Source organism: Scyliorhinus torazame, chromosome 14, assembly GCF_047496885.1.
Source record: "Scyliorhinus torazame isolate Kashiwa2021f chromosome 14, sScyTor2.1, whole genome shotgun sequence".
In the NCBI taxonomy this organism is placed as follows: Eukaryota; Metazoa; Chordata; class Chondrichthyes; order Carcharhiniformes; family Scyliorhinidae; genus Scyliorhinus; species Scyliorhinus torazame.
In genome coordinates this window covers 161777607-161849695 of record NC_092720.1, presented here as the reverse complement: position 1 = coordinate 161849695, position 72089 = coordinate 161777607, and positions in this window count along the sequence as shown.

Below are 72089 nucleotides of genomic sequence, written 5' to 3'. Positions count from 1 at the left end.
CTGTCGGGGGAGAATTGTTTATTCCTGAGTGCCACCTGAGTGACCATCGCGAATCCGGATAATCCGGCACCATTTCTGATTGGAATTGACTGTATCCCATGTGGCGCCAGTGCTAGCCCCTTAACAGTAGCGGAATCGGTCCAGGTACGGCGTCAGTTTTACTGTCATGAAAGTCCACCAATTCTGGGTTGGCATCAATACTTAGTCTCAGAAATGGAGATTCCCGCCCCCTATGCTTTTTCAGAGATCCAGTCAGTGGCGCAACCGGACTGCTAAAATTCAGCATGAATTCAGCATGAGAATGCTTCATACCTCTGTGCAGCTAGAAGTATTTCAACCTGGCTGTGTTCATTCGCATGCTCGCCAATTGAGCAGCGTACAGTAGTTTCACCCAGGCAGTGAACCTGATCCAAATCAAAACTATTCCAGTACCTTTATGAGGTATTTGTACTGAACTCTGTCAATGGTCTTTACTACATCCAAGGAGATGACCACTTCTGGTGTCCTCTCCCGAGATGGGGTCATCATAACGTTTAGCAGGCGCCTGAAGTACAATATTAGCTGCCTGTCCTTGACAAGTCTGTTTGGTCTTCCGCGACCATCTCTGGCAAGCAGCTCTCCAGTCGCCCCAACAGGGTGCTTGCCAGGGTTTTCACATCTGCAATAAACAGCGGGATGGGTCTGTCGGACCTGCACTCAGTCGGGTCTTTGTCTTTCTTTGTTGTCAGCGATATTGCCACTTGCGCCAGTATTGGTGACAGGGAGCCACTTACCAGCGAGTCTGCAAACGTCCCTTGCATGTAAGGGACACATATTTGCCCAAATCGTAGTAGACGTCCGTCAGGAATCCATTTGAGTCCGGCGTCTCCCCCCCCCCCCCCCTTCCCACCTCCCCCGGCTTGGACTTTATACTCTGAATTACTTCCCCCAGTACTCCCAGGCCCCTCATCTATCTTGCCCCACGACTGTCATGTCCAGTTCAACGAGGGACAGATTCATCTTCGAATCCACCGAAGAGGGCGAGGTGGTGCATAGTCCCCAACAGAAGGCCTTGAATGCTTCGTTGACCTTTCCCAGTTGAGCTACCAACCTGCTTTCTTATGGTTGCGTGCTGCGTCTCCAGCCGCATCATTGCCTTTCCCAGGGCCACCTGCAACGTGATCTGTGCCTCTGCCACTGTCACTTTGACGATTGCCCTCATCGCTGCTTCGATGGCCTCCTTAAGCTACGAGTTATTTTGGAAGGAACACCCTCCATCCGTTATTCGGGGAGGGGGAGCTCTCTGCACGGGCCTGGTGGTCTCTGTCGGCCAGGAGTGGCCGGGGCCTCGAAACCCCACATGCTTATCTCCTCGATTCGTCATTCAGGCTTTTGCTGCCTTTTCCGTTCTTTCAGCCCCTGGACCTGCTGCTGCTCGGTATATCAAGTGCTCGTGTTGTTGGAAGAGGGCGAGGGGTGTTTTGTACTGATTTTAGAGGGTATTGTTGAGCATACAGTGCTAAATTCCAAGTTTTCATGAGGAGACCCACCTTTCGTGCGTCTGTTCAGGTCATTCCCCCTCACCAGAAGTCTGGTCCAGTTTCTCTTCGGACAAATCCCACCCCCCTTCCTAAGTTTTCAATTAGCTGAAACAATTTTCCCCAATCTACACGAGCTTGTCACCTTAAAATCTTCAAAAATTATCGATCAGACTTTGTAATTTCAGGAAAACTTACCTTAGTATTTACAATCTTTCTTTTAAATTATCCCTTCGAGTCCATGCAATATTTTGGAAAAATTGCACTTTGTTCAGCTAAGCCATTATATTCTCGCAAGGTCTGCTTCCTGGTATCGCACAGAATACACAGATACAATCTCATCCATGTTTTGTACAGCTGAAACGTGATTCATAGAGTTTGAAATATTTCTTCGAGATTCAAAGGGCAGAATTCCAGTAGATTTCCCGACGGCGCATTTCACCTGTGCTCTCAGTTTGCCGGATGTCCCCAGCGCCACCTCAGACGGGCGGGAGCCGTGCTGCTGGTGGGGGGGGGGGGGGGGGGCGGGGGGGGGCTTCAGCGAGGGCGAGGGGAATGGTCGGGAATGGCGAGAGTCCAGGGGGGCACGTCCTAGCAAGTCGGGTCCGCGTGCAGCCAGCGCCATGTTGTACGGCAAAACCGCTGCAAGTTGTCACCGTGCGCACGTGTGGCCACGGACCAGGCGATTGTCCAAGCGGGATGGTTGTCAATTCTTCGTGTCGCAGCTGCTTGCCCCTCACCGGTTCTGGAATCTGCTGGGGCCTCGTCGACATTTTAATCGCAAAACTGGACACATGCTCCGGAAATAGCCACAAAACCCGAACCAATGATTTTGTTTCCCTCCACCTCAGTCAATGCCATCCAGTTTCAAACCAGTCAGTGCATAAAAAAGGTTTGTTCACATATCTTCATTTCTTGTTTTATCAATCTGAAATTATAATGTCCTCTGGTTTTCATGGATTCCACCAATTGGAAGATTTGCTCTCTATCTGCTCTGTTGAGAACCGTAATGGTTTTGAACATGCCTATCCAATGTGCTTTCAGGCCTCTCTTCGCTAAGCTGAACAAATTTCAGCATGTACAATCTAACCATGTAGCTCATACATAACTCATACATGACTGGTGAAATGATGGAAAGATATCCACGGGGAAACAGAGAGCATAGCGGCTCACTCTATGCAGATAACCTGCTCCACCACGTCTCGGAACCCCAAGCCAGTATCATAAAGCTCTCAACGGAGTTTGGAACCTTTTCGTCTACAACCTCAGCCTGAATACAAGTGAAATATTCCCGTGAACCTGCAAGGGAGAGGGACAACGCCGGGGTGATTACGATTCAAAGGAGCCAAAACAAATTCTGCTACCTGGGAATCCAAATTCCCCACGACTGCACACCGCTGCACAAATGGAACCTGAAGAATCATTTAGAAAGCAGTGGCAGGATCATTCAGAGTCAGCATGGATTTATGAAGGGAAAATCATGCTTGACAAATCTGTTGGAATTCTTTCAGAGGTAACCAGTACAGTCGATAAAGGGGAGCCAGTCGATTTGATATATTTGGTCTTTCAGAAGGCGCTGACAAAATCCCGCATAAGAGATTATTGTGCAAAATGAGAGCGCATGGGATTGGGGAAATGTATTGAGGTGGATAGAAAACTGATTGGCAGAGAAGAAACAAAGAGTAGGGATTAATGGGTCCTTTTCAAATTGGCAGGCAGTAACCAGTGGGGTACCACAGGGATCGGTGCTGGGACCCCAGCTATTTACAATATATATTAATGATTTGGGTGAGGGAACAAAATGTAACATCTCAAAATTTACAGATGATACCAAATTAGGTGGGAGGGTGAATTGTGACGAGGATGCAGGGATACTACAACAAGATTTGGAGAGGCTGGGCGAGGGAGCAAACCAATGGCAGATGCAGTATAATTTGGATAAGGTTTGTGAGGTTATCCATTTTGGAAGCAAAATCAGGAAGCAGATTACTACCTGAATGGTTGCAAATTGGGAGAGGGGAGTGTTCACCGGGACCTGGGTATCCTTGTGCACCATTCGCTGAAGGTATGCATGCAGGTGCAGCCGTCGGTAAAGAAGGTTAATGGTATGTTGGCCTTCATTGCAAGAGGTTTCGAGTATAGAAGGAGCGATGTGTTGCTGCAATTATACAGTGCCTTGGTGAGGCCACATTTGGAGTATTGTGTGCAGTTTTGGTCTCCTTTTCTGAGGAAGGATGGTCTTTCTCCAGGGATGGCGGGACTGTCATATAAGGAGAGATTGACTAGGTTGGGATTGAAGGTGGAGCCAGTCCCAAAAGTGGCCTTTTTCTGGGTAAAATCAGCCACAGATTTATAATGCTCCTAGTTTGACTATGTGCTTTGTTTATCTTGTTTTCTGTTTTGTATGTTCCTTCTCGTTTTTTAACGACCTACTGCACAATTGTAAATATAAATTTCTCTCTGGTTGTTTGGCTCAACAATATGCGCTTTGATGAACTCTGTAAAATATAAAAGTACACATTTGGATGTGTAACACAAAATGTGAAAACCGATAAAAACATTTCCAAAAAAGGAAATAGAACCGATCCTTCAGTAGTGAATTTGGGAACGGCTTTGACATACAAAGGGAGTTTCTGACCTCTTTCCGAAAACACATTTTCATGATCGACAAATTTAAAACTGACATTGATTTTTGTTCGCCAGAGGTGTCAAAGGTTATGAGGCAGAGGAGGGGCATATAGAGTTAGACTGCCGATCTGCCATGATCGCATTGTGGCAGAGCAGCTTCGAAGGGCTAAACTACCATCTCTTATTCCTATATTATGGTTGTTACCGGATCAGTCAACGTTCTGATCTTCTCTTAATGTCCTTCCCAATGAAAATGGACTTGGGGAGCGGTGGATAAAGCATCCCCAAATGAAAGATATCACCAGTCTGACATTATCAACACATGCAAATATTATAACCATTGATTGCCATTGGGAATAAAATCAGGCAAGCATTGAAACAGGCAGTGAAGCAGTTGAGGCTCCTTCTTTAAACGTTTTTAAGAAAAAGATAGATGCCTTTCTATAGAATAAAGGAATTTGGGGATATAGAGTACGGGCCGGAGAGTGGAGCTGAGTCCACAAAGATCAGCTATGATCTCATTAAATGGCGGAGCAGGCTCGAGGGTCCAGATGGCGTACTCCTGTTCCTAGTTCCTAGTTCTTATGTTCTTTACTGTTTCCTGTAATCAACAGTGACTTTGTCCAAAACTAATTCTGTCTTTATTGGCATTTATCTAGATTGTATTATTCCTTCAATAATTGTGTCATTTTACAGATATGTTGAGCAGACAGAAGTGGAGAGAGACAGCAAACAAGACAATATTTTAACATGTCATTGAGTTTCAATTTCCTGGAGGCACTAACTTTATGAGAGTCAACGGAATTTAAGAATACGTTTTCATTCCTCTCTGAATTTAGCCTGAGCCACTGCATAGATAACTGTATTTGTCCATGAACTCAAACACTGAAGCATATATCCAGTCTGCTCCGTGATGGCGAATGTGTCATTATAATCTGTGAGCATGAACTGAATGCCGGCGAAATGTTTAAATACAGAATGAAGAAAAGTCACAATTCATAACAATATGAAGCAGTCAGAGGTGTTCAGCATTAATATGATCTATTTTCTTTGGTTCTCCATCTCTGGGTCGTTGTGCTCGTCACCAGTATTACTGCTACTCCGGCCCTTTCTCACTCTGTTTGCCTAACACTGTGTCTGATGATGAAACATTGAGCAGCACAATCAATACAGCGGTGTAAATGGTGTGAAGGTGATGTCAAAGAATGCTACCCATAGAGGTAAATTGGAGAGGCTTGATTTCACACTGCAGAACCAGGCTACATTATCAATCATCCCCAAATGCTCAGTTTCAAAGAACATCGGAATGTTTTCCACAAAGCTCAGTCCAAACCCAATGGCTCAGACTACGGTCTCATTTCTTTCATTACATTAGTTTTCTTTAAACCTCTGGCAACAAATGGCGATGAATGAATCAAAGGTGAAACAGACAGTTAACCAGGCCGAACAATCAATGGCTGTGAAAACCAGAACACCGTTGAGACGGCAAACGGGTGTGTAGTCCAAGAACGACTATGAGAGATAAATCTCATTCATTTCAGAACGTATTACATAAAATATTATCACCAGTAGATCTGCCACTGACATGGCACCAGGTAACAAGTGATGCATTTGGAAAGATGCCATATTCCACAAGAGAGAATAACAATTGCCATTAAATTACCTGCAGGAAAAGGGAAAATAAAATGATGCACTTCACAGCAGTAATCAGTTTGAGAATATGTTAGACGTACATTGTGTAGGATGAAAAGAGTAACCATGGCCATTTTGAATGGACATCTATCAAAAGGAAATCCGGTGTACAGGGGCACATCCTCAAGGTAAGTATGGGTGATCCCGCAGGAACAGAAACCACCCACCAGGATAGTCACCTGAAACTTTGGGGGATTTATCGGCACAGTGAAAACATAGAACATAGAAAAATACAGCACAGAATAGGGCCTTCGTCCCAGAATGCTGTGCCGAACTTTTGTCCGAGATTGAGAACAAATTAATCTACACCCCATCATTCTACCGTAATCCACGTACCTATCCAATAGCCGCTTGAAGGTCCCTAATGTTTCAACCTCAATTACTTCCACAGGCACTGCATTCCATGCCCCCACTACTCTCTGGGTAAAGAACCCACCTCTCACAGCCCCCCTATATCTTCCACCATTCACCTTAAATTTATGTCTCCTTGTAATGGTTTGTTCCACCCGGGGAAACAGTCTCTGACTGTCTACTCTATCTATTCCCCTGATCATCTTATAAACCTCTATCAAATCGCCCCTCATCCTTCTCCGTTCTAATGAGAAAAGGCCTAACACCCTCAACCTTTCCTCGTAAGACCTACTCTCCATTCCAGGCACCGTCCTGGTAAATCTACTTTGCACCTTTTCCAAAGCTTCCACATCCTTCCTAAAATGAGGCGATCAGAACTGCACACAGTACTCCAAATGTGGCCTTACCAAGATTTTGTACAGCTGCATCATCACCTCACGGCTCTTAAATTCAATCCCTCTGCTAATGAACGTTAGCACACCATAAGCCTTCTTCACAGCTCTATCCACTTGAGTGGCAACTTTCAAAAGATGTATGAACATAGACCCCAAGATCTCTCTGTTCCTCCACATTGCCAAGAACACGACCATTAACCCTATATTCCGCATTCATATTTGTTCTTCGAAAATGGACAACCTCACACTTTTCAGACTCTCTTTGCAGCCGCCAACAGCCCTCCTCACGATCCACATCTCCACCAATCATTGTATCGTCTGCCAATTTACTGACCCACACATCAACTCCCTCATCCAAGTCATTAATGAAAATCACAAACAGCAGAGAACCCAGAATTCATCCCTGCGGTACGTCACTGGTAACTGGGATCCAGACTGAATTATTGCCATCCACCACCACGCTCTGACTTCTATCGGTTAGCAAGTTCATTATCTAACTGGCAAAATTCCCCTCTATCCCATGCCTCCTTACTTTCTGCATACGCCTACCATGGGGAACGTTATCAAATGCCTTACTAAAATCCATGTACACTACATCCACTGCTTTACCTTCATCCACATGCTTGGTCACCTACTCAAAGAATTCAATAAGACTTGTGAGGCAAGACCTACCCCTCACAAATCCGTGCTGACTAACCCTAATCAAGCAGTGTCTTTCCAGATGCTCAGAAATCCCATCCCTCGGTATCCTTTCCATTACTTTGCCTACCACCGAAGTAAGTCTAACTGGCCTGTAATTCCCAAGGTTATCCCTCCCCCCTTTTTTGAACAGCGACACGACATTCGCCCCTGATCCAGAGTTGTGAATAGGTACGTGCCCAACTGGGATGACACAGAATTTATAATGAAGACCATGGTGGAAATCCCTGATAGATACGCAACGTCTGAAGTTTGGGGGCGGGTGGGTAGAGAGGGGGGAGGGGAGGACTTTAACTGTGCACAGGATCTGCTGATGGACAGATCAACCACTAGAACAGGGAAAACGGCAGGCTGGTAGGGAACTGGGAAGGTTCATGGGGCAGATGGGGGCAGTGAATCCATGGTGTCATCAGCGCACAAGATCTACACCGGTATCGACTTATTTCCAGTGGGGAAATTCGTACTTCCTGAAAAAGTAAGTGTGGAATACTCTGCGATTCTAATCTCTGACCAAATTCCACTTTACATGGATCTGAGGTTGGTGACGGGCCATGTCCAGCACCCCACATGGATGTTTTACAGGATCCTCTTGGTCGACACGATCGTCTCTGAGAAATTAACTCAGGCCACAGGCGGGTATGTAATGAGCAACTGCAATGGGGATGTCTGACTGTCCACATTCTGGGAGACATTGAAGGCTGGAATTAGGGGAAATACTATTGCCTACAAGGCACGCAGAGATAGGGAAGAAAAGGCGGCTAGGCAGCAACTGATCGACTCCATACCGAAGACCGACAGACCGTACTCCGAGGTGCTTACCGTAGATTGCCTGCGGAGAGCAAGACGCTACAAATGGACCATTACCTGCTTTCCAACAGGGAAGCTGTGTACCAACTCCGCCAGACACAGCGGACCTTTTGTGGGCATGGAGACAACGCTAGTCGCTCGCTGGCTCACCAGCTGAGAAAGCAGGTAGCCACGAGGGAATAGCCAAGGTAAAGGACAAAAGAGGCAGAAGGTGGCACGGTAGCACGGTGGTTAGCACTGATGCTTTACAGGTCCAGGGTCAAAGCTTGGGTCACTGTCTGTGCGGAGTCTGCACATTCTCCCTGTTTCTGCGTGGGTTACTGCCTGATGCTCCGGTTTCCCCCCACAGTCCAAAGATGTGCAGTTTAGGTGGATTGGCCATGCTAAATTGTCCTTAGTGTCCAAAAACTTTAGGTGTGGTTACTGGGTTACGGGAATAGGGTGGAGATGTGGCCTTAAGTAGGGTACTCTTTTCAAGAGTCAGTGCAGGTTCGATGAACTGAATGCCTCCGTCTGCATTGTAAGTTCTCTGATTCTCTGATTATATGGTAGACAAACCAAAAAATGTCAACAAAGCAGTTGAGATGTTCTACTGGGGACACCTACGAGCCACCGACAGGGACTCGGCGATAAAGTGGGTTATCAATGGATTGGGCTTGCCAGTCGTGGGGTCTCAAAGATGGAGGGAGCTGGACGCACCATTCTTACCGGGAGAGGTCATGAAGAGCAGCAACTCTATGCAGGCGGGGAAAACTCTGCGCTGACTTTTACAGAATATTCGTGCCAGCACCCGAGGGAGATGTTTGCAGACTCACTCGTGAGGGGCACTCTGCCTCCAATGCTAACACAGGCCACTATATTGCTGGATCATACAAAGCCATTATGCTGCTCAACGTAGCCGTAAAAATACCCGCAAACCTCCTGGCCAAGAGACTACAGAATTGCATAACACAGGTGGTCACAGAAGACCAGACAAGGGTAGGCAGCTAACTGCGAACATCTGACGTTTGCTGAATGTGATATTAACCTCATCCATGGAGGGAACACTAGAGGTATCGTCTCCCTGGACGCAGAAAAGGCCTTCAACAGAGTACAGTGGAATTACCTCTTGAAGATGCTGGAGTGGTTTGGGCTGGGGATAGGGTTCACCTCATGGGTGAAACTCCTATATGACACTCCTAACATGAGCGCATGGACCAATCCAACGGTCCTAAATACCTCCAGCTGCACAGAGGCAAAAGACAGGGATGCTCGCTGTCCCCGCTCTTATTAACCCTGACAATTGTGCCATTGGCAATCACTGTGCAGGAATCAGGAGGCTGGAAGAGAATCCGAAGAGGAGCCAGCGAGCACAGACGCAGTAGCTCTGATGTAGCTCTGGCGTCCACCCTCAACCAAGAGGGCAGACCCGTGGCCTTCTTCTCTCGTACCCTCCATGATTCCTAAATCCGCCACTCCTCAGTCGATGCCCAGGCCATAGAAGAAGCTTTGCGACATTGGAGGCATTACCTTGCCGGCAGGAGATTCACTCTCCTCACGGACAAACGGTCGGTTGCTTTCATGTTTGATAATGCACAGCGGGGCAAGATAAAAAACGACAATATCTTGCGGTGGAGGATAGAACTCTCCACCTTCAACTGCGAGATCTTGTATCGTCCCGGGAAGCTAAACGAGCCTCCTGACGCCCTGTCCCGCGGGACATGTGCCACCACAGAAGTGGACCGCCTCCGAGCCCTCCACGAGGACCTCTGCCACCCAATTTTTCCATTTTGTCAAGACCAGCAACCTGCCCTGCTCCATAGAGGAGGTCAGGACATCCCCCAGGGACTGCCAAATCTGCGCGGAGTGCAAACCGTACTTCTAACGACCAGAGAAAGCGCACCTGATAAAGGCTTCTAGTCCCTTTGAACGCCTCAGTATGGACTTCAAAGGCCCCCTCAACTCTCCCGACCGCAACACGTACTTCCTGAACGTGATTGACAAGTACTCCTGGTTTCCATTCGCCATCCCCTGCCTCGACATGACCGCAACCACCATCATCAAGGCCCTCCATAGCATCTTTGCACTGTTCGGGTTCCCCGCTTACATACACAGTGGTAGGGGTTCCTCCTTTATGAGTGACGAACTGCGTCAATTCCTGCTCAGCAAGGGCATCGCCTTGAGCAGGACGACCAGTTACAACCCCCGGGATAACGGACAGGAAGAGAGGGAGAACGGAACGGTCTGGAAGGCCGTCCTATTGGCCCTATGGTCCAGGAACCTCCCAGTCTCCCGCTGGGAAGAATTCCCCCGGATGCCCGCCACTCCATCCGGTCACTGCTTTGTATGACCACCAATCAGACACCTCACAAATGCCTCCTTGTCTGCCGTAGGAAGTCCTCCTCTGGGACCTCGCTCCCGACATAGCTGGCAACACCCAGACCCATCCTGCTCCGAACATACGTGCGGGCGCACAAGTCGGACGCGTTGGTCGAGAGGGTCCATCTGCTCCATGCTAACTCAGTACGCCTACGTGGCGTACCCCGATGGCCGACAAGGTAGGGTCTCCCTAAGGGACCCGGCGCCCACCGGAGCCCCACGCACTTCCCAGCCACCACTCCCACCCTCCCCTCCACGGCAGCACCTTACAGGAGGCTCGGTCCTTCCGCCGGCCCCGTCTAGGCCCCCCACCCACCGACGCCCCCGAAGGTGCTCCGTTTTCCCCACCAGCCGAAGGGTGCCAAAGCTGCCATGGAGTTCGAAGCCACGCTCCCGGAGTCACAGGCACCCAAGCCTCCACCGGAGTCACCATCGAAGCTCCGACGATCACAATGGACGACCAGGGCCCCCGATCGACTGATTGCTTCATTTCAATTGTAAACTGTAAATATAAACCATCAAATGTACATAGCTATCAGAATTGTAAATAGTTACCAAACACTCTACGGAGGTATTATGGTACCTCCAGAACTAATTATACCACGTTGCCATGTTTTGTAGTTTCAGGCCACCACCCCCGCTGGACTCATTTTTAACTGGGGGGGGGGATGTGGTATTATAGGTATTACGGTACCTGATAGGCTGAAGCACCATTGGTGGAAACTATATGCTTTCTATTCTTTAGAATGTATGATAGCTCCGCCCTGCTAGACGGGGGGTATAAGAACCAGGCCTCCCCAGCAGCCTTCATTCTGTACCTGAGCTGCTGGGGGAAACATCTAGCTTATTAGAGCCTTCAGTTGGACTACAACCTCGCTTTAGTGGTCATTGATCGTGGATCACCCAATTAAGAGACGGTTGCACGAAAATTATTCAATTCCAGTCCACCGCAGACCCGCACAGCTTCTTTGAGGAGGTGCGCCAACAAAAGGTTCTGTACGGCCTAGATGAAAGGGTAGTAACGCTAATACTTATGAGCCTTAGCCAGTCCGTAAGATCAGCCCAGCCAGAATCCCAAAATGTAGCAGGAAGAACCCTACAGGAAATGAAAAGAGCCATATTAGATGGCATCGGGTATAACAAATAAGAGCCAGTTGGGGGTTTAAATCACTGCAGAGAAAAGAAGAGAGAACACCCGGCCGCGTTTGCTCGTCGTCTATGGAGCCATTTCATGGCAGCCTACGGACAATTGAGCCGCACACACCTAAATGAGGAGGACACCTTAGTCTCGCATGCCACAGACGCAGGTCAAAAGGCTTGTGCAAACTACGAGCCCGCAGACAACACACACACAATGAGGTTTGGTTACTTTAACGACTTTCTAGAGCATGGGAACAATCCCTACACCGACGGACAAATCAGGACGATATAGAAGCAAACATGCACGGTAGCACAGTGGTTAGCACTGTGGCTTCACAGCGCCAGGGTCCCAGGTTCGATTCCCCACTGGGGCACTGTCTGTGCGGAGTCTGCATGTTCTCCCCGTGTCTGCGTGGGTTTCCTCCGGGTGCTCCGGTTTCCTCCCACAGTCCAAAGACGTGCAGGTTAGGTGGATTGGCCATGATAAATTGCCCTTAGTGACCAAAAAGGTTAGGAGGGGTTATTGGGTTACGGGGATACGGTGGAAATGACGGCTTAACTGGGTTGGTGCAGACTCGATGGGCCAAATGGCCTCCTTCTGCACTGTATGTTCTATGTTCTATGCACCCAGTGAGGACTAGCCAGTGGCCCGCATGGCTAAACGAGGGTCGAGGAAAGTCACATATCCCAGGGAACCATACCCAAGGGAGCAATACACCAGAGAGCCTGCTCCACCTTACTCGCCCCAGGAGTCATGTTACAACTGTGCGCAGTTACGACACTTCGTCCGAGATTGCAGGAGCACCAGCTGGACCAGCACCCAGATATGAAAGAGAACACCACCCATAGAAGCTACAAGGCCCCAAATTGTCAGCGGGATAGGAAAACGAGCTGTAGTCCAGAAGACAGTGTTGAGAGTAGTGAGGTATTGAGGAGGGTATCAAGATCGCAGGAGTGACCGGCAGACAGGAAGGTGTGTTGAAGTGTGCCTACTTCAATGCAAGGAGCATCCGGAATAAGGTAGGTGAACTTGGAGCATGGATTGGTACTTGGGACTACGATGTTGTGGGCATTACAGGGACATAAGACCATAAGACCATAAGACATAGGAGCGGAAGTAAGGCCATTCGGCCCATCGAGTCCACTCCACCATTCAATCATGGCTGATTTCAACTCCATTTACCAGCTCTCTCTCCATAGCACTTAATTCCTCGAGAAATCAAGAGTTTATCAACTTATGTCTTAAAGACACTCAACGTCCCGGCCTCCACCGCCCTCTGTGGCAATTAATTCCACAGGCCCACCACTCTTTGACTGAAGAAATTTCTCCTCATCTCTGTTCTAAAGTGACTCCCTTTTATTCTAACGCTTTGCCCCTGGGTCCTAGTCTCTCCTGCTAATGGAAACAACTTCCCTACATCCACCCTATCTAAGCCATTCATTATCTTGTAAGTTTCTATTAGATCTCCCCTCAACCTCCTAAACTCCAATGAATATAATCCCAGGAGCCTCAGACGTTCATCACATGTTAGGCCTACCATTCCTGGGATCATCCGTGTGAATCTCCGCTGGACCCGCTCCAGTGCCAGTATGTCCTTCCTGAGGTGTGGGGCCCAAAATTGCTCACAGTATTCTAAATGGGGCCGAACTAATGCTTTATAAAGCTTCAGAAGTACATCCATGTTTTTATATTCCAAGCCTCTTGAGATGAATGACAACATTGCATTTGCTTTCTTAATTACGGACTCAACCTGCAAGTTTACCTTTAGAGAGTCCTGGACTAGGACCCCCAAGTCCCTTTGCACTTCAGCATTATGAATTTTGTCACTGTTTAGAAAATAGTCCATGCCTCTATTCTTTTTTCCAAAGTGCATGGTTAGAACAGGGACAGGAATGATTGTTGGAAGTTCCGGGGTATAGATGTTTCAGTGAGAGTAGGGAAGGTGGTACAAGAGGTGGAGGAGTAGCATTGTTAATCAAGGATAATTTAACGGCTGCAGAAAGGCAGTTCGAGGGGAATCTGCCGACTAAAGTAATATGGGCTGAAGTTAGAAATAGGAAAGGAGCGGTCACGTTGTTCGGAGTTTTCTATAGGCCCCCAAATAGTAATAGAGATGTGGAGGAAGAAATTGCAAAACAGATTATGGATAGGAGTGGAGGTCTCAGGGTAGTTGTCATGGGTGACTTTAACTTTCCATATATTGATTGGAACCTCTATAGGTCGAACAGTTCGGATGGGGCAGTTTTTGTACAGTGTGTGCAGGAGGGTTTCCTGACACAATATGTGGATAGTTTGACAAGAGGTGGAGCCACATTGGATTTGGTACTGGGTAATGAAACGGGCCCAATGTTAGATTTGTTTGTGGGAGAGCACTTTGGAGATAGTGACCACAATTCGGTGTATTTCACTGTTGCAATGGAGAGGGATAGGGCCATACGGCAGGGCAAGGTTTATAATTGGCGGAGGGGTAATTATGATGCGATTAGGCAAGAATTCGTGAGCAAAAGATGCGAACAGAAACTGTCAGGGAAAGGCACAAATGAAAAGTGGAGCTTGTTCAAGGTACAAATACTGCCTGTCCATGGTAGGTATGTCCCTGTCAAGCAGGGAGCAAATTGCCGTGTGAGTGAACTATGGTTCAGAAAAGAGGTTGAATGTCTTGTCAATAGGAAAAAGGAAGCGTATGTAAGGCTGAGGAAACAAGGTTCAGTTGGGTCGCTTGAGGGTTACTAGGTAGCAAGGAATGAGGTAAAAACAAGGGTTTCAGAGAGCTATAAGGGGGCATGACAAGTCCTCAGCGGGTCGGATCAAGGAAAACCCTAAGGCTTTTTACTCTTATGTGAGAAATGAAAGAATGACCATGGTGAGGTCAGGGCTGGTCAGGGACAGTAGAAGGAATTAGTGCATGGTGTCAGAGGAGATAGGAGAGGCGTTGAATGAATATTTTTCTTCAGTGTACCCCAAGGAGAGGGGCCATGTTTCTGAGGATAAGAGTGTGATGCAGGCGGGTAGGCTGGAGGAGGTAGATGTTCTGAGGAAGGATGTATTAGCAATTTTGAAAAACCTTACGGTCGACAAGTCCGCTGAGCCAGATGGGATATATCCTAGGATTCTTTGGGAGGCAAGGGATGAGTTTGCAGAGCCTTTGGCTTTGAACTTTGGGTCCTCACTGTCCACGGGGATAGTGCCAGAGGAGTGGAGAGTGGCGAAAGTAGTTCCTCTGTTCAAGAAAGGGCATAGGAATCGCCCTTGTAATTACAGGCCGTTTAGTCTTACTTCGGCGGTCGGTAAGTTAATGGAAAAGGTCCTGAAGGATAGGATTTATGACCATTTGGAAAGATGCAGCTTAATCCGGGATAGTCAACACAGATTTGTTAAGGATAAGTCTTGCCTCACAAATTTGATTGAATTCTTTGAGGACGTAACTAAGTGTGTAGATGAAGGTAGAGCAGTTGATTTTAGTAAGGCGTTTGGTAAGGTTCCCATGGTCGGCTCATGAAGAAAGTAAGAAGGTGTGGGATAGAGGGAAATTTGGCCAATTGGATAAGTAACTGTCTATCACATAGAAGACAGAAGGTGGTGGTGGATGGAAAATTGTCAGACTGGAGACCAGTTACCAGCGGTGTACGACAGGGATCAGTGCTGGCTCCTCTGCTATTTGTGATTGTTATCAATGATTTGGAGGAGGGGGCTGAAGAGTGGGTCTCTTCAGAAAATAAATCTCATTCATTTCAGAACGTATTACATAAAATATTATCACCAGTAGATCTGCCACTGACATGGCACCAGGTAACAAGTGATGCATTTGGAAAGATGCCATATTCCACCAGAGAGAATAACAATTGCCATTAAATTACCTGCAGGAAAAGGGAAAATAAAATGATGCACTTCACAGCAGTAATCAGTTTGAGAATATGTTAGACGTACATTGTGTAGGATGAAAAGAGTAACCATGGCCATTTTGAATGGACATCTATCAAAAGGAAATCCGGTGTACAGGGGCACATCCTCAAGGTAAGTATGGGTGATCCCGCAGGAACAGAAACCACCCACCAGGATAGTCACCTGAAACTTTGGGGGATTTATCGGCACAGTGAAAACATAGAACATAGAAAAATACAGCACAGAATAGGGCCTTCGTCCCAGAATGCTGTGCCGAACTTTTGTCCGAGATTGAGAACAAATTAATCTACACCCCATCATTCTACCGTAATCCACGTACCTATCCAATAGCCGCTTGAAGGTCCCTAATGTTTCAACCTCAATTACTTCCACAGGCACTGCATTCCATGCCCCCACTACTCTCTGGGTAAAGAACCCACCTCTCACAGCCCCCCTATATCTTCCACCATTCACCTTAAATTTATGTCTCCTTGTAATGGTTTGTTCCACCCGGGGAAACAGTCTCTGACTGTCTACTCTATCTATTCCCCTGATCATCTTATAAACCTCTATCAAATCGCCCCTCATCCTTCTCCGTTCTAATGAGAAAAGGCCTAACACCCTCAACCTTTCCTCGTAAGACCTACTCTCCATTCCAGGCACCGTCCTGGTAAATCTACTTTGCACCTTTTCCAAAGCTTCCACATCCTTCCTAAAATGAGGCGATCAGAACTGCACACAGTACTCCAAATGTGGCCTTACCAAGATTTTGTACAGCTGCATCATCACCTCACGGCTCTTAAATTCAATCCCTCTGCTAATGAACGTTAGCACACCATAAGCCTTCTTCACAGCTCTATCCACTTGAGTGGCAACTTTCAAAGATGTATGAACATAGACCCCAAGATCTCTCTGTTCCTCCACATTGCCAAGAACACGACCGTTAACCCTATATTCCGCATTCATATTTGTTCTTCGAAAATGGACAACCTCACACTTTTCAGACTCTCTTTGCAGCCGCCAACAGCCCTCCTCACTATCCACATCTCCACCAATCATTGTATCGTCTGCCAATTTACTGACCCACACATCAACTCCCTCATCCAAGTCATTAATGAAAATCACAAACAGCAGAGAACCCAGAATTGATCCCTGCGGTACGTCACTGGTAACTGGGATCCAGACTGATTTATTGCCATCCACCACCACGCTCTGACTTCTATCGGTTAGCCAGTTCATTATCTAACTGGCAAAATTCCCCACTATCCCATGCCTCCTTACTTTCTGCATAAGCCTACCATGGGGAACGTTATCAAATGCCTTACTAAAATCCATGTACACTACATCCACTGCTTTACCTTCATCCACATGCTTGGTCACCTACTCAAAGAATTCAAGAAGACTTGTGAGGCAAGACCTACCCCTCACAAATCCGTGCTGACTAACCCTAATCAAGCAGTGTCTTGCCAGATGCTCAGAAATCCCATCCCTCGGTATCCTTTCCATTACTTTGCCTACCACCGAAGTAAGTCTAACTAGCCTGTAATTCCCAAGGTTATCCCTCCCCCCTTTTTTGAACAGCGGCACGACATTCGCCCCTGATCCAGAGTTGTGAATATGTACGTGCCCAACTGGGATGACACAGAATTTATAATGAAGACCATGGTGGAAATCCCTGATAGATACGCAACGTCTGAAGTTTGGGGGCGGGTGGGTAGAGAGGGGGGAGGGGTGGACTTTAACTGTGCACAGGATCTGCTGATGGACAGATCAACCACTAGAACAGGGAAAACGGCAGGCTGGTAGGGAACTGGGAAGGTTCATGGGGCAGATGGGGGCAGTGAATCCATGGTGTCATCAGCGCACAAGGTCTACACCGGTATCGACTTATTTCCAGTGGGGAAATTCGTACTTCCAGAAAAAGTAAGTGTGGAATACTCTGCGATTCTAATCTCTGACCAAATTCCACTTTACATGGATCTGAGGTTGGAGACGGGCCATGCCCAGCACCCCACATGGATGTTTTACAGGATCCTCTTGGTCGACACGATCGTCTCTGAGAAATTAACTCAGGCCACAGGCGGGTATGTAATGAGCAACTGCAATGGGGAAGTCTGACTGTCCACATTCTGGGAGACATTGAAGGCTGGAATTAGGGGAAATACTATTGCCTACAAGGCACGCAGAGATAGGGAAGAAAAGGCGGCTAGGCAGCAACTGATCGACTCCATACCGAAGACCGACAGACCGTACTCCGAGGTGCTTACCGTAGATTGCCTGCGGAGAGCAAAACGCTACAAATGGACCATTACCTGCTTTCCAACAGGGAAGCTGTGTACCAACTCCGCCAGACACAGCGGACCTTTTGTGGGCATGGAGACAACGCTAGTCGCTCGCTGGCTCACCAGCTGAGAAAGCAGGTAGCCACGAGGGGATTGGCCAAGGTAAAGGACAAAAGAGGCAGAAGGTGGCACGGTAGCACGGTGGTTCGCACTGATGCTTTACAGGTCCAGGGTCAAAGCTTGGGTCACTGTCTGTGTGGAGTCTGCACATTCTCCCTGTTTCTGCGTGGGTTACTGCCTGATGCTCCGGTTTCCCCCCACAGTCCAAAGATGTGCAGTTTAGGTGGATTGGCCATGCTAAATTGTCCTTAGTGTCCAAAAACTTTAGGTGTGGTTACTGGGTTACGGGAATAGGGTGGAGATGTGGCCTTAAGTCGGGTACTCTTTTCAAGAGTCAGGTTCGATGAACTGAATGCCTCCGTCTGCATTGTAAGTTCTCTGATTCTCTGATTATATGGTAGACAAACCAAAAAATGTCAACAAAGCAGTTGAGATGTTCTACTGGGGACACCTACGAGCCACCGACAGGGACTCGGCGATAAAGTGGGTTATCAATGAATTGGGCTTGCCAGTCGTGGGGTCTCAAAGATGGAGGGAGCTGGACGCACCATTCTTACCGGGAGAGGTCATGAAGAGCAGCAACTCTATGCAGGCGGGGAAAACTCTGCTCTGACTTTTACAGAATATTCGTGCCAGCACCCGAGGGAGATGTTTGCAGACTCACTCGTGAGGGGCACTCTGCCTCCAATGCTAACACAGGCCACTATATTGCTGGATCATACAAGCTCAACGTAGCCGTAAAAATACCCGCAAACCTCCTGGCCAAGAGACTACAGAATTGCATAACACAGGTGGTCACAGAAGACCAGACAAGGGTAGGCAGCTAACTGCGAACATCTGACGTTTGCTGAATGTGATATTAACCTCATACATGGAGGGAACACTAGAGGTATCGTCTCCCTGGACGCAGAAAAGGCCTTCAACAGAGTACAGTGGAATTACTTCTTTAAGATGCTGGAGTGGTTTGGGCTGGGGATAGGGTTCACCTCATGGGTGAAACTCCTATATGACACTCCTAACATGAGCGCATGGACCAATCCAACAGTCCTAAATACCTCCAGCTGCACAGAGGCAAAAGACAGGGATGCTCGCTGTCCCCGCTCTTATTAACCCTGACAATTGTGCCATTGGCAATCACTGTGCAGGAATCAGGAGGCTGGAAGAGAATCCGAAGAGGAGCCAGCGAGCACAGACGCAGTAGCTCTGATGTAGCTCTGGCGTCCACCCTCAACCAAGAGGGCAGCCCCGTGGCCTTCTTCTCTCGTACCCTCCATGATTCCTAATCCGCCACTCCTCAGTCGATGCCCAGGCCATAGAAGAAGCTTTGCGACATTGGAGGCATTACCTTGCCGGCAGGAGATTCACTCTCCTCACGGACCAACGGTCGGTTGCTTTCATGTTTGATAATGCACAGCGGGGCAAGATAAAAAACGACAATATCTTGCGGTGGAGGATCGAACTCTCCACCTTCAACTGCGAGATCTTGTATCGTCCCGGGAAGCTAAACGAGCCTCCTGACGCCCTGTCCCGCGGGACATGTGCCACCACACAAGTGGACCGGCTCCGAGCCCTCCACGAGGACCTCTGCCACCCAATTTTTCCATTTTGTCAAGACCAGCAACCTGCCCTGCTCCACCGAGGAGGTCAGGACATCCCCCAGGGACTGCCAAATCTGCGCGGAGTGCAAACCGTACTTCTAACGACCAGAGAAAGCGCACATGATAAAGGCTTCTCGTCCCTTTGAACGCCTCAGTATGGACTTCAAAGGCCCCCTCAACTCTCCCGACCGCAACACGTACTTCCTGAACGTGATTGACAAGTACTCCTGGTTTCCATTCGCCATCCCCTGCCTCGACATGACCGCAACCACCATCATCAAGGCCCTCCATAGCATCTTTGCACTGTTCGGGTTCCCCGCTTACATACACAGTGGTAGGGGTTCCTCCTTTATGAGTGACGAACTGCGTCAATTCCTGCTCAGCAAGGGCATCGCCTTGAGCAGGACGACCAGTTACAACCCCCGGGATAACGGACAGGAAGAGAGGGAGAACGGAACGGTCTGGAAGGCCGTCCTATTGGCCCTATGGTCCAGGAACCTCCCAGTCTCCCGCTGGGAAGAATTCCCCCGGATGCCCGCCACTCCATCCGGTCACTGCTTTGTATGACCACCAATCAGACACCTCACAAATGCCTCCTTGTCTGCCGTAGGAAGTCCTCCTCTGGGACCTCGCTCCCGACATAGCTGGCAACACCCAGACCCATCCTGCTCCGAACATACGTGCGGGCGCACAAGTCGGACGCGTTGATCGAGAGGGTCCATCTGCTCCATGCTAACTCAGTACGCCTACGTGGCGTACCCCGATGGCCGACAAGATAGGGTCTCCCTAAGGGACCCGGCGCCCACCGGAGCCCCACGCACTTCCTAGCCACCACTCCCACCCTCCCCTCCACGGCAGCACCTTACAGGAGGCTCGGTCCTTCGCCGGCCCCGTCTAGGCCCCCCACCCACCGACGCCCCCGAAGGTGCTGCGTTTTCCCCACCAGCCGAAGGGTGCCAAAGCTGCCATGGAGATCGAAGCCACGCTCCCGGAGTCACAGACGCCCAAGCCTCCACCGGAGTCACCATCGAAGCTCCGACGATCACAATGGACGACCAGGGCCCCCGATCGACTGATTGCTTCATTTCAATTGTAAACTGTAAATATAAACCATCAAATGTACATAGCTATCAGAATTGTAAATAGTTACTAAACACTCTACGGAGGTATTATGGTACCTCCAGAACTAATTATACCACGTTGCCATGTTTTGTAGTTTCAGGCCACCCCCCCCCCCCCCCCCCCCCCCGCTGGACTCATTTTTAACTGGGGGGGGTGGGGGGAATGTGGTATTATAGGTATTACGGTACCTGATAGGCTGAAGCACCATTGGTGGAAACTGTATGCTTTCTATTCTTTAGAATGTATGATAGCTCCGCCCTGCTAGACGGGGGGTATAAGAACCAGGCCTCCCCAGCAGCCTTCATTCTGTACCTGAGCTGCTGGGGGAAACATCTAGCTTATTAGAGCCTTCAGTTGGACTACAACCTCGCTTTAGTGGTCATTGATCGTGGATCACCCAATTAAGAGACGGTTCCACGAAAATTATTCAATTCCAGTCCACCGCAGACCCGCACAGCTTCTTTGAGGAGGTGCGCCAACAAAAGGTTCTGTACGGCCTAGGTGAAAGGGTAGTAACGCTAATACTTATGAGCCTTAGACAGTCCGTAAGATCAGCCCTGCCAGAATCCCAAAATGTAGCAGGAAGAACCCTACAGGAAATGAAAAGAGCCATATTAGATGGCATCGGGTATAACAAATAAGAGCCAGTTGGGGGTTTAAATCACTGCAGACAAAAGAAGAGAGAACAGCCGACCGCGTTTGCTCGTCGTCTATGGAGCCATTTCATGGCAGCCTACGGACAATTGAGCCGCACACACCTAAATGAGGAGGACACCTTAGTCTCGCATGCCACAGACGCAGGTCAAAAGGCTTGTGCAAACTACGAGCCCGCAGACAACACACACACAATGAGGTTTGGTTACTTAAACGACTTTCTAGAGCATGGGAACAATCCCTACACCGACGGACAGATCAGGACGATATAGAAGCAAACATGCACGGTAGCACAGTGGTTAGCACTGTGGCTTCACAGCGCCAGGGTCCCAGGTTCGATTCCCCACTGGGGCACTGTCTGTGCGGAGTCTGCACGTTCTCCCCGTGTCTGCGTGGGTTTCCTCCGGGTGCTCCGGTTTCCTCCCACAGTCCAAAACGTGCAGGTTAGGTGGATTGGCCATGATAAATTGCCCTTAGTGACCAAAAAGGTTAGGAGGGGTTATTGGGTTACGGGGATAGGGTGGAAATGACGGCTTAACTGGGTTGGTGCAGACTCGATGGGCCAAATGGCCTCCTTCTGCACTGTATGTTCTATGTTCTATGTTCTATGCACCCAGTGAGGACTAGCCAGTGGCCCGCATGGCTAAACGAGGGTCGAGGAAAGTCACATATCCCAGGGAACCATTCCCAAGGGAGCAATACACCAGAGAGCCTGCTCCACCTTACTCGCCCCAGGAGTCATGTTACAACTGTGCGCAGTTACGACACTTCGTCCGAGATTGCAGGAGCACCAGCTGGACCAGCACCCAGATATGAAAGAGAACACCACCCATAGAAGCTACAAGGCCCCAAATTGTCAGCGGGATAGGAAAACGAGCTGTAGTCCAGAAGACAGTGTTGAGAGTAGTGAGGTATTGAGGAGGGTATCAAGATCGCAGGAGTGACCGGCAGACAGGAAGGTGTGTTGAAGTGTGCCTACTTCAATGCAAGGAGCATCCGGAATAAGGTAGGTGAACTTGGAGCATGGATTGGTACTTGGGACTACGATGTTGTGGGCATTACAGAGACATAAGACCATAAGACCATAAGACACAGGAGCGGAAGTAAGGCCATTCGGCCCATCGAGTCCACTCCACCATTCAATCATGGCTGATTTCAACTCCATTTACCAGCTCTCTCTCCATAGCACTTAATTCCTCGAGAAATCAAGAGTGTATCAACTTCTGTCTTAAAGACACTCAACGTCCCGGCCTCCACCGCCCTCTGTGGCAATTAATTCCACAGGCCCACCACTCTTTGACTGAAGAAATTTCTCCTCATCTCTGTTCTAAAGTGACTCCCTTTTATTCTAACGCTTTGCCCCTGGGTCCTAGTCTCTCCTGCTAATGGAAACAACTTCCCTACATCCACCCTATCTAAGCCATTCATTATCTTGTAAGTTTCTATTAGATCTCCCCTCAACCTCCTAAACTCCAATGAATATAATCCCAGGAGCCTCAGACGTTCATCACATGTTAGGCCTACCATTCCTGGGATCATCCGTGTGAATCTCCGCTGGACCTGCTCCAGTGCCAGTATGTCCTTCCTGAGGTGTGGGGCCCAAAATTGCTCACAGTATTCTAAATGGGGCCGAACTAATGCTTTATAAAGCTTCAGAAGTACATCCATGTTTTTATATTCCAAGCCTCTTGAGATGAATGACAACATTGCATTTGCTTTCTTAATTACGGACTCAACCTGCAAGTTTACCTTTAGAGAGTCCTGGACTAGGACCCCCGAGTCCCTTTGCACTTCAGCATTATGAATTTTGTCACCGTTTAGAAAATAGTCCATGCCTCTATTCTTTTTTCCAAAGTGCATGGTTAGAACAGGGACAGGAATAATTGTTGGAAGTTCCGGGGTATAGATGTTTCAGTGAGAGTAGGGAAGGTGGTACAAGAGGTGGAGGAGTAGCATTGTTAATCAAGGATAATTTAACGGCTGCAGAAAGGCAGTTCGAGGGGAATCTGCCGACTAAAGTAATATGGGCTGAAGTTAGAAATAGGAAAGGAGCGGTCACGTTGTTCGGAGTTTTCTATAGGCCCCCAAATAGTAATAGAGATGTGGAGGAAGAAATTGCAAAACAGATTATGGATAGGAGTGGAGGTCTCAGGGTAGTTGTCATGGGTGACTTTAACTTTCCATATATTGATTGGAACCTCTATAGGTCGAACAGTTCGGATGGGGCAGTTTTTGTACAGTGTGTGCAGGAGGGTTTCCTGACACAATATGTGGATAGTTTGACAAGAGGTGGAGCCACATTGGATTTGGTACTGGGTAATGAAACGGGCCCAATGTTAGATTTGTTTGTGGGAGAGCACTTTGGAGATAGTGACCACAATTCGGTGTATTTCACTGTTGCAATGGAGAGGGATAGGGCCATACGGCAGGGCAAGGTTTATAATTGGCGGAGGGGTAATTATGATGCGATTAGGCAAGAATTCGTGAGCAAAAGATGCGAACAGAAACTGTCAGGGAAAGGCACAAATGAAAAGTGGAGCTTGTTCAAGGTACAAATACTGCCTGTCCATGGTAGGTATGTCCCTGTCAAGCAGGGAACAAATTGCCGTGTGAGTGAACTATGGTTCAGAAAAGAGGTTGAATGTCTTGTCAATAGGAAAAAGGAAGCGTATGTAAGGCTGAGGAAACAAGGTTCAGTTGGGTCGCTTGAGGGTTACTAGGTAGCAAGGAATGAGGTAAAAAAAAGGGTTTCGGAGAGCTATAAGGGGGCATGACAAGTCCTTAGCGGGTCGGATTAAGGAAAACCCTAAGGCTTTTTACTCTTATGTGAGAAATGAAAGAATGACCATGGTGAGGTCAGGGCTGGTCAGGGACAGTAGAAGGAATTAGTGCATGGTGTCAGAGGAGATAGGAGAGGCGTTGAATGAATATTTTTCTTCAGTGTACCCCAAGGAGAGGGGCCATGTTTCTGAGGATAAGAGTGTGATGCAGGCGGGTAGGCTGGAGGAGGTAGATGTTCTGAGGAAGGATGTATTAGCAATTTTGAAAAACCTTATGGTCGACAAGTCCGCTGAGCCAGATGGGATATATCCTAGGATTCTTTGGGAGGCAAGGGATGAGTTTGCAGAGCCTTTGGCTTTGATCTTTGGGTCCTCACTGTCCACGGGGATAGTGCCAGAGGAGTGGAGAGTGGCGAAAGTAGTTCCTCTTTTCAAGAAAGGGCATAGGAATCGCCCTTGTAATTACAGGCCGTTTAGTCTTACTTCGGCGGTCGGTAAGTTAATGGAAAAGGTCCTGAAGGATAGGATTTATGACCATTTGGAAAGATGCAGCTTAATCCGGGATAGTCAACACAGATTTGTTAAGGATAAGTCTTGCCTCACAAATTTGATTGAATTCTTTGAGGACGTAACTAAGTGTGTAGATGAAGGTAGAGCAGTTGATTTTAGTAAGGCGTTTGGTAAGGTTCCCATGGTCGGCTCATGAAGAAAGTAAGAAGGTGTGGGATAGAGGGAAATTTGGCCAATTGGATAAGTAACTGTCTATCACATAGAAGACAGAAGGTGGTGGTGGATGGGAAATTGTCAGACTGGAGACCAGTTACCAGCGGTGTATGACAGGGATCAGTGCTGGCTCCTCTGCTATTTGTGATTTTTATCAATGATTTGGAGGAGGGGGCTGAAGAGTGGGTCAGTAAATGTGCTGATGACACCAAGATTGGTGGAGTAGTGGATGAGGTGGAGGGCTGCTGTAGGCTGCAAAGAAACATCGAAAAAACATAGAACCTAGAACATTACAGCGCATTCCAGACCCTTCGGCCCTCGATGTTGCGCCGACCTGTGAAACCACTCTAAAGGCCATCTACACTATTCCGTTATCGTCCATATGTCTATCCAATGACCATTTGAATGCTCTTAGTGATGGCGAGTCCACTACTGTTGCAGGCAGGGCATTCCACGCCCTTACTACTCTCTGAGTAAAGAACCTACCTCTGACATCTGTCTTATATCTATCTCCCCTCTATTTAAATCTATGTCCCCTCGTGCTAGACTTCACCATCCAAGGAAAAAGGCTCTCACTGTCCACCCTATCCAATCGACTGATCATCTTGTATGCCTCAATTAAGTCACCTCTTAACCTTCTTCTCTCCAACGAAAAAAGCCTCAAGTCCCTCAGCCTTTCCTCATATGATCATCCCTTCTGCATTAAACTCCATTTGCCACCTCTCAGCCCTGCGCTGCACCTTATCTATGTCCCTCTGTAACTTGTAACATCCTTCCGCACTGTCCACAACTCCACCGACTTTAGTGTCATCTGCAAATGTACTCACCCATCCTTCTACGCCCTCGTCCAGGTCATTCATGAAAATGACAAACAGCAGTGGCCCCAAAACAGATCCTTGTGGTATACCACCAGTCACTGGACTCCAGTCTGAACATTTCCCATTAACCACCACCCTTTGTCTTCTTCCAGATAGCCAATTTCTGATCCAAACTGCTAAATCACCCTGAATCCCATGCCTCCATATTTTCTGCAGTAGCCTACCGTGGGGAACCTTATCAAACGCTTTACTGAAATCCATATACACCACATCAACTGCTTTACCCTCATCCACCTGTTTGGTCACCTTCTCAAAGAACTCAATAAGGTTTGTGAGGCAAGATCTACCCTTCACAAAAACATGTTGACTATCTCTAATCATAGGATGTAGAGCTGGGCCGCAAAATGGCAGATGGAGTTTAACCCTGATAAGTGCGCGGTAAATCATTTTGGTAGGAAAAATTTGAATGCGGATTACAAGGTCAACGGCAGTGTTCTGAGGAATGTGGAGGAACAAAGAGAACTTGAGGTTTATGTCCACAGATCTCTGAAGATTGCCACTCAAGTGGATAGAACCGTGAAGAAGGCCTATAGTGTGTTAGCGTTTATAAACAGGGGGCTTGAGTTTAAGAGCCGTGGGGTTATGCTGCAACTGTTCATGACCCTGGTGAGACCACAGTTGTGTGCAGTTCTGGTCAGCTCACTATATGAAGGATGTGGAAGCATTGGAAAGGGTGCAAAGGAGATTCACCAGGATGCTGCCTGGTTTGGAGCATAGGTCTTATGAGGAAAGGTAGAGGGAGCTAGGTCGTTTCTCTTTGGAGTGGAGGAGGATGAGAGGCGACTTAATAGAGGTTTATAAGATGATGAGGGGGGATTGATAGAGTGGACGTTCAGAGACTATTTCCTCTGTGGATGCAACTGTTACAATGGGGCATAACTATAAGTTTCAGGATGGGAGATATCGGAGGGATGTCTGAGGTAGGTTCTTTACTCAGAGAGTGGTTCGGGTGTGGAATGGACTGCCTGCTGTGGTAGTGGAGTCGGACACTTTAGGAACTTTCAAGCGGTTATTGGATAGACACATGGAGCACACCAGAATGACAGGGAGTGGGATAGCTTGATCTTGGTTTCGGACAAGGCTCAGCACAGCATCGAGGGCCAAAGGGCCTGTTCTGTGTTGTACTATTCTATGTTCTGTATTCTATGTCCCAGCTGCCCCCAGCACACTGTGAGCACTTTCCCGCCACTTCTCATGGCAGGGACACTTCAGCAATGCAACTTCATTTTTGTTTCTCTCCTCCTTCCTCTCTTCTTCGGTCACACTACACCGACTCCATATGCCAGTTACACCCCAGGCCAAGTGTAATTGCGGCTAAGAAATATAGAAAACTGACCGCCTAGCAATTCGGCTGGTTAAGCAAAGCCGCAACCTCCCATGGTTGTGAGCTAAGATGGAAACTGGTCGAATAAATTGTCCACCCACTCCCCGCATTGACCACAAGCTGCGAGTGTCTCTGAATTTTATAAATTTACATTTCTTGTCTCTCCAAAATGGTATTTTTTTTAAAAATGAGGGAGTCACACATTCATAACGGGAGTAAGGAGAGACAGACTAATAAAATGAGATATTAACCAAAGATAATAACAGATACCATGCTTGCATCCCCAGGATTACACGGAAAACAGAAAATACAGGAGGAAGCAAGGACTGCTGACATGCGTTTGGATCCTCGCTGGACTTCTAAAACTGCGCGCGCAACGAAATTTCGTTAGACTCTATAGCAGCCCCGAATCCTACCACCCAACAGGCCACCACCAGCCCGGACACTACACCACACATAAAGACAGACATAGAAACCCTCACCTGGTGCAAAACCATTGCCAAATGGAACCCCCTTTCATACATAGTAGAGGCCGTTCTATTAATTGCAATAATCTACAGTGTCATTCAGACACTCCGACTCCGTAAATGGTGAGCAAAATCCTCCCGTTCCTCGATATACACAGTCCGAGCCCCCTTCTTTGGAATTCAACAAAATTGAACTCGTAATCATCGCTGCCAAAAATAAACCACGTACCTCTTTTACTTTATTAGGATTAAGTAGAAATGTGATGCTTCTGTTTGAAATGTTGTACTGTATATAAGTTCTTTGCTATTCACCAGCAGCATGAGAGTCGCTTAGATAGCCTTAGCTAGAGATGAACTGTGCGGATAAACTAAATGTTATAGTGACCTAAATGATAGTAACCGTTAGAGATGAATTAATTTATGAATATATTCATGGAATATTCGGTAAATGTCCCAAACTATAAGATAGACTAGAGTAGAACCTTGTCTTTACCAAGGGTGACCGGTCCACCAAGGATAAACAAGGATCAATAGTGTGATCCACCACACTTCACGCTCAGGATCAAAAGGACAGAATGTATCCATCTAAGATGGCCACCTGCAAATCCACATGGGCCAACCCAGGACTCAGATAGAAAGTATATGTGTATCTAAAACACAGGTAAACAGACCTGACCGACCCCCCCCCCCCCCCCCCCCCCGCCCCGCTCGTTTCCATTTTAACGGCCCATTTTCCCAGGACACTAGAACTCCAATCAAGCAACCAGTACAGCCACAGACTGATCGGCGCCACTCCATTGCTCAGAAAGCACAACTGCCAAGGTCAATGACCGCTTAGTACCCGCCCAGCTACCAAGGCTCCCACCCCTTTATTGGCCGAAATCAAGAGAGTGATTAGGGTCCTGTCGAACTATTGGGTCCAAGGTTTAGGACCGCACCAATGGGCGTGAAATGCCAGAGGTATAAAGGAGAGCGCAGCCATGTGTTTTTTGGATCTGACCTGTGCCAACCCAATTGCAACAGGAACAGCCAGCTAAGTTCAAGACCGCTACCTGGTGGAAGAGGCCAGCAGAGACAGAGCCACTTTCTTCGAACCAGCCAAGTGAAATCCAGATAAAGACCTTTAATCATTTGCACAGTGCCGGTCGCCCTGATGTTAAGTATAGGTTATTGTAGCTGATAGGCGTAGTTTAACTCGTAGCAGTTATTGTGTTTGCATGTTGAGATAATTCTTGTGTCTGTAAATAAACCATCTTTTGAACTAACTAACTGGTTGTGTGGTAATTTGATCGATATAAGGGAAAGGCTTGTGGTTCACCGAGATAAATAGAAATACCCACAGTATTGGCGACACTATTGGGACCTAGAAACAGAACAACAGCTAGCAGTGCCCTGCAGTAAAGTCTATTTAAAAAGTGTCCCCTAGTAAAGTCTATGTAACCAGTACCCTTCAGTAAAATCTATTTCACAGTGCCCTGCAATATAGTCTGTTTCAACAGTGCGCTAGAGTAAAGTCCATTTAAACAGTGCCCTGCAGTAAAGATTATGTAAACAGTGCCGTACAGTAAAATCTATGTAAACAGTGTCCAAGAGAAAAGTATATGTGAATAGTGTCCCACAGTAAAGTCTATGTAAACAATGTCCTACGATAACGTATTCAGAAATGTCTACGTAAACAGTTCCCTACAGTAAAGACTATAGAAACATTGTCCTACAGTAATGTCGATGTAAAAAGTGCCCGACAGTAAAGTCTAGGTAAAGCGTGCATGCAGTGAAGCATATTAAACAGTGCCGTATGCTAAAGTTTATGTAAGACTGCCCGACAGTAAAGTCTATGTAAACAGTGCCCTGCAGTAAAGCCAATGTAAACCAATGTCCTCAGTCTATCTAACCAGTGCCCTTGAGTAGTCTATGTAAACAGTGCCCTACAGTAAACTCTATGTAAAGTGTCACACAATAATTTGCAAACAGCGGCAGCACAGTAGCATTGTGGATAGCACAATTGCTTCACAGCTCCAGGGTCCCAGGTTCGGTTCCGGCTTGGGTCACTGTCTGTGCGGAGTCTGCACATCCTCCCCGTGTGTGCGTGGGTTTCCTCCGGATGCTCCGGTTTCCTCCCACAGTCCAAAGATGTGCAGGTTAGTTGGATTGGCCATGAAAAATTGCCCTTAGTGTTCAAAATTGCCCTTGGTGTTGGGTGGGGTTATGGGGATAGGGTGGAAGTGTGGGCTTGGGTAGGGTGCTCTTTGCAAGAGCCGGTGTAGACTCGATGGGCCGAATGGCCTCCTTCTGCACTGTAAATTCTATGATTTTATGATTTAACAGTGCCCTACAATAAAGGCAACGTAAATAGTGCCCTACACTTATGTCTATGTAAACAGTGCCCTACGGTTAAGTCTTTGTAAACAGTGCCCATGCTAAAGTATATGCGAACAGTATTCGAAAGTAAAGTCTATGTAAAAAGTGCCCTTCAGTAAAAACTATGTTAGCATTGCCCTACAGTAAAGTCTATTTAACCAGTGTCCCATAGTAAAGTCTACGTGCCCAGTACCCTTCAGTAAAGTCTATTTTACAGTGGCCTGCAATATAGTCTGTTTAAACAGTGCCCTACAGTAATGTCTACGTAAGCAATGCCTTCCAGGAAAGTCAATTTAACGGTGCCCGAGAGTAAAGTACATTTAAAAGTGCCTTGAAGGAAAGTCTATTTAACGCTGTGCTACCGTATAGTCTTTTTCACAGTGCCCTACAGTAAAGTCTATTTAAACACTGCCTTCAAGTAAAGTCTATTTAAACGGTGCCTTACAGTAAAGTCAATGGGTGGAATTGTCTGATAATGGGGCCCTGCATCCGTGAGAAAATGGGCACGAATCACTCTGGACTTTCCTGGAGAAAGTCCATAGTGATTCTCCATTTTGCAGAGGGCTAGCAGGTCCCCAGAGCGCTCCTCACAGCTCCGGCTGCCGATACGGGGCCCTGCACTTCCGGTCGCGGGTCCGCGCATGGGCGCGGCGGCTGGCTGCGGGGGCGGCCCCGCGCAACATGGCAGACCCATACCGCGGGCCGGCCCCGGCAATGTAGACCACCCCGAGCTCGTCCTCTCCCGCCGATTGGTGGCTCCTGATCACGGGCCTGGCCGTCCTGGAGGCCCTGCCCTCGTGATGGATCTACCCCGCACCCCCCCCCCCCCCCAACCCCACACCCCCACCAGGGCGGCCGCGGAATACGTCCGCAGCCGCCACTCCGAGCTCCCGTCAGGTGGAACCATGACTGCACCACACCGGCGAGAACTCGGCCAGTTGTCGGCGGAGAAACGCAGCGGGGGGCCTCTTTCAATGGCCCCCACCCGGTGTCACGTCAACCGCGCACGCGCGATTGGCTGCAATTCTCCTTTGGACCCACGGAGAAGTTTCACTGAAATGACTGCACGATGACATCAATATGTTCCATCCCACCATCAGCCTCACCATGAACTACTCTCCAGAATCGGTTGCATTCTTGGAGACACTCATCTCCATCAAGGGCGGTAACCTCAGCACTTCGCTTTCCCGCAAGCCCACGGATAACCTCACGATGCTCCACTTGTCCAGCTTCCACCCTAAACACATTAAAGAAGCCATGCCCTATGGACAAGCCCTCCGTATACACAGGATCTGCTCAGATGAGTAGGAGCGTAACAGACATCTACAGAAGCTGAAAGATGTCCTCATACGAGCGGGATATTGCGCTTGACTTATCGATCGACAATTCCAACGCGGCACAGCAGAAAATCACACTGACCTCCTCAGAAGACAAACCTGGGCGCAACCGACAGAGTACCCTTCGTCATCCAGGTCTTTCCCGGAGCGGAGAAACTACAACATCTTCTTTGCAGCCTTCAACATATCATCGATGAAGACGTGCATCATGCCAAGGCCATCCCCACACCCCCACTACTTGCCTTCAAACAACCTCGCCGTCTTTGCAGCGAACTACCCAGCCTTCAGTACAGCGACCACAACATCACACAACCCTGCCACGGCAATCTCTGCAAGTCGTGCCAGATCATCGACATGGGTACCACCATTACAAGTGAGAACACCACTCACCAGGTACGTGGCACAAACTCGTGTGACTCAGCCGATGTTGGCTACCTCATACGCTGCAGGAAAGGATGTCCCGGAAAGTGGTACGTTGGCGAGACCATGCAGGCGCTGCGACAACGGATGAACAGACATTGTGCGACAATCACCAGGCAGGAATGTTCCCTTCCAGTCGGGGCACACTTCAGCAGTGAAAGGCATTCAGCCTCTGATCTTCGGGTAAGCATTCTCCAAGGCGGCATTCAGAAAGCGCGACAACGCAGAATCGCCGAGGAGAAACTTATAGCCACGTTCCGCACACATGAAAATGCCCTCAACCGGGACACCTTGGATTCATGTCTCATTACAGTCACCCCCCCCCCCCACCATCTGGCCTGGGCCTGCGGAATCCTACCAACTATCCTGGCTTCAGACAGTTCATATCTCTTTAACCTGTAATTATCCCTCGCTCCAGTTGCTCCATTTGGACCTGTAAAGACGTAATTACCTGCAAAAACTCGCATTCAAAGTATCCTATTGCATCTTTGACTTTGTCTATATAAATGTTTCTGGAGCATACCTCTTCATTCACACGAGGGAGGAGCAGGGCTCCAAAGCTAGTGATTCAAAGTAAACCTGTTGGGCTTGAATCTGGTGTTGAAAGACCTCATGTAAACTGTGTCCTACAGTAAAGTCTATTTTACAGTGCCCTACAGGAAAGTCTGTTTGAACAGTGCCTTACTGCAAAGTCTATTTAAACAGTAAAGTCTTTGTAAATAATGCCTTGCAGGAAAGTCTATTTAACAGTGCGCAACAGTAAACTCTTTTTCACAGTGCCATACATTAAGTCTATTTAAACAGTGTGCGAAAGTAAAATCTATTTAACCAGTGCCCTACAGTAAAGTCTAATTAATCAGTGTTCTACAGTAAAGTCTATGTAAACAGTGTCCTACAGAAAAGTCTCTGTAAATAGTACTCTACAGAAAAGTCTATTCAAACAGTCCACTGAAGTAAAACCCAGTTAAACAGTGCCCTACAGTAAAGTCTATTTAAACAGTGTCCCACAGTAAAGTCTATCTAAACAATGCCCTATCTAAATACCTTGTAAACAGTGCCCTCGGTTAATGTCGATGTGAACAGTGTCCGAGAGTAAAGTCTATTTCAAGGATTCCTGCAGTAAATTATATTTAACGTACCATACAGTAATGTCTACTTAATAGTTCCTTCCAGTAATTTGTATTTAACATTGCCCTACAGTACAGTCTATCCTGGGCTAATGGTAAGATTCTTGGCAGTGTGGATGAGCAGAGAGATCTCGGAGTCCATGTACATAGATCCCTGAAAGTTGCCACCCAGGTTGAGAGGGTTGTTAAGAAGGCGTACGGTGTGTTAGCTTTTATTGGTTGCGGGATTGAGTTTAGGAGCCATGAGGTCGTGTTGCAGCTAAACAGCACTCTGGTGCGGCCGCATTTGGAGTATTGCGGGCAATTCTGGTCGCCGCATTATAGGAAGGTTGAGGAAGCAAAGGAAACGGTGCAGAGAAGATTTACCAGAATGTTGCCTGGTATGGAGGGAAGACCTTATGAGGAAAGGCTGAGGGACATGAGGCTGTTTTCGTTAGAGAGAAGAAGGTTAAGAGGTGACTTAATTGAGGCATACAAGATGATCAGAGGATTGGATAGGGTGGTCAGTGAGAGCCTTTTTCCTCGGATGGTGATGTCTAGCACGAGGGGACATACATTTATATTGAGGAGAGATAGATATAAGACAGATGTCAGAGGTAGGTTCTTTACTCAGAGAGTAGTAAGGGCGTGGAATGCCCTGCCTGCAACAGTAGTGGACTCGCCAACACTTAGGACATTCAAATGGTCATTGCAGAGACAGAAGGACAATAATGGAATAGTGTAGATGGGCTTTAGAGTGGTTTCACAGTTCGGTGCAACATCGAGGGCCGAAGGGCCTGTACTGCACTGTAATGTTCTCTGTTATATGACTCTGAACGGGTAGTGGGCATCCTGAAGGGGGAGGTCAAACAGGCATTTGTCGTTGTACATATTAGTACTAACGACATAGGCAGGAAAGGGCGTGTGCTCCTGCAGCAGGAGTTCAGGGAGCTAGGCAGAAAGTTAAAAGACAGGATCCCTCGGGTTGTAATCTCGGGATTACTCCCAGTGCCAGTGAGGCTAGAAATAGGAAGATAGAGCAGCTAAACACGTCGCTCAGCAGCTGGTGTAGCAGGGAGGGTTTCCGTTATCTGGACCACTGGGAGCTCTTCCGGGGCAGGTGGGACCTGCATAAGAAGGTCGGGTTGCATCTAAACTGGAGAGGAATGAATATCCTGTCTGGGAGGCTTGCTAGTGTCACAAAGGAGGGTTTAAGCTAGTATGGCATGGGGGTGGGTACCGAAGCAATAGGTCAGAAGGTGAAAGCATTGAGGGAGAACCAGGGAATAAGGCCAGTATGGCTCTGAAGAAGAGAAGGCCGGGAGATGTTTCTGAAAACAGCTGATCTGGTGGCCTGAATTGCATCTGTTTTATTGCAAGAAGTATTACGGGTAAGGCAGATGAATTTAGAGCCTGGATTAGTACTTGGAACTATGATGTCGTTGCATTACAGAGGCCTGGTTGAGGGAAGGACAGGATTGGCAGCTAAACGTTCCAGGATTTAGATGTTTCAGCCGGGATAGAGGGGGCTGTAAAACGGGTGGCTGATTGTGCTACTGGTTAGGGAGCATATCACAGCTGTATTGGACTGGTGCAAAAGATGAAGTCACATGGGATCAGGGGTGAGCTGGCAAGATGGATACAGAACTGGCTCGGTCATAGAAGGCAGAGAGTAGCAATGGAAGGATGCTTTTCTAATTGGAGGGCTGTGACTAGTGGCGTTCCGCAGGGATCATTGCTGGGACCTTTGCTGTTCGTAGTATATATAAATGAATTGGAGCAAAATGTAACTGATCTGATTAGTAAGTTTGCAGACGACACGAAGGTTGGTAGAGTTGCGGATAGCGATGAGAACTGTCGGATGATACAGCAGGATTTAGATAGTTTGCAGACTTGGGCGGAGAGATGGCAGATGGAGATTAATCCGGGCAAATGTGAGGTGATGCATTTTGGAAGCTATAATGCAGGTTGGAAATATACAATGAATGGTAGAACCCTCAAGAAAGTCAGAGAGATCTAGGTATACAGGTCCACAGGTCACTGAAAGGGCCAACAAAGGTGTAGAAGGTACTCAAGAAGACATACGGCATGCTTCCCTTCATTGGCCGGGCATTGAGTATAAGGATTAGCAAGTCATGTTGCAGCTGTATAGAACCTTAGTTAGGCCTCACTTGGAGTCCCGTGTTCAATCCTGGTCGTCACACTACCAGAAGGATGTGGAGGCTTTAGAGAGGGTCCAGAAGAGATTTACCAGGACGTTGACTGGTATGGACGGCATTAGCTATGAGGAGCGGTTGAATAAACTTGGTTTGTTCTCACTGGAACGACGGAGGTTGAGGGGTGACCTGATAGAGGTCTACAAAATTATGAGGGGCATAGACAGAATGGATATTCAGAGGCTTTTTCCCAGGTGGTCAATTACTAGGGGGCATAGGTTAAATGTGCGAAGGGCAAAGTTTCGAGTAGATGTACGAGGCAAGTTTTTTTACACAGAGGGTAGTGGGTACCTGGAGCTCGCTGCCGGAGAAGGTGGTGGAAGTAGGGTCGATGGTGACATTTAAGGGGTATCTTGAGAAATACATGAATATAATGCGAATAGAGAGATACGGACCCAGGAAGTGTACAAGATTTTATTTTAGACGGGCAATTGTAACTGACATTGTCGGCACTGGCTTGGAGGGCCGAAGGGCCCGTTCCTCTGCTGCATTTTTTTTGTTCTTTCTTCTATGACTCCTTTCCCCAGTTTCTTTCCCTCGCAGGCAGAAACTGATGTCGGAAACCAAACTTTGATTTATGAACTAATTCATAATGATCTGACATTTCTGCTGCTAATCTCGCTTTTAACCCTCTGCTCTTCCAGATGAGTTCTCAATACATTAGGAATTTAAACTCCTCCAAAATTACCATTTCTCTAAGAGGTTCATATGTTTGGACTATTTTCAAAGCCTTTATTCACATGGCAAAATTACTCTGTTTGATCCTTTCAAACTCCACGTGTGTTTGACCAGGTTCTTTCCTTAAATTTCTAAACCTTTGTCTGTAGGCTTCAGGCACTAATTCATATGCACGTAAGATGGATTATTTCACCTCCTCAGCCGCCCCAGATACCGCCTCTGATCGTGATGCAAACACTTCAGTATCTCTACCTACCAACTTTGTTTGAATCACTAATATCCGCATATCCTGTGGCCATTTCATTTGTTTAGCTACCTTCTGAAATGAAATGAAAACGGCTTCTACATACATCTCATCAATCTTGGCAGTGCTGCGACATATTTAATTAGAACCCCACCAATCCTTTGACTGTGACACTCTTTCTCAATATCCTCATCGCTATCCTAAGACTGTAAATTTCTCTTTACCTCTGCCAATTGTAACTGACTTTCACGTTTCATGGCCAGTTTCTGAAGTTCAAAGTCTCTCTCGTTTTCTTTTTTCTCTGTCTCTTCTTTTTCTCTGATCTACATCTCCCTTTCTCTGGCTTTTTGTTCTGCTCTGGCTATTCTTTCTTTTTTCCCTTTCTTCTCTCTCCTTTTCTTTTTCCCTGATCTTTACCTCCCTTTCTCGTTCTTTCTCCCTCCTTTCGTATTCGAGCTGCTTTAATTATTTTTCATCTTCAAGCTGCTTCATCTGTAATTGAATCCTTGCCTTTTCCAATGATTTTGACTGTGTTTCAGGCAATTTTAAATGCTCAGCGACCGCCGCAATTATCTCGTCTTTTTTTATATTTTCAGGCAATGTTAACTGCAATGTTGTTGCCAAATCTGAAAACATTTTTTGGCTCTCCATTTGAAAGGTACTGCATGTGACTTTCTCCACCCACCGCCCCCCCCCGCCTCACCCCCCCCCCCCACCCCCCCCCCACCCCCCGCCCCCCAAAACATTCTGAGCCTGTGAATGAGCCATTGTACACAAAACACTCTCTATTTAAACTTGAATACAACACCTGACAAGCAAACAGATATATGCTCACTCCTCGCTGTCCTTCAGTTCACAATGTCAACCCAATCATGAAAGATATACTTTTATCCCGGACGAGCCCCCCAATATATTATGGACCAGGGTTTAGAAAACTCCAAAGTATATCTTAGAGTTCACCAAACCTAGAACTTTTTATTGAATTTGCCTAGGATGAGCAGAAGAGCCTGTCTTTCAGATGTTATTCAACAGAGTTGTTATGCACTTTTAATCAAGAAAACAAGCTATCTTCTACGAATTTAGTTAACAGTTGTATAAACACATACAGCAAAACGTTTTATCAGCTCCAAAAAAAACAGCCACACACAGCTACAGCAATCTATGTTTAATCCTTGATGTGTTCCCCCTTGACTGTTCGAATTCAATAACAAAATCCAAGTAAAACCAAAAACTCCTTTTGAAAGGTGTGGCCCATCACATGGCATTCTGACTGGTATAAGACTTGTTATTGGTAATCGGTTCGCCTTTTCAAACAGCAGATTTGAATTCCTTCCAGGAAGCAATTATTTGTTTTACGTTACCAAGTATTCTGGACACAGCTTTAAAATGAAGATAGAGAAACATTTATTTCAAACGGTGGAGTTGAAAACCAATGCAAACTCAAAGCGAAAGTAAAATCCACAGGCCACAGCCCAGCTCCACCCACACAATGAATCGCTGAAGCCTTGTGATAAGGCAAAAACATGTTGTAAAGGGGCATGACAGCCCCCACATTGTCAGCGGGAAATCGAGAAGCAAATATGTAAGGAAATTACAGATAACTGCAGGAAAAAATAGGGTTGTTAATAGTAGGGAATTTTAACTTTTCAACATTAACTGGTAGCCATAGCATATAGAACATAGAACATAGAATTTACAGTGCAGAAGGAGGCCATTCGGCTCATCGAGTCTGCACCGGCTCTTGAAAGAGCACCTCGCCCAAGGTCCACATCTCCACCCTATCCCCATAAACCAGCAACCCCACCCAACAGTAAGGGCAATTTTGGACACTCTGGGCAATTTAGAATGGCCAATCCACCTAACCCGCAGATCTTTGGACTGTGGGAGGAAACCGGAGCACCCGGAGGAAACCCACGCACACACGGGGAGGATGTGCAGACTCCGCACAGACAGTGACCCAAGCTGGGAATCGAACCTGGGACCCTGGAGCTGTGAAGCAGCTATCCACAATGCTACCGTGCTGCCCTAAGGGTTTGGGTTTGGATGAAAACATATTTCTCGAGTGTATTTCGGGAGAATTCTTCATTCAATATGTGGATGGCACGACTCTAGAGGGGGAAAAACGTGACCCCACCCCCCTCTTGGGGAATAAGGAAGGCAGGTGACGGAGATGTTGGTGAGGCATCACTTTGGGACCAATGACCACAATTGCATTAATTTTAAGATCGCTATGGAGAATGATAGTTCTGGCCGAAAAGTTAAAATCCTAAATTGGACCAAGGCCAATTTCGAGGGTATCAGGCTTTGGAACTCTGCTCTTTGTCGTTTTTATAAATGACTTGAATGAGGAAGTGGAAGGGTGGGTTAGTAAGCTTGCCAATGACATGAAGGTTGGGGGATTTGTAGATTGTGTTGAGGTTGTTGCAGGTTACAGCAGGGTATTGACAGGATGCAGAGCTGGGCTGAGAGTTGGCAGATGGAGTTCCACCATGGTAAATGTGAAGTAATTAATTTTGGAAGGACGAAAAAGAATGCTGAATACAGGGTTAAAGGCAAGATTCTTGGAAGTATGGAGGAACAGAGGGGTCTTGGGGTCCACGTACATGGATCCCTCAAAGTTGCCACTCAGGTTGATAGGGTTGTTAAGAAGGCATATGGTGTGTTGGCTTTTATTTAAGAGCCACGAGGTTTTGCTGCAGCTTTATAAAACTCTAGTTAGACCACAGTTGGAATATTGTGTCCAATCCTGGTCGATTCAGTATCGGAAGGATGTGAATGTTTTTGAGAGGGTACAGAGAAGATTTACCGGGATGCTGCCTGGACTGGAGGGCATTGCCTTATGAAAAAAGGTTGAGGGAGCTCGGGCTTTTCTCACTGGAGCGAAGAAGGCAGAGAGGTGACTTGATCGAGGTATACAAGGTGTTGAGAGGCATGGATAGAACGGATAGCCAGAGACTTATCCCCAGGGCGGAAATGGCTCTCACGAGGGGACATAATTTTAAGGTGATTGGAGGAAGGTGTAGGGGCGATGTCAGAGGTAGGTTCTTTATACAGAGAGTGGTGTGTGTGTGGAATGCACTGCCAGCAGAAGTGGTGGAGTCAGAGTCAGATGGGACATTTAAGCGACTCTGAGGCAGACACATGGACAGCAGTAAATTGAAGGGTTCTTCTTTGATTAGGATAAATGGTCGGCACAACATCGTTGGTTGAAGTGCCTGCACTGTGCTTTTCTGTTCTATGCTCTATGTTCTGTGATAACTTTCAAAGGTTGATTGGGGTGCCAGTTTACAGGCAACGTGATACAGCTGGTAAGTGGGAGTCTTTCAAAAGGTGTCAACTAGGGTTGAGGGTGAGCACATTCCTCGTAGAGTAAACGGTAAGGCTGGTAGAAGGATGGAGCCCTGGATGACTTGGGATATTGAGGGCATGGTCAAAAGGAAGAAAAGGCAAATGGCATGCATCGGCAGCTGGGATTAATGGATTCCTTGAAGAGCATACGGCTTATCGGAGTGGAGTCAAGAGAGAAATCGCAGGGCAAAAATGGGACATAAGAACATAAGAACTAGGAGCAGGAGTAGACCATCTGGCCCCTCGAGCCTGCTCCTCCATTCAATAAGATCATGGCTGATCTTTTGTGGACTCAGCTCCACTTTCCGGCCCGAACACCATAACCCTTAATCTCTTTATTCTTCAAAAAACTATCGATCTTTATCTTAAAACCATCTAATGAAGGAACCTCTACTGCATCACTGGGCAAGGAATTCCATAGATTCACAACCCTTTGTGAAGACGTTCCTCCTAAACTCAGTCATAACTCTACTTCCCCTTATTTGAAGCTATGCCCCCTAGTTCTGCTTTCACCCGCCAGTGGAAACAACCTCCCACATCTATCCTATCTATTCCCTTCATAATTTTATATGTTTCTATAAGATCCCCCCTCATCCTTTTAAATTCCAACGAGTAAAGTCGCAGTCTACACAATCTCTCCTCGTAATCCAACCCCTTCAGCTCTGGTGTTAACCAAGTGAATCTCCTCTGCACACCCTCCAGTGCCAGTATGTCCTTTCTCAAGTAAGGAGAACAAAACTGAACACAATACTCCAGGTGTGGCCTCACTAACACCTTATAGAATTGCAGCATAACCTCCCTCGTCTTAAACTCCATCCCTCTAGCAATGAAGGACAAAATTCCAATTGCTTTCTCAATCACCTGTTGTACCTGTAAACCAACTTTTTGCGACTCATGCACTAGCACACCCAGGTCTCTCTGCACAGCAGCATTTTTAATATTTTAGCATTTAAATAATAATCCTTTTTGCTGTTATTCCTACAAAAATGGATAACCTCACATTTGTCAACATTGTATTCCATCTGCCAGACCATAGCCCATTCACTTAGCCTACCCAAGTCCCTCTGTAGACGTCCAGTATCCTTTGCACTTTTTGCTTTACCACTCATCTTAGTGTCGTCTGCAAACTTGGACACATTGCCCTTAGTCCCCAACTCCAAATCATCTATGTAAATTGTGAACAATTGTGGGCCCAACACTGATCCCTGAGGGACACCACTAGCTACTGATTGCCAACCAGATAAACACCCATTAATTCCCACTCTTTGCTTTCTATTAACTAACCAATTCTCTATCCATGGTACTACTTTACCCTTAATGCCATCCATCTTTATCTTCTGCTGCAACCTTTTGTGTGGCACGTTGTCAAAGGCTTTCTTGTAATACAGATATACCATATACATTGGCTCCCCGTTATCTACCGCACTGGTAATGTCCACAAAACAATTCCACTAAATTAGTAAGGCACGACCTGCCCTTTATGAACCCATGCCGCGTCTGCCCAATGGGACAGTTTCCATTCAGATGCCTTGCTATTTCTTCCTTGATGATAGATTCCAGCATCTTCCCTACTACCGAAGTCACTGGCCTATAATTAACTGCTGACTGCCTACCTCCTTTTTTAAACAGTGGTGGCTCGTTTGCTAATTTCCAATCCGCCGGGACCACCCAGAGTCGAGTGAATGTTGGTAAATTATCACGAGTGCATTTGCAATTTCCCTAGCCATCTCTTTTAGCACTCTGGGATGCATTCCATCAGGGCCTGCCCATCACTACCTCCTTAGTGATATCAATCCTTCTCACCTGTCAAAGCCTCATTTCTATCAGTCACTGGTATGTTATTTGTACCTTCACTGTGAAGACCGACCCAAAAATCCTGTTCAGTTCCTCAGCCATTTCTTCATCTCCTATAACTAAATCTCCCTTCTCATCCTCGAAATGACCAATATTTACCTTAGCCACTCCTTTTTGTTTTATATATTTGTAGAAACTTTTACTATCTGTTTTTATATTCTGAGCAAGTTTACTCTCATAATCTATCTTACTCTTCTTTATAGCTTTTTTAGTAGCTTTCTATTGCCCACAAATGATTTCCCAGTCCTCTAGTCTCCCACTAATTTTTGCCACTTTGTATGCTTTTACCTTCAATTTGATACTCTCCCTTATTTCCTTAGATATCCATGGCCGATTCTCCCTCTTTCTACCGTCCTTTCTTTTTGTTGGTATAAACCTTTGCTGAGCACTGTGAAAATTTCACTTGGAAGGTTCTCCACTGTTCCTCACTGTTTCACCATGAAGTCTTTGCTCCCAGCCTACCTTAGCTAGTTCTTCTCTCATTGCATTGTAACCTCCTTTGTTTAAGCTCAAAAGACGAGTGTTGATTTTACCTTCTCACCCTCCATCTGTATTTTAAATTCCACCATATTGTGATCCCTCCTTCCGAGAGGATCCCTAACTATGAGATCATGAATCAATCCTGTCTCATTACACAGGACCAGATCTAGGACCGCTTGTTCCCTCGTAGGTTTGATTACATACTGTTCGAGGGAACTATCGCAGATACATTCTAGAAACACCTCCTCAAGACTACCTTGACCGACCTGGTTAAATCAATCGACATGTAGATTAAAATTCCCCATGATAACTGCTGTACCATTTCTACATGCATCCGTTTATGTTTGGGTATTGCCTGCCCCACCATAATGTTACTATTTGGTGGCCTGTAGATTATTCCTATCAGTGACATTTTCACCTTACTATTCCTGATTTCCCCCCAAATGGATTCAACTTTATCCTCCAAAGCACCAATGTCATCCCTTACAGTTACCCGGATGTCATCCTTAAATAACAGAGCTAAACCACCTCCCTTACCATCCACTCTGTCCTACCGAATAGTTTGATACCTTCGAATATTTAACTCCCAGTATTGACCATCCTTTAACTATGTTTCAGTCATAGCCACTAAATCATAATCATTCACGATGATTTGCACCATCAACTCATTTACCTTATTCCGAATACTACGAGCATTAAGGTAAAGTAAGCTTATATTGGCTTTTCCCCTCTGTTTTGAATCTTTAACACCTCAATCAATAACCTCTCCGAAGTTATATTTCCTCTTAATTATCCTCCGAATTTTCCTTGTCATTGAACCCATATCTTCATGTAACAACCTGCCGCGTCGCTGACCATTAATGTTTATCCTTCCCGTTTTGTTCCTTTTCGTATTACTGGGCCTATTCACTGAGCTCTCCTCAGTCACTGTACCTTGTACTGTCGCCCTTTTTGATTTTTGACTCTGGCTTCTCTGCCTTACACTTTCCCCCTTACTGCCTTTTGTTTCTGTCCCTGTTTTACTACCTTCCAACTTTCTGCTTCGGTTCCCATCGCGCTGCCACATTAGTTTAAACCCTCCCCAACAGCTCTCGCAAACACCCCTCCCCCCTCCTTCATGACATTGTCTTGGCAGATAAGGCAAAGGAAAATCCAAACAGCGTTTGCAGATACATGAAGGGTAAAAGGGCGACGAGGGAGAGGGTAGGGCCTCTTAACCATAAAGAGGGTCATCTCTGTGCAGATCCACAGTGGTTGGAGAAGTCCTAAATGAATATTTCTCGTCAGTATTTACTGCTAAGAAAGGCACGAATGTTAGGGAAATAGGGGAAATAAAAACTGATGTCTTGAGGAGTGTACATATTACAGAGAAGGAAGTGCTGGAGGTACTAAAGCGAATCAAGGTAGATAACTCCCCAGGACCTGATGCACTGTATCCCAGGACGTTGTGGGAGGCTAGGGAGGAAATTGCCGGCCCCTTAGCTGAGATATTTGTATCGTCGACAGCCACAGGAGTGGTACCTGAAAATTGGAGGTCAGAAAATTGTGTGCCCTTGTTTCAGAAGGGATCTAGGGATAAGCATGCAAACTACAGACCGGTTAGCCTTATGCCTGTAGTGGGTAAATTGTGAGAAGGTATTCTGAGGGACAGGGTCTACAGGCATTTAGACAGGCTGTCTTTTAGGGAAAGTCAGCATGGCTTTGTAAATGGTAAGTCATGTCTCACGAATTTGATTGAGTTTTTTGAAGGGGTAACCAAGAAGAGAGATGAGGGCAGTGCAGTCCACGTTTTCTACATGGACTTGAACAAGACCTTTGACAAGGTACTATATGGTAGGTTGTTGCAAAAGGTTAAATTTCATGGAATCCAGGGTGAGGAAGCGAATTGGATACAAAATTTGCTTGGCGACTGAATCCAAAGGGTGGATGTGGTGGGTTGTTTTTCAAACTGGATGCTTGTGACCAGTGGTGTGCCTCAGGGATCGGTGTTAGATCCACTGTTATTTGTTGTTCATATCAATGATTTGAATGAGAATGTAGGAGGCATGGTTAGTAAGTTTGCAGATGGCACAAAGATTGGTGGCATAGTGGATCGTGAAGAAGGTTATATAAGGTTGCAACATGGTCTTGACCAATTGGGCCAGAGTGCTGATGAATGGCAGATTGAGTTTAATTTGGATAAATGTGAGGTTATGCATTTTGTTGGATTAAATTGGGGAAGAACCTACTCAGTTGATGGTAGGGAGTTGGGGAGAGTTACAGAACAAAGGGATCCATGAGTACAGGTTCATAGCTCCTTGAAGGTGGAGTCGCAGGTGGACAGGGTGATGAAGAAGTCATTCAGCATGCTAGGATTTATTGATCAGAATATTGAATACAGGAGTTGGGACCTCTTGTTGAAGTCGTACAAGACATTGGCAAGACCGCACATGGAATCGTGTGTTCAGTTCTGGTCACCCTATTATAGGAAGGATATTGTCAAACTAGAAAGAGTGAAGAAGTGATTTACAAGGATCCTACCAGGATTTAATGGTCTAGGTTACAAGGAGAGGCTGGACAGACTTTTTTTCCTGGAGCGTAGGAGGCTTAGGGGTGATCTTATGGAGGTCTATAAAATAATGAGGAGCACAGGTAACGTTGATAATTGACAGTTTTTCCCAACAGTAGAGAAATCTAGAACTAGAGGGCATGGAGATACAACAGAGACCAGCGGAGAATTTGTTTCACACAGAGGGTGATGAGCATCTGGAACGGGCTGCCAGAGGCAATGGTGCAGGCGGGTATCATATTTTCCTTTAAGAAGCAGTTAGACAGTTACATGGGCAGAGAGGGTATAGAGTGATATGGGCCAAATGCGGGAAAGTGGGACTAGCAGTGATAGAAACTGGGCGGTATGGACAAGCTGGGCCGAAGGGCCTGTTTCCAATCTGTATACACCTATTACTCTATGACACAGGAGATAGTTTTATTTGTGGTGTTACGAACCGTCTTAAATACTCAATGCACAGTGAGTTCGAATCCACACTTTCACTATGATATCTTGTATCCGCCGTTCAGTCCAGTGCTCTGTCTGGGAGAACTGGTCCCTCTTTTTAGAATTGTGCATCTCGGGCTAATATTTGACTTCATTTTATCAATAACAATGATAATTTTTATTGTCACAAGTAGGCTTACATTGACACTGCAATGAAGTTATTGTGAAATGCCCCAGTCGCCACATTCCACCATCTTTTCCGGTACACAGAAGGAGAATTTAGAATTTCCAAATTACCTAACAAGTAGTCCTTCAGGACTTGTGGCAGGAAACCAGAGCACTTGGAGGAAATCTACGCAGACAGAGGGAGAAGATGCAGACTCCGCACAGCCTGTACCCAAGCCGGGAATCGAAAATGGGTCCCTGGCGCTGTGAAGTGACAGTGCTAATCACTGTGCTACCATGATGCCTAAAGGGGAGACACCATCCCTATATATGGACAGGTATAGCATTGCTGGGATCTAAGGATGAATGAAGATTCATTAAGTTAATATTATATGCCTGATTGGTTAGTGGGGGCATGTGGTACAGTGGTTAGCACTGCAACCTCCGGCAATGAGAACCCGGGTTTGAATCCCGGCTTTGGGTCACTGTCCCTGTGGAGTATGCACATTCTCCCTGTGTCTACGTGGGTTTCACCCTCGCAACACAAAGATGTGTACGTTAGGCGGATTGGCCACGCTAAATTGCTCCTTAATTGAAAAAATAATAATTGGCCACTCTAAATTTAAAAACATGTGCAATTTTGTATCTGATTCGTTGGGTTGGACCGGTTGCTGCTGGATTACGGTTTCTCTGAGAGTGTGGTTTCAGAGCTCACATTCCTAATTCCATTCAGATGAAAGATATATCTCGATTTGCCTCTCCCAAATGATGCGAATGCATGGAAACCATTCTATCTGTCCAAAGGTAAAGTTGGAAATCAAACTCAAGAATGTACATCTATGGGGAAGATGAAACAGCGAAGAATCATCCTGCTCCATCTTTAGTTAGAACCACTTAACACATTGATTAAGCAGTTGCTTAGATGTACGGATCACAATAACAAAGTTTCAATACATATTAGTCACTGCATATATGCAAACAGCAGTTTGAATAATGTTGTATCGGTGCCATTGAATGTTACGAGCAATCGGATAGTAACTCGCTTCCATCTGTGGAATTGTAGGTCGTCCCATTTTTTTTAAGAGGTGGATAAACCTCTTGCTAAGATTCACACACGGATTAGACAGATTGAACTGAACCAGATTTATAGCTTTGAAAAATCTCAGTGGAGACAATTAGAACTGATGTTAGTTAGGACCACTTAACACATTGATTAAGCAGCTGTTTTTGTTCGAATGCTCAGTGGGGCCGGAAAATAAACATTCACATTTCTCAATGGAAATGATAAACATTAACAATCGACACTTCATTGAATTAATCTTGAATGTTCAGCTACCTTTAAAGTTTCGATTCCTGAGTCATAATCACCAAGTCGACGGATTTCAGCCATGTGTTTATTGACATTAGCATGTGTGTTATGTTTGATGTCATACACGTTCGTTTGTCAGCAAGATAAGCGCTTTCAGTATTTGCAGCCAGTGATATTCACCAAAAAAGTCGTACCTTCGGGTGTTGGATCATCCGAGCTTACATACATCAGATGAATGCTGTGCAACCAGACTACGCGGGCTGCAGAATTTTGCTGTGAGTTTATCATCGGGCAAAATTGGGGCACAGGCTCCATTCACTCGAAAAGGATGCCAGGCTCTCCAGAAAGTGCTATCGAGGCAAGCAATTCTCACGATGGGAATCAATCTGTGGCCAAGTACTGCTGTCACTCGCAAGTCTGCTTTCACTGGCCACTATAGGCATTAGGACTCCTACAGCATTGGGTGATTGTCTATCAGTAAATAGGGCCCGAAACTGTTTTCCACAATGCAGACTTAACTACAAAATAAAGTACAGCAAAGACACCTTGCTGGAAAATGCCTACTCCAATTAGTTCATTGCTCACTGTGCACACTCATGAATGGGCTTTAGGCCGCCAATTTCAGACCTGAGACATGTCCAGTCCACTGTACATTGCCCGGTGTGTTTAAGACATCTCAAAAATATGAGCAGTCGGTGAAGGGGACCACTTGAGCTGTTACTATATTGAGGAAATGTAGGTGATATATTCCATCGGAGAGTTACTAGCACGAAGCCAATAATGTGTACTGCGCACCACAGAAATGAGTAATGTTAAATGTTACTTTCAGTGCCAGTGCGATGTCAGGTTTATGGGCCGCAGGCTGCCGGTGGCGGCCATGAGCAGAGCAGTCGCACAAAAAGTTGCTTCTGCCTTTAAACCTGCCTTGGACCCGTTAGACCCGAGGAACGAGCATCAAACCCGTAAAAAGGCAAAACCAATCGGACCCCCATGAACACCACGACGGCTTTGGGATGCAGGCAAACCAGGAGATAGGCCGCACATGGAGTAAAGGCAGGGAGCGAAAAACCCCAACGTCGGAGCCAGGGCAGCCGCGTGGCAACGTAAATCTGAACATGGCGGAGCCAGCGGAGTTGCTAAAGCTGTCCCAGTTATCAACTGTGAGGTCGTTGGAGTTCATCCTAAGAGAACTCCAAAAGCATAAAAGGGAGTAAAGGAGGACCTACGGTCGGCGATGAAGAATTGGAATGGAGGCTGCGCTGGCCCCTGTACCCAGGTTGATGGACACGATGAAACAACAGCTGGAAGTGCAGGAAGTGACGATGCGGCAAATGGAGAAGTCTGTCACCGAGAATGACGAACAAATCGTCACCCTCGCGGCTGAAATAGCGAGTTTGGCAGCAACCCAATAGGCATTGCCGGCCAAGATGGATGGCCAAGAGAATAGGTCTCGGCGCCAAAAACTCCGGATTGTCAGGCGACCCGGGAGCACGGAAGCTAAGTGCTTAACCGAGGTCATGTCAAGGATGCTTGGGCAGCTGGTCGGGTGGAGGGCTTCATGCAAAGGAACTGGGCAAGGACTGAGTGGGATGGCGCAAAATCAAGGACTCAAATGAACGGTGGACAGTTTATACCTTGTCTGTGGGAATCGTTTTTATCCTTTGGTTCGTTGTTTTTCATGTTCTCCTCTGTGACCTTTGCCCCGGTTACGGAGACAGCTTTCTATGTCTCCTTCCGTGGGGAATTAGAAAATATATCGGCAATGCAAAGTATCTTACAGAGCTCGTGGGTTACCGGGGTTTACGGCTACAGGTTGGGATCACACGCAGCGGGGCGGGGCCAACAGCGAGGACGGGGGGTGTGGTTCTTGCATTCCCACTTGGCCATCATAGCCGATCCTCCACCAGCCTCAAGCTGGGTGGCACTAAATGGTAAAGGATAAGAGACGAGGCTGACGGGGGATCGGAACGCTCAGGGTTATTGGGCTCATTTTCCTGGGGGGCTCTATATTAGGGAGACTACTGGTAATTCGGACTCATGCAAAGGGCGAGGGGATGCGGTGGTATTCCGGAAGGGGAACATCTGCCAGGGGAGGAAGGGGGGGGGACGGTATATTAGCGGGCTGAGGGTGGGGGAGTGTTCGCAGGAAACGATGAGTTGGGGGTGGTGGTGGAGGAGGCCGGTCGAGGACAGAGTAAATCTCTCGATCGGTGGGGATTTATGGAAGGGGGGATGGATAGGGGCGTAGACAGGGAGAAGAATAGAATGCTAGTCACATGGATGGGCGAAGAACAAAGTCAAATTCAAACACACAGGGGCATATCCACTGACAAGCATAGCTGACCACATTGGGGGGGCAGGTGGACAGGACTATCGCGGCAGGATAGACAGCTGCAAGTTGAGGGGACGTAATGGTCTCGGTCTTCCTCCACCTGAAAAGCCTGAGTGTCGACGTAAACTCTCTCCAGGAGACCAGGGTAAGGAATAGCTGGATGGGACAGGCAGATCAAGCGTGCTTCGACACGAGGGCAAGGCGTTGACAATTCTATTTCCAAGAGGATAGTCTGCAAGGCGGCCAGCACGGTAACATACCCGGGTAGATGGTACATAATGGTGAATAGGGTACTGGAAGGGTACATAGAACATAGAACAATACAGCGCAGTACAGGCCCTTCGGCCCACGATGTTGCACCGAAACAAAAGCCATCTAACCTACACTATGCCATTATCATCCATATGTTTATCCAATAAACTTTTAAATGCCCTCAATGTTGGCGAGTTCACTACTGTAGCAGGTAGGGCATTCTACGGCCTCACTACTCTTTGCGTAAAGAACCTACCTCTGACCTCTGTCCTATATCTATTACCCCTCAGTTTAAAGTTATGTCCCCTCGTGCCAGCCATTTCCATCCACGGGAGAAGGCTCTCACTGTCCACCCTATACAACCCCCTGATAATGTTGTATTCCTCTATTAAGTCTCCTCTCAACCTTCTTCTCTCCAACGAAAACAACCTCAAGTCCATCAGCCTTTCCTCATGAGATTTTCCCTCCATACCAGGCACCATCCTGTTAAATCTCCTCTGCACCCGCTCCAAAGCCTCCACGTCCTTCCTATAATGCGGTGATCACAACTGTACGCAATACTCCAAATGCAGCCGAACCAGAGTTCTGTACAGCTGCAACATGACCTCCTGACTCCGGAACTCAATCCCTCGACCAATAAAGGCCAACACTCCATAGGCCTTCTTCACAACCCTATCAACCTGGGTGGCAACTTTCAGGGATCTATGTACATGGACACCTAGATCCCTCTGCTCATCCACACTGTCAAGAACTTTACCATTAGCCAATATTCCGCATTCCTGTTATTCCTTCCAAAGTGAATCACCTCACACTTCTCTACATTAAACTCCATTTGCCACCTCTCAGCCCAGCTCTGCAGCTTATCTATATCCCTCTGTAACCTGCTACATCCTTCCACACTATCGACAACACCACCGACTTTAGTATCGTCTGCAAATTTACTCACCCACCCTTCTGCGCCTTCCTCTAGGTCATTGATAAAAATGACAAACAGCAACGGCCCCAGAACAGATCCATGTGGTACTCCACTTGTGACTGAACTCCATTCTGAACATTTCCCATCAACCACCACCCTCTGTCTTCTTTCAGCTAGCCAATTTCTGATCCACATCTCAAAATCACCCTCAATCCCCAGCCTCCGTATTTTCTGCTATAGCCTACCATGGGGAACCTTATCAAACGCTTTGCTGAAATCCATATACACCACATCAACTGCTCTCCCCTCATCTACCTATTCAGTCACCTTCTCAAAGAACTCAATAAGGTTTGTGAGGCATGACCTACCCTTCACAAAGCCATACGGACTATCCCTGATCATATTATTCCTATCTAGATGATTATAAATCTTGTCCCTTATAATCCCCTCCAAGACTTTACCCACTACAGACGTGAGGCTCACCGGTCTATAGTTGCCGGGGTTGTCTCTGCTCCCCTTTTTGAACAAAGGGACCACATTTGCTATCCTCCAGTCCTCTGGCACTATTCCTGTAGCCACTGATGACATAAAAATCAAAGCCAAAGGTCCAGCAATCTCTTCCCTGGCCTCCCAGAGAATCCTAGGATAAATCCCATCAGGTCCCCGGGACTTATCCATTTTCAGCCTGTCCAGAACTGCCAACACCTCTTCCCTACGTACCTCAATGCCATCTATTCTATTAGCCTGGGGCTCAGCATTCTCCTCCACAACATTATCTTTTTCCTGAGTGAATACTGAAGAAAAATATTAATTTAGTATCTCGCCTATCTCTTCAGACTCCACACACAATTTCCCATCCCTGTCCTTGACTGGTCCTACTCTTTCCCTAGTCATTCGCTTATTCCTGACATACCTGTAGAAAGCTTTTGGGTTTTCCTTGATCCTTCCTGCCAAATACTTCTCATGTTCCCTCCTTGCTCGTCTTAGCTCTCTCTTTAGACCTTTCCTCGCTACCTTGTAACTATCCATCGCCCCAACTGAAACTTCACACCTCGTCTTCACATAGGCCTCCTTCTTCCTCTTAACAAGAGATTCCACTTCCTTGGTAAACCACGGTTCCCTCGCTTGACGCCTTCCTCCCTGCCTGACCGGTACATACTTATCAAGAACACGCAGTCGCTGATCCTTGAACAAGCCCCACTTATCCAGTGTGCCCAACACTTGCAGCCTACTTCTCCACCTTATCCCCCCCCCCCCCCCCAAGTCACGTCTCATGGCATCATAATTGCCCTTCCCCCAGCTATAACTCTTGCCCTGCGGTGTATACTTATCCCTTTCCATCATTAACGTAAACGTCACCAAATTGTGGTCACTGTCCCCAAAGTGCTCTCCTACCTCCAAATCCAACACCTGGCCTGGTTCATTACCCAAAACCAAATCCAACGTGGCCTCGCCTCTTGTTGGCCTGTCAACATATTATGTCAGGAAACCCTCCTGCACACACTGTACAAAAAACGACCCAGCTAATGTACTCGAACTATATCTTTTCCAGTCAATGTTTGGAAAGTTAAAGTCTCCCATAATAACTACCCTGTTACTTTCGCTCTTATCCAGAATCATGTTCGCCATCCTTTCATCTACATCCCTAGAACAATTAGGAGGCCTATAAAAAGCTCCCAACAGGGTGACCTCTCTTTTCCTGTTTCTACCTTCAGCCCATAGTACCTCGGATGAAGAGTCCCCATCTAGCATCCTCTCCACCACCGTAATACTGCTCTTGACTAGCAGCGCCACACCCCCCTCTCTTTTTCCTCCTTCTCGGAGCTTACTAAAACACCTAAACCCCGGAACCTGCAACATCCATTCCTGTCCCTGCTCTATCCATGTCTCCGAAATGGCCACAACATCGAAGTCCCAGGTACCAACCCATGCTGCCAGTTCCCCTACCTTGTTTCGTATACTCCTGGCATTGAAATAGACACACTTCAAACCACCTACCTGAACACTGGCCCCTTCCTGCGACGTCAAATCTGTGCTCCTGACCTCTATACTCTCATTCTCCCTTCCCCTAAAACTACAATCCAGGTTCCCATGCCCCTGCTGCATTAGTTTAAACCCCCCCCCCCCCGCAAAGAGCACTAACAAATCTCCCCCCCAGGATATTTGTGCCCCTCAGGTTCAGATGTAGACCATCCTGTCTGTAGAGGTCCCACCTTCCCCAGAAAGAGCCCCAGTTATCCAGAAATCTGAATCCCTCCCGCCTGCACCATCCCTGTAGCCACGTGTTTAAATGCTCTCTCTCCGTATTCCTCATCTCACTATCACGTGGCACGGGCACGTGGCACGGGGTACCTGGTCGTACTCGTGTAAATCTGTACACCCCAAACTGGGACTTCGCTGAATTCATCAAAAAGACAATAGCAGAGAATATGACTTCGACTCCCAACAACCCATCATGGGGGCAACTTAAATTGTGGCCTGGGCCGATGGCGAATAGCTTGTGCCCCGAATCAAGTGCAAAATCCGGAATGGCGAGGGAACTGCCCATGTTAATGGCACAGATAATTCAGCCACCAAACGGAGAAGGACTTCTACTTTTCCTTCCATTTCCACCTGGCCTATGCCCGAATAACTTACTTCTGGGAGGGAAATCGGTGTTTCCAGGGGTAGTAGGGACAGAAAAGTCCACAATCGTTATCCCAGACCACGTATCATACTACTTTGATATGAGGTTGGAGATACATTGGGCCCATCATTCCCCATGTTAGCTGTACAGGGCCTACCCCTCCGACAATGTTTTTTGTGTAAGGACATCACCAGCCATCAACAGGTACATGAGCTGCAAGCAGAACAGGGACGTCTCTCCCGCCACATTGTGGGAGGCACTGAAGTAAGTAATCAGGGGAAGATGGTAGCATTATGGACTCCTAAAGATTGGGAGGGAGGGCAACCAGACCGGTTGATAGACTCCATGCTGCAAGTGGATAGGCAATACTCTGCGATCCTCCCCCTGGAGCTGCTCGCGGGGAGGAAATGATTACAAGTGAAATTCCAGCAGCTTTCCATTGCAAAGCAGCGAACACGCTCTACTGGACACAGGGGTCTTCCACGAACAAGAGGACAAGGCCAACCGCCTGCTGGCCCACTAATGGAGAAAACAGGCAGCCATGCGAGCGACAGCACAGCCCAGGCTCGCAAAGCTACAGAGGAGATCAATGGATCCTTTGCAATCTTCTACCAGGGATCATACACATATGAGTTCTGCTTCGAAGATGAAGCAGTTCCTGTACAGGCTGATCTTGCCAGTTTTGAAGGAGGAAAAGGGAGAGTGACTGGACACACCACTAGGTCTAGAGGAGATCACGGAGTGTGTGAAATCCATGCAATCCGGGAAGGCACCGGGACGTGATGGGTTTCTTGCGGACTTCTACAAAAGGTTCACGGGAGTACTGTCCCTGCAAGTGGTGGCTATGTTGAACAACTTGCTGTCCAGCCGACCCTATCGCTCACATTGGCACAGACCTCTATCTCATTGATACCGAAGAAAGATAAAGACCCGGTGGAGTATGGGTCATACCTTAACATTTCACTGACACTAATGTCTTGATGAATGCTCTGGCAAGACGATTGGAGGGTTTCTTGCCAGAAGTGATCACAGAGATCAGACCAGGTTTGTCAAGGGCAGACATCAGCCGCCTGCTCAACGTGGTCATGTCCAAACCCAGGGAGGAGATACCAGTGGTGATCATCTCCCTGGATGCAGAGAAGGCCTTCGAATAGGTGGGGTGGAAGTGCATTATTGAAGTTCTGGAGCGGTTTGAGTTCGAGCCAGTGTTCACGTCATGGGTGAAGATGCTGTACAGTGGTCCCGGGGTGTAAGGTATTTGTGAGCAATGTCAGGGTGATCCGCCAAACCGTGCCTCCATAAGACCATAAGACATAGGAGCAGAACTAGGACATTTGGCCCATCGAGTCTGCTCCGCCATTCAATCATGGCTGTTATTTTCTCATCATTCTCAAACATTCTCCCCATAACCCCTGATCCCCTTATTAATCAAGAACCTATCTATCTCTGTCTTAAAGACACTCGGTGAATTCGCCTCCACAGCCTTCTGCCGCAAAGAGTTCCCCAGATTCACCATCCTCTGACTGAAATAAATCCTCCTCATCTCTGTTTTAAAGGATCGTCCTTTTAATCTGAGATGGTGTCCTCTGGTTCTAGCTTTTCCTACAAGTGGAAACATCCTCTCGCTTCCACTCTATCCAGGCCACGCAGTATCTTGTACATTTGAAGAAGATCCCCTCTCATCCTTATCAACTCCAACGAGTACAGACCCAGAGTTCAAACATTCCAATGTTTGTTCATTTCGGGGATCATTCTTGTGAACCTCCTCTGGACCCTTTCCAAGGCCAGCACATCCTTCCTGTGAAATGGGGTTCTCAACTGCTCACATAATCCAAATGGGGGTCTGACCAGAGCCTTATATAGCTTCAGAAGTACATCCCTGGTCTTGTGTTCTAGCCTTCTTGACATGAATGCTGACATTGCATTTGCATTCTTAACTGCCGACTGAACCTGCACATTAACCTTAAGAGAATCATGAAGAAGTACTCCCACGTCCCTTTGTGCTTCTGCTTTCCGAAGCATTTACAAATTTAGAAAGTAGTCAACGCCTAGATTCTTCATTCCAAAGTGCATAACCTCACATGTTTCCACATTTTATTTCATTTGCCACTTCATTGCCCCATCTCGAAGCCTGTCCAAATCCTTCTGCAGCCCCTTTGCTTCCTCAATACTACCTGTCCCTCTACAGATCTTTGTATCATCTGCAAACTTAGCAACAGTGCCTTCAGTACCTTCTTTCAGATGATTAATGTATATTGTAAAAAGTTGTGATCCCAGCACAGACTCCTGCGGCACACCACTAGTCACCGGCTGCCATTCTGAAAAAGTCCCCTTTATCCCCGCCTTCTGCCAGTCAACCAATCCTCTATCCATGCCAGGATCTTACCCTTAACACCATGGGCTTTTAACTTATTTCACGGTCTCCTAAGCGGCACCTTGTCAAAGTCTTTCTGGAAATCTAAATAAATCACGTCCACTGATTCTCCTTCGTCTAACTTGCTTGTTACCTCCTCAAAGGACTCTAACAGATTTGTTCGACACGACCTCCCCCACTGGTGATTTCCACCGTGAAGACTGATGCAAAGTAACTATTCAGTTCGACTCATGTTCTGGTCCTGCCCAAAACTGTTGGAATTCGGGAGGACATTATTTGAGGCCATGTACAAAGTCATAGGCTTAAGATGGAGCCATGAATTCCGGTGGCGGCCGTGAGCTGAGCGGTCCCACAAAATGGCTTTCGTCTAGAATCCTTGCTTGAAGCTCTTTAACCCCAACAAACAACTATTTAAAGTATGAAAATCACTCAATCAACCCCCCATCGACCACAAATCTGTCCAAATCGCCGAAGAACCAGCAACCCAACTGAAGAACGTCCAAAGGGGAGGAGGCGTAAGCTTCAGCCTCGCAGCAGAGGATGAACGGAGCCTTTCTAAAGGAGACTCAATGGGCCGCATGGCCTCCTTCTGCACTGTAAATTCTATGATCTAAGAGAGAGGAACCAACTGCGGGTAAAGAAGCAAGTGCTTGGTGAAATAAATCTTTCACGTTTGGTTCGACACCAGGGCAATGCGGGTGGCCATATTAATTTGCAAGACTGTAGCACTCATGGCGACGGACCCAGGGGGCCGAATCACCATGGTCAGCAGAAGGGGCCTCGGTAGTACTGGTAAATATGTACACCCTCATTGGGTTGACGCAGAGTTCGTAAAGGAATATATCACCAAAACCCCTGACCTAGACACCCACTTGCTAATCGGCGCTGCCTTTAACTGCGTGCAAGACTCGAACATTTCACTATTTCTCTCTGTCTACTGTTGCCCAGCCGGTTCTTTATCCATCTAGCTAGTACACCCTGAACCCCATACGACTTCACTTTTTCCATCAACCTGCCATGGGAAACTTTATCAAACGTCTTACTGAAATCCATGTATATGACATCTAAGCCCTTCCCTCATCAATTAACGTTGTCACTTCCTCAAAACATTAAATTAGGTTTGGAAGACTTGACCGTCCCTGCACAAAACCATGCTGCCTATCACTGATAAGTCTATTTTCTTCCAAATGTGAATAGATCCTATCCCTCAGTGTCTTCACCAACAGTTTGCCTACCACTGACGTCAAGCTCACAGGTCTATAATTCCCTGGATTATCCCTGCTACCCTTCTTAAACAAGGGGACAGCATTTGCAATTCTCCAGTCCTCCGGGACCTCACCCGTGCTCAGGAATGCTGCAAAGATACCTGTTAAGGCCCCAGCTATTTCGCCCCTCACTTCCCTCAGTAACCTGGGATAGATCCCATCCTGACCTGGGGGACTTGTCCACCTTAATGCCTTTTAGAATACCCATAACTTCCCCCTTACTTATGCAGATTTGACCTAGAGTAATCAGACATCTATCCTTAACCTCAACATCCATCATGTCCCTCTCCTCGGTGAATACCGATGCAAAGTACTCGTTAAGAATCTCACCCATTTTCTCTGACTCCACGCATAACTTTCCTCCTTTGTACTTGAGTAGGCCAACCCTTTCTCTAGTTACCCTCTTGCTCCTTATATATGAATAAAAGGCTTTGGGAGTTTTCTTAACCTTGTTTGCTGGGGATATTTCATGCCCCCTTTTGCCCTCTTGATTCCTCGTTTCAGATTGGTCCTACATTCCCGATATTCTTCCAAAGCTTCGCCTGTCTTCAGTCGCCTAGACCTTATGTATGCTTCCTGTTTCCTCTTAGCTAGTCTCATAATTTCACCTGTCATCCATGGTTCCCTATTCTTGCCATTTCTGTCCCTCATTTTCACAGGGACATGTCTGTCCTGCACTCTAATCAATCTCTCTTTAATAGCCTCCCACATATCAAATTTCAAACAGCTGCTCCCAATACACATTCTCCTGCTCCTGCCGAATTTTGGAAATGTTGGCCTTCCCCCAATTTAGCACTCTTCCTTTTGGACCATCCTTGTCTTTGTCCATAATTATTCTCAAACTTACGGAATTGTTATCACTATTCCCAAAGTGACCTCTGACCATGCACCTGATTGTATGGTCATAAATTTGGAGAAGGGCCACGTACAAAGCCCCCATGATGACACTTCTCCTGGACGATATGGAATTCTGTTAAAAAATATCCCAAGCCATTGACGGTTACATCAGCTGCTAACAGAACGAGGAGGTCTTACCCTTCACGTTCTGGGAAGCACTAAAAGCAGTGATGGGGGCGGGTGGGGGGAGGGGGGTCATAAGAGCTTATCGCACCCTTGGGGAGAAGAGAAAAAGGGCCACCAGGCAGTGGCCTGATCGACTCAACACAGAGAGTAATGTCCGCCATTGCCCCATCTGCAAGAAACACAAATTTTCGGTAGCCTTACCAGACGTGGGCAGCACGGTAGCCTTGTGGATAGCACAATTGCTTCACAGCTCCAGGGTCCCAGGTTCGATTCCGGCTTGGGTCACTGTCTGTGCGGAGTCTGCACATCCTCCCCGTGTGTGCGTGGGTTTCCTCCGGTGCTCCGGTTTCCTCCCACAGTCCAAAGATGTGCAGGTTAGGTGGATTGGCCATGATAAATTGCCCTTAGTGTCCAAAATTGCCCTTAGTGTTGGGTGGGGTTGTTGGGTTATGGGGATAGGGTGGAGGTATTGACCTTGGGTAGGGTGCTCTTTCCAAGAGCCGGTGCAGACTCGATGGGCCAAATGGCCACCTTCTGCACTGTAAATTCTATGATTCTATGATGACGTCACCTTTAAACAGTGGTGACAGGACGAGGTGACAAATACGTACACGGTAGGTTGGCGACCCAGTGGAACTGATGGACAAACCTCAGCAGCCAAAAGGGAACGTGTTCTGATGCCAATAAACTTCCTAATTAAGGATAAAATAACGTTCCCCTATTGCCAAGGCAGCCCCTACTGGATAGACCGCTGACCACGGGGGACCAGCAACTGGGCGGACGTGTCGGAGGACGACTGGAAGATGTATGGTCACCATTGGACGATATACAAGAGAAATGGGTGGAAGAGTTAAGCATAGAGATTATGCAGGCCTCCGGAGCGAAGCACTGCACAGAGCGAACTTCACCTACTCATGTACAGGGCTGAGCCTAACGCTGCTGAAAGTAGTGCACAGGGCGCACTTGACGAGAAAACGTATGGATGGGTTTTTTCTAGAGGTGGAGAACAAATGTGAATGATGCCAAGGAGGCCCGGCCAACCACACACACACGTTCTAGCCCTGCCCCAGACTGATTCCATGAATACAATTCATTACTTTTCCTCCTCCATCCTATGGTGCAGCTCAAGGCAGCTCAGCAATGCGGCTGCTCTGATAACTTGAGAACGATTTCTGGAATAGTGTTACCCTCCATCAATAATCCTTTTCAGACACTTTGACGCCGTTTGAGCATTTCACTTTCAACTGTGCAGCTGACCCTCCTTCCTGATGCTGCCATGGTGCAGCACACTGCAATGACGATCCTCCAACAATACATTACACCAGCAAAAATGATCGTTGCCCCCTCGGCACCAGGGTTGTCGAGCATGGGTCTCCTTATTTAAGGTAGGATTCAAATTGGGTTAGAAGCTGTTCAGAGTAGGCCTGATAAGCTAATACCTGTTGGGGATTTCTTATGAGGGAAGGTTGAACAGGCTGGGTTCGTTTCCATTGGAGTTTAGAAGAGTAATAGGGGCCTTGATTGAAACATATGTGGCCTGAGGGGTGTGTAGATATCGAAAGAGAGTTTCCTCATGTGAGAGAATCTAGAACAAAGAAGGCTGTTTTTTCAGGTCACCTTTTAAGATAGGGATGAGGAGATCTTTCTCTGAGGTTCTTGAATCTTTGATACTAAAGGTAGTTGAAGTAGAGTATTTGAATAATTTTAAAGCAGAGTCGGATAGACTATTGGTAAGCAAGGGGGTGAAGGGCCATTTGGGAACAGGTGGCGATATGGGTCTGAGGTTAACATCAGGTCAACCAAGATATTATTGAACGACGGAGCAAACTCGAGTGGCTGACTGGCTAGACCTGCTCTTAATTCGAATACATGCTAGTATTTGACTTCCCAAAGCACGAAAGTCACCACTCTCAAAAGATTGCCATTGTAGAGGCGATCCAACACCAGATCAACTGTTTTAAATCAGCCAGCGACAAACTGCGGCAAAGTGTTTGACAACAAAACCTTGCAGTGAAAAGAAAGCATTTGTCATCACCAGACTCAGTAGGTGCTGTTTTCGGAAATCTCAAGTGGCAAACGTTGATTCGTGGGACAAAGAAGCTGATTCAAAGACACCCTATATCATTCCGGCAGGCACAGTAAGTTCCGATTACTAACCAGGTGGAACATGTTGCCTATTTGATTTGATTCATTATTGTCACATGTATTAGTATACAGTGAAAAGTATTGTTTCTTGCATGTTATACAAATAATGCTTACCGTACATAGGGAAGGAAGGAGAGACTGCAGAATATAATGTTTCAGTCAGAGCAAGGTGCCGCGAAAAGATCAACTTAATATGAGGTAGGTCCATTAAAAAGTCTGATGGCAGTCGGGAAGAAGCTGTTCTTTAGTCGGTTGGTACGTGACCTCAAACGTTGGTATATTTTTCTTGATGGAAGAAGGTGGAAGAGTGTATGTCTGGGGTGCGTGGGGTCCTTAATTATGCTGGCTGCCTTTCTGAGCAGCGGAATTGTAGACAGAGTCAATGGATGGCAGGCTGCTTTGCCTGATGGATTGGGCTACATTCACGACCTTTTGTAGTTTCCTGTGGTCTTGGGCAGAGCAGGATCTATAACAAGCTGCGATACAACCAGAAAGAATGCTTTCTATGGTGCATCTGCAAAAGTCGGTGAGAGTCGACGCTGACATGCCAAATGTCCTTAGTCTGAGAAAATAGAGTCGTTGGTGGGCTTTCTTAACTATAGTGTCGGCATGGGGGGGTGGTGGGGGGGGGCTGGCGGGGGGGGGGGGGAGCTCCAGGACAGATTGTTGATGATCTGGACACCTAAAAACTTGAAGCTTTCGACCCCTTCTACTTCGTTCCAATTGATGCAGACAGGGACATGTTCTCCACTACGCTTCCTGAAGTCGATGACAATCTCCTTAGTTTAGTTGACATTGAGGGAGAAATTATTGTAGTCGCATCAGGTCACCAGATTCTCCATTTCATTTCTGTACTCTGTCTCGCCATTGTTTGAGACCCGACCCACTACAGTGGTGTCATCAGCAAATTAGAAAATCGAGATGGAGGGGAATTTGGTCACAGTCATAGGTGTGTAAGAAGTATAGTAGGGGGCTGAGGACACGGCCTTGTGAGGCACCGGTGTTGAGAATTATCGTGGTGGAGGTGTTGTTGCCTATCCTTACTGATTGTGGCCTGTGGTTTACAAAGCCACGGATCCAGTCGCGGAGGGAAGAATTGTTCAAATGTGAACAACTAGTCCATCAAGCTGCATTGTTATTTCAGTCACAGCGTCTAAATTATGTGGCAGAGCCGCCGGAAACAAACAGAGAACATTAAACATTGCAAGTACTTTTTATTCCACTCTCCCATACGACGTCATGTCCCATGCAAAAAGATCCGCAGGTCGGAAATCACCTGACAGTCACATGAAGCTGCTTGGCAGAAATTAACTCCACTCTAAAGAATCGAGTGACAGCCAACGCCGTTGATGACATCATTAGTACTCATCCCACCTACCTCATTGAGCGTGTAGCACTCAATCAGTAACGACCCTCTGACAATTCATCACTCTCTGCCTCTTGGTCATTCGAAATTGCTGCATTATCTCATTACTGCCCTTTCGACAATACATCTCTGCCTCAGTAAAACACTGTTAGTTCAGGGGCATTTTTTCTTCTCGGGGTTTTCAGTCAGCAGAGCTGTTGTTAATGTTATTCTCCCATTTATCTGAATATGGTTATTATACAGTAGTCTATATGCTGTTCTGTGTTCAGAAATGACATATTGTCATTTGCAGGAATTCTTCCAAGCACTACAGGCTCCTCAGACTCTACACTGATTTGGAACTACATCTTCATCCCTTCACTGTTGATGCATCAAAATGCTGCAACTCCCACCATTACAGTGATTTGGATGGATATACGGTTCCATGGGGCGGTTCATCACTACTTGCTCAACGTAAAGAAGGACGGAGACAAAATATTGTCCTTGTATGTGCCATTAACATCCCAGGAACAAAAAAATAATAATTTATGGCTCTGCAAGTCTCCACCACCCGACAGAATATTACAATTCCTACTTGGATAGCTATCATTGATGATGACCGGGTCTTGAACTCCGTTTGGAGGTATAGTTCGGAATATAATGTATTTATTTCATACGTCAGAACCCGTATCTAGCTATCTAAATAAACTTTTATCAGCTTCGATATTCCAAGTCAGCGTTTTTTTCTATGTGGCTTCATGATAACCAACACAGTTAATTATATGTATTCATATATAGGTTGCTCTTTTCACGAGTTTCTAGTGCACTAATTTGCGATCATGGATTTCAAATAATCAAATTGGATGATGCGTGAAAAATGTGCGAAAATCTTTCAGCCGGTTCATCACTTCACTTTTTGTCATGTCCACCTCTCCTGTAATATCAGTGATCCTATTTGAGAACAGTATATTGGGAATGGTAGATAGTTATTGGTATTTCACCACCTATGGTTCAAGTTCGCAGTGGAGCTCCAGTTGAAGTTACATGAATATTGTCATTTAACATGGCCAATTCACCTAACCTGCACATCTTTGGACTATGGGAGGAAACAATGCTGTCATTCAACATGGCCAATCAATCTAATCTTTGGACTGTGGAAGGAAGCCGGAGCAGGCAGAGCAAAAGGGTCTCCAGAATGGTGTGTTGCTTGTACAGTGCCAGAGCCTTGGATGCCTCTAAACGGCCACAGGGCAAACTGACAGATGTCAATGTCCATATTGGTACTAATGACATAGGCAGGAAGAGGTCCTGCTGAGACAATTCAGGGAGTTAGGTCGGGACCTAAGAGCAGGACCTCTAGGGTTGTAATCTCAGGATTATCCCTGTACCACGTGCTAATGAGGCTTGGAATAGGGAGATAGTACACGTGGCTAAAGAGCTGGTGTAGGAGCGGGGGCTTTTGATATATGAATCACTGGGATGTCTTCTGGGGAGGTGGGATGTGGAGAAGAAGGATTGGTTGCACTTGAACTGCAGGGACACCAATATCCAGGGCAGGAGGTTTGCTCGTGCTGCTCGGGAGGGATAAATCTAGTATGGCAGTGGGGGGACCGGATCAACAGGCCAGAAAGTGGAGAGACTGGGGGAAAATGTGAGACTGAGAAAAACATAGCGCAACGTAAGTGCAGGCAGAGAGAAGCCGCATGACTCAGTGGGCCTGTAGGTCTGGAGTGTGTTTGCTTCAATGCAAGGGGTATGACAGGTAAGATATTTGAACTGAGAGCCAGAGTTACGGCATGGAATTATGATGTAATTGCAATTACGGAAACCAAGTTAAAGGAGGGACAGAAATGGCCGCTTAACATTCGTTGTTTTAGTCTCAACAGAGGAGGAAACAAAAGAGGTGGGGGAGTTGCATTGCTGATTAGGGAGCAGATCACAGCTGTGTTGAGGGAGGACACTGGCCGGGGTGGGGGGGGGGGGGGGGTGCGGCGGGTGATCTTGTAGTGAGGCATTATGGGTGGAGCTCCGAAATAAGACGGGTGAAATCACAATGGACGGAATGTACTATAACCTCCCAACAGCTCGCAGGAGCAGGGGGGCAGTTGTGTATTCAGATACTGAAAAGGTTTAAAAAAGTTGGTAGTTGCGATGGGTGACTTTAACTTTCCCCATAGTGACTGGGAATCCTTACAACATGATCTGGGATGGAGAGCAATTTGTTAGATGTGTGCAGGACGGCTTTTTGATGGAGTATGTTGACAATCCTACCAAGGAGAAATCAACACTGGACTTGGTATTGGTGAATGAGCCAGGCCAAGTGATTGATGTTTCCGTGGGGGAGCATTTTGGGCTTAGCAATTATAATTTCATAAGACTGGATAGTCATGGATAAGGACAAGAGTGGTCCACGGGTGAGGCTGCTTAATTGGGCGAGGGCCAAATACGTCCACATTAGACAGGAACTGGCGAATGTGGATTGGGAGCGGCTCTTTGAGGGCAATCCACAACTGACATGTGGGAAGCTTTAAACGACCAGTTGATTGACGTACAGGACAGGCATGTCCCCGCAAAAATGAAGGATAGCAATGGCAGGATTCGGGAGCCGTGGATGGCAAGGGCAATTGGCATCTTCGTCAAAATGAAAAAGGAAGCATTCGATAGGTCTAGGCATTTAAAAACTGACGAAGCCCTTGAGGAGTGCAGTGAAGGAACTTAAACGTGGAAGCAGAAGGGCTGAAAGGGGTCATGAAATGTCTTTAGGAAACATGGTCAAGAAGAATCCCAAGGCCTTTTATATATATATTAGGAACAAGAGGGTAGCAATAGAACAATAGTACTGCTTAACCACTTCCTTACCTTGCAGGTCAGCTGTTCGGGAGAGAGAGGGAGCCGGAACCTTGGAAACAGCGCGGGAGCTGCGAGGCAGAGGGGACAGTTTAAAAGGGCGCGCCGTGGGTGAGGTCAGCTGTTCGGGAGAGAGAGGGAGCCGGGACCTTGGAAACAGCGCGGGAGTTTCAAAAAGCGCGGGAGCTGCGAGGCAGAGGGGACAGTTTAAAAGGGCGCGCCGTGGGTGAGGTCAGCTGTTCGGGAGAGAGAGGGAGCCGGGACCTTGGAAACAGCGCGGGAGTTTCAAAAAGCGCGGGAGCTGCGAGGCAGAGGGGACAGTTTACAAGGGCGCGCCGTGGGTGAGGTCAGCTGTTCGGGAGAGAGAGGGAGCCGGGACCTTGGAAACAGCGCGGGAGTTTCAAAAAGCGCGGGAGCTGCGAGGCAGAGGGGACAGTTTAAAAGGGCGCGCCGTGGGTGAGGTAAGTACTGCTTAACCACTTCCTTACCTTGCAGGTCAGCTGTTCGGGAGAGAGATCAGTTTTGGGAGCAGGCCTATTGGCTGACTGTAAATCAGGAAGGATACAAAGTGTGTGGCTGAAGTGCCTATAGAAACGGAGTGCTGGAGGCAAACAGAGTGTATCTGAGTTTGGGTAAGGCTCAGTTCGGGTAAGAGGGGAGTGACAAAAAAAAATCAAATTAATTAAGTAAATTAATTAACTAGTTAAGGGAATTTGGTGCTCACCTGAAGGAGGTGCAGAGAAGCAGAGCTGTGAGGGAGTCTCTGGAGCAATTGCATCACAGCCAGCAGGTAAGTGATTGGCTTGTAACTGGTAAGTGATTTCTCTCTCTTTGACTTTCTCTTAGCTGTGTAGTGTAGTTCAAATTTAACTTCAGGTTTAAGTCATGGCAGGAGAGCTCAGACCCGTTTCATGCTCCTCTTGTGAGATGTGGCAAGTCAGGGACCCTTCTGGTGTCCCTGACTCCTTCATCTGCAAGAGGTGTGTCCAACTGCAGCTCCTGTTAGACCGCTTGACGGCTCTGGAGCTGCGGATGGACTCACTTTGGAGCATCCGCGATGCTGAGGAAGTTGTGGATAGCACATTCAGTGAGTTGGTCACACCGCAGATTAAAATTACTGAGGCAGATAGGGAATGGGTGACCAACAGACAGAGGAAGAGTAGGAAGGCAGTGCAGGGATCCCCTGCGGTCATCTCCCTCCAAAACAGATTTACCGTTTTGGAAACTGTTGGGGGAGATGGCTCACCAGGGGAAGGTGGCAGCAACCAGGTTCATGGCACCGTGGCTGGCTCTGCTGCACAGAAGGGCGGGAAAAAGAGTGGCAGAGCTATAGTGATAGGGGATTCAATTGTAAGGGGAATAGACAGGCGTTTCTGCGGATGCAAACGAGAATCCAGGTTGGTATGTTGCATCCCTGGTGCAAGGGTCAAGGATGTCTCGGAGCGGCTGCAGGGCATTCTGGAGGGGGAGGGTGAACAGCCAGCTGTCGTGGTGCATATAGGCACCAACGATATAGGTAAAAAACGGGATGAGGTCCTACAAGCTGAATTTAGGGAGTTAGGAGTTCAACTAAAAAGTAGGACCTCAAAGGTAGTAATCTCAGGATTGCTACCAGTGCCACGTGATAGTCAGAGTAGGAATGACAGGATAGCTAGGATGAATACGTGGCTTGAGAGATGGTGCAAGAGGGAGGGTTTCAAATTCCTGGGACATTGGGACCGATTCTGGGGAGGTGGGACCTGTACAAATCGGACGGTCTGCATCTGTGTGGGACCGGAACCAATGTTCTCGGGGGGGGGGGGGGGGTTGCTAGTGCAGTTGGGGAGGGTTTAAACTAATGTGCCAGGGGGATGGGAACCGATGTAGGAAGTCAGTGGGGACAGAAACAAAAGGCAGGAAGGGAGCATGTGTAAAGCATGACCAGAGAAAGCAGGGCAGAGAGCAAGGAAGGTCTACATTAAACTGCATTTATTTCAATGCAAGGGGCCTGACGGGCAAAGCGGATGAACTCAGGGCATGGACGGGCACATGGGACTGGGATATTATAGCTATGACTGAAACATGGCTAAGGGAGGGGCAGGACTGGCAGCTCAATGTTCCGGGGTACAGATGCTATAGAAAGGATAGAACAGGAGGTAAGAGAGAAGGGGGAGTGGCATTTTTGATTAGGGAGAACATCACGGCAGTACTTAGAGGGGATATATCCGAGGGTTCGCCCACTGAGTCTATATGGGTGGAACTGAAAAATAAGAAGGGAGAGATCACCTTGGTAGGACTGTACTACAGGCCCCCAAATAGTCAGCGGGAAATTGAGGAGCAAATATGTAAGGAGATTACAGATAGCTGCAAGAATAATAGGGTGGTAGTAGTAGGGGACTTTAACTTTCCCAACATTGACTGGGACAGCTATAGCATTAGGGGCTTGGATGGAGGGAAATTTGTTGAGTGTATTCAGGAGGAATTTCTCATTCAGTATGTGGATGGACCGACTAGAGAGGGGGCAAAACGTGACCTCGTCTTGGGAAATAAGGAAGGGAAAGTGACAGAAGTGCTAGTGAGGGATCACTTTGGGACAAGTGACCATAATTCCATTAGTTTTAAGATAGCTATGGAGAATGATAGGTCTGGCCCAAGAGTTAAAATTCTTAATTGGGGGCAAGGCCAATTTTGATGGTATCAGACAGGAACTTGCAGAGGTAGATTGGGGGAGACTATTGGCAGGCAAAGGGACGGCTGGTAAATGGGAGGCTTTTAAAAATGTGTTAACCAGGGTGCAGGGTAAGCACATTCCCTTTAGAGTGAAGGGCAAGGCTGGTAGAGGTAGGGAACCCTGGATGACTCGAGATATTGAGACTCTGGTCAAAAAGAAGAAGGAGGCATATGACGTACATAAGCAACTGGGATCAAGTAGATCCCTTGAAGAGTATAGAGATTGTCGAAATAGAGTTAAGAGGGAAATCAGGAGGGCAAAAAGGGGACATGAAATTGCTTTGGCAAATAATGCAAGGGAGAATCCAAAGAGATTCTACAGATACATAAAGGGGAAAACAGTAACTCGGGACAGAGTTGGGCCTCTTAAGGATCAACAAGGACATCTATGTGCAGAGCCACAAGAGTTGGGTGAGATCCTGAATGAATATTTCTCATCGGTATTCACGGTGGATAAAGGCATGGATGTTAGGAAACTAAGGGAAATAAATAGTGATGTCTTGAGAAGTGTGCATATTACAGAGGAGGAGGTGCTGGAAGTCTTAAAGCGCATCAAGGTAGATAAATCCCCGGGACCTGATGAAATGTATCCCAGGATGTTGTGGGAGGCTAGGGAGGAAATTGAGTGTCCCCTAACCGAGATATTTGAATCATCGGCAGCCACAGGTGAGGTGCCTGAAGATTGGAGAGTGGCGAATGTTGTGCCCTTGTTTAAGAAGGGCAGCAGGGAAAAGCCTGGGAACTACAGACCGGTGAGCCTAACGTCTGTAGTAGGTAAGTTGCTAGAAGGTATTCTGAGAGACAGGATCTACAAGCATTTAGAGAGGCAAGGACTGATTCGGGGCAGTCAGCATGGCTTTGTGCGTGGAAAATCATGTCTCACAAATTTGATTGAGTTTTTTGAGGGAGTGACCAAGAAGGTAGATGAGGGCAGTGCAGTAGACGTTGTCTACATGGACTTTAGCAAAGCCTTTGACAAGGTACCGCATGGTAGGTTGTTGCAGAAGGTTAAAGCTCACGGGATCCAGGGTGAGGTTACCAATTGGATTCAAAATTGGCTGGACGACAGAAGGCAGAGGGTGGTTGTAGAGGGTTGTTTTTCAAACTGGAGGCCTGTGACCAGTGGTGTGCCTCAGGGATCGGTGCTGGGTGCACTGTTATTTGTGATTTATATTAATGATTTGGATGAGAATTTAGGAGGCATGGTTAGTAAGTTTGCAGATGACACCAAGATTGGTGGCACAGTGGATAGTGAAGAAGGTTATCTAGGATTGAAACGGGATCTTGATCAATTAGGCCAGTGGGCTGACGAATGGCAGATGGAGTTTAATTTAGATAAATGTGAGGTGATGCATTTTGGCAGATCGAATCAGGCCAGGACCTACTCAGTTAATGGTATGGCGTTGGGGAGAGTTATAGAACAAAGAGATCTAGGAGTACAGGTTCATAGCCCCTTGAAGGTGGAGTCGCACGTGGACAGGGTGGTGAAGAAGGCATTCGGCATGCTTGGTTTCATTGGTCAGAACATTGAATACAGGAGTTGGGACGTCTTGTTGAAGTTGTACAAGACATTGGTACGGCCACACTTGGAATACTGTGTGCAGTTCTGGTCACCCTATTATAGAAAGGATATTATTAAACTAGAAAGAGTGCAGAAAAGATTTACTAGGATGTTGCCGGGACTTCATGGTTTGAGTTATAAGGTGAGGCTGGATAGACTGGGACTTTTTCCCCTGGAGCGTAGGAGGCTTAGGGGTGATCTTATAGAGGTCTATAAAATAATGAGGGGCATAGATAAGGTAGATAGTCAACATCTTTTCCCAAAGGTAGGGGAGTCTAAAACTAGAGGGCATAGGTTTAAGGGGAGAGGGGAGAGATTCAGAAGGGCCCAGAGGGGCAATTTCTTCACTCAGAGGGTAGTGAGTGTCAGGAATGGGCTGCCAGAGGTAGTAGTAGAGGCGGGTACAATTGTGTCTTTTAAAAAGCATTTAGATAGTTACATGGGTAAGATGGGTATAGAAGGTTATGGGCCAAGTGCGGGCAACTGGGACTAGCTTAATGGTAAAAAATGGGCGGCATGGACTGGTTGGGCCGAAGGGCCTGCTTCCATGCTGTAAACTTCTATGATTCTATGATTCTAATGAATAGCCCGCTCAAAGACAATGGGGGGAAGTAATGCATGAAACAACAGGAAGTGGATGAAAGCAGACATCAGGGAGAAGGACATGATGGGTGTTGAGGTCAGGGTTAGGCATCTGGACGCTCTTGCAACGTCAATATATCAAAGGAGAAAGTGTTGAGTGTCCTAAATTGCAAAATGGTAGACAAGTCACCGGGGCTGGATGGGATATATGCCAGGTTACAGCGGGAGACAAGCAGACAATAGTTTGGGCCTTACCAAAAATCTTTACATCCTCTTTGGACACAATTGAGGTTCCAGGTGACTGGTGAATAGCCAATTCCCTTGTTTAAGTAAGTAAGCAGGGATAAAACAGCAAATCTTAGGCCGGTGAGCTTGGCATTAGTGGTGGGGAAGCTTTTGGAAAAGATGCTGAGGGACAGGGTATCTGCACATTTGAAGGAAAATAGACAATTTAGTGACATGCGGCATGGTTTTGTCTGGAAAGGTCATAGCTCACCAACTTGATTGAGTTTTCTGAACAGGGGAAGAAGACCATTGATAAGGGAAGGGCTGTGGATGAAGTTTATATAGACTTTAGTATTGCGTTTGATAAGGTCCGATTGGCAGACTGGTCCAAAAACTAAAATCACGTGGGATTCGGAGTGGGTTGCCTGGATGGATACAGAACTGGCTTAGTTGTAGAAGACAGAAAGTAGCGGTGGAAGAGTGCTTTTCAGAATGGATTTCTGTAGCTAGTTCTGTTCAGCTGGGACCAGTGCTCTCACCATAAGCCCATGAAACATAGGAACAGAATTAGGCCACTCAGTCCATCGCGTCTGCTCCGCCATTCAATCTGCCTCCACAGATTCACCACCCTCTGGCTGAAGAAATTCCACTACATCTCTGGTTTAAAGGATCGTCCCTTTAGTCTGAGATTGTGCACTCTGGTTCCAATTTTTCCCACGAGGGTAACATCCGCTCCACGCCCATTCTATCCAGGCAGTTGGAGTTTATTCCAGACAAATGCGAATTGATGCATTTTGGAGGATCAAATCTAGGTCGGAACTATACAGTAAATGGTAGAATCCTTCAGAACATTAACATACAGAGGGATCTGAGCATGCAGGTCCACAGTTCCCTGAAAGTGGAACACAGGTGGTCAAGGTGATTAAGAAGGCAGATAGCATGATTGCCTTCAGCAGCCGGGGCATTGAGTACAGGAGTTGGGAAATCATGTTGCAGCTATATAACACCTTGGTTAGGCCACATTTAGAGTATTGTGTGCAGTTCTGGTGACCACATTATCCAGAGGACGTGGAAGCTTTTGAGAGAATGCAGAGACGGTTCACCAGGATGTTGCCTAATTTCGAAGTTGTTGGCTATGAGTTGCAGTTAAATAAACTAGGATTGATTTTACTGGACAGACAGAGGCTGAGGGGAGAACTGACAGAGATTTACAAAATTCTGAGAGGCATAGACAGGGTGCCTACTCAGAGGCTTTTTCCAAGTGTGGAAGAGGCAATTACAAGGGGGCACAGGTTCAAGGTGAAGGGAAAGTTTAAGGGAAATGGGCTGGGTAAGTTTTTCAGGCAGAGAGTGCTGGGTGCCTGGAACGCGCTGCCAGAGGATGTGGCGGAAGCAAGTACAATAGCAACATTTAACAGTAATCTGGTGGATACATGAATAGGGAAGAAATGGAGGGTTACGGACCGAGTAAGGGCAGAAGGTTTACTTTTTGGTTCGGGCATCATGATCGATTTGTTCTTTTCTTGGTTCTGTGTTTATATTGATGAGAGAAAGCACTAGCTATTGCCTGGGATTCCTCACATTGAATTACAATCACCTTCAGACTGCTCTCCTAATTGTTATAAGGAGACACGTCAATCCTGTTGTCTAAATCTGTATGAAAACAGATCCAGTCATCTCCGAATAGTGATCAATATTGCATTACTATTCTTGGACTCATTCAGAGGGTTTCCTCAGGGCGAAATCTTCGCTTGCATAAACATCAAAATATCATGTTGTAAAAATCACTTTTGATCACGTTAGAATATCAACTTATGCAAAGATTGACAATTATAGATTTGTGTTTCCTTTCACAGTGCATAATTACCATCCAGCCTCTATTTTTAATACTCAATTTATTAGTACTTAATGGAAGAAGCAACTTATTAACAATGATTTCTGATCCTGATAAATTGTTAGCCAGATTTCCTCTCATTACAACCTTCTTGAAAAATTTCGGCTCCAAGCGACAGTGTTCACAGCAGTGGCCCGTGTGTATTCTGTACCGACCCCCGTAAAAACCTTCTCCACATTGTCTGTTCGAGATTTCGTTCTCCAGCCCAGTCAGGAGGAGGTTTTTGCTATTCTTTCTCAAAATGTTGCCTCGGGCGGGAAACGAACCTTCGAGAATCCATATGTTCCATTAAGGACATCATACCCGACCAAAGTGTTGGGAACAGAAACCGGCACACTGGAGGAGATACATCGAGGCAGACACGCATGTGGGCGAACACACAAACATGGTTCAAAACCGGAACTGCACAACTCCTTCCTGGACTGATGTTCCTTTATCAAAATGACTGTTAGTCTTTCAGCAGAAATATGGCAATGTAGTCTGACTCCCTCCACATAACAGTGGTGACTTGCAAGAAACAGGATTAGACAACTGGACTGATTTCTCCACAAATATTAAGGATCACTGGGAAACAACCAGGAGCAAAAACCAGTTAAAATTCCGCAATAAAACAAAGCTCATAGAGGAATCATCAGGTGCAGGAAACTGCTCGTTTCTGCACCACAACTAAATGTTACTGAGTATTGATCGGGGTAGGAGTTTTTCCTGATTTCCTTGAATTAACCAAAAGTCACAGGATAAGATTCGGATGCAGGAAACCAGGCTACTTCCCACCCCTCCCACTATCCCACTGCAGTTGTGTAATGGTCAAGAATTAGGACCTGGAATGAATGAAACACATTAACCCAGTATTACCGAATGATGGTCAAAAGATGAAGCGGGGTTCATATTAAACGGCGCCATTCGATAATGGTCAGCAGGAGATTCTAGAATTGGTTATTGACCATACGAAGGAATCGGGGCCAATTGTCCCGCATTCTGAGAATCACTCTGATTTCCACCAACTGAAATCTAGTTCTTGTTTTTAACTTTTTTATTTGTTGCAACACTCAGGATTTTATTGGAGTTGGAACAAAAATCAGCTGAGCACGTATCCTCTTAACTGATATTTTATAAGTCGTTGGTTATCAAGATTATTGCAGGTAAACATTATTTTTTGTTTGTTGGTTGAAGGCATTTCACAATTTTCTTTGTTATACATAACCAGGCTAGAGCGATTGCTACGGTAACATATTTGCATCTGTCAGTAACTCATTATTAAACCTAACAGCTCAGCATCCAGATATACAAGTAATCTATGCATTTTGCTTCTTCACAGTTAACTTAATTACGATTGCAATGCTGAAACGGGAAGTGTGGTCTCTCCAAACGTGTCACTGCCTAATTCATGGCCGCGGCAGTCGCGGTTCTACTGGTCATTGTCATCGATTTGACATTGAGGCAGATCCCAGTCGTTTATTGGAACAAATGTATGTTTCTGAATTCCACCCTCTCGTGCAATATCCGCGCTGTCCTGCTTTATGCAGTCACAGACTGTTCCGTCTGGTTCACAGTCACTCTCTCCTTTCATTGATTTGTGGTACATTTGTTGACAGAAACCGAGCAGTAAATACTGCACTAATAACGCGGCAACTGTGATTTTGGGAACAGTAAGTGTTCAACTTTTTGAAGAACATATTTTCGCATTTCATGTCACAGATTATGATTGGATTGAGAATTTTCTCTCATTTTGTTTGGTCGAATTCGGTAATCGTGATCATTAGTCTGGGCAATTACGTTCCTTAATTGATCCCACTAGTTCCGATTTTGCTGTTCAATGCTTTCACCGTCAGACACATTTTCGTGGAAAACAGAGCCGCAGGAGACTCCGGGATCACAGATCTAGGGAGTGTCCCAATGATCCAGAGACTGAGAGCCGAAGAAAATCTATTATTTTGCTGTTTGTTATATTGGGGAATATCATACCACTATTGTCGTTCTTTCTGGCGTATTCTCCATGGACACGACTGTGGAATATGGGTTACCAGTCATTATAACTTAAGTATTTCATATTAGATATATGATTCATTGTCCAGATCCAGAGCTG